At 39.7% G+C, this 72,089-nt stretch overlaps 1 protein-coding gene across 1 annotated transcript; it reads left to right on the plus strand.

Moving 5' to 3' along the window:
* Window positions 1-6,375: 6,375 nt before the first annotated feature.
* Window positions 6,376-49,219, plus strand: DRAXIN (dorsal inhibitory axon guidance protein). Its single transcript, XM_053690068.1, has 6 exons — window positions 6,376-6,836; window positions 15,322-15,509; window positions 32,947-33,058; window positions 33,852-33,926; window positions 34,218-34,307; window positions 47,522-49,219. The coding sequence occupies exons 1-6, from the start codon at window positions 6,389-6,391 to the stop codon at window positions 47,632-47,634; spliced, it is 1,026 nt and encodes a 341-aa protein (XP_053546043.1). The 5' UTR covers window positions 6,376-6,388; the 3' UTR covers window positions 47,635-49,219.
* Window positions 49,220-72,089: the final 22,870 nt, after the last annotated feature.

Below are 72,089 nucleotides of genomic sequence, written 5' to 3' on the forward strand. Positions count from 1 at the left end.
GAGCTGAAGGGGGCTCTTAACCTTTTTTTGCCTGTCGGTCAAATAGGTTGTCACTCTGCCCCAGCCCTATGTCTACTTTATTCACACACAAACATTGTATCTAGAGGCTGAAGACACAGCTGTGCAATTGAGCTGACTGGTATTGGTCAATAATAGATTCTTGAGCATGAAATAGGAGGCAGAATCTGTGTCTAGGGACCTCATATTATCTGACCCATAAGGCAGTTTATTGTTTAGGTGCGTAGACTGCAGATTAGTAAATCTGCATGGGTTACTAAATAATGTTTAATGGTTCACTGTATAAATCCATAGTAATAAATTTTGTCATCTCATGTTATAGAACAAAGTTACTGCCACAAAATGAATTTGACCGCACTGAATATTTTCTTTTCGAATATTCAAGTGACAACATTAACCCCTTGCCTACCTGACAGGAAGGAAATATTGTTAGAATGCAAATCTTTCTGCTTTGATATGTCAACTGAGCGCTAAATACGTGTAATATATAAGCTAGGTAGCGTGTATTCAGCCCTTGTAAATATCACAGCCAAGATGTACCCTGAACAGACATTGTAGCCTGCCATAGTTACTGCTGTTTGTAAATGAGGTGAGGGAAATCCCTGCAACAAACAGGAAGCAGCTAAGAAGTGTAGGTATAAAGTACTACATTTGTAATGGTTGATATTGAGGCATGGTAAGCAGGGATAGGCTAGGAAAAGTACATAAAAGCACACAACTATCATGCATACTCTTACAGAACCAGATGATTCAACTCTATTATGGCATAAACAAGAAAGCAATGTTAGAGAACACATATAGGAACACATATAAATATTAATATAAAGGGTCTATATGAGCAGCACTAAACATATCAGAGCCTTCATTAAGGTTAGTGCTGGGAATGGAAGTAAAGGGAATTAACATGAATACAAACAATATATTATACCCTCGGCTAATGCACCCAGGTCTACAAAACAGGTATGGAATTTCCAATGTAGTACTTAAGATAAACGCCCAAGCATACATTAGCAACTAAGTCCATCCTATGCTTGCCACAGAAGCGTTACCCCTAGGCATGACCTAATAGATCCGGACACACTGGTAAGTAAAGAGCAACAACTCTACCAAGCTGAAAGATAGGAAATCGCTCTAAGGTGAACAAGCTTGGTACAGGCATCTCTGCCCCTATCCGATGCCTACACGCTGATGCAGGAAGACTTTACAGCTATATCTGGGCAAGTCCCGTGGATCGTAGCTGACAGCTCTGTATGGGCTCTTGAAGTTTGCTGACCAGTGCACTCTCCTGCGAACCAGAGAATTCAGAAGGGCTGCCGTTTCAGCAGTTATCAACAGAGCCGCCAGGACTGTAATGTCATGCCCAAAAGCGGCGGAGCTGTACACGCGGGAGCTGGCCTCTCTCCTATGCACAATTACGCGGCAGCCATCAAGAGGGCAGTTGTTGAGCGTGAGCAAGCCAACTGAGCCACAGGCATCTCCCGGGTTTTCTTTTTGAGCTTTACTATCCTGTAGCCACTCTATCTCCCAGCAGGGAGGCTGTTCCATGCATATGTCAGTGTTGCAGTAGTTCCATTGCTAGCGGACAGTAAAACATCACTTCTTGTCGCAGTGCTGCAACAAAGATCTATAAGGCTGTCCAGACTGAGGCAGATTTTGCACTCAAAATCTTCCATGAGGGATTTGAAAATAGTACCCTTGAAAATAGTACCCAGCTCCTCCATAGTAACAAATGTTAGCAGGCAAGAAGATAGGTAAATAGCAGACCCGAAAATCAGAAGTTGTCCCCAGTCTGTATAGATAGGACAGTTAACAGATACCTTCCATCTGTTCAACCCGGCAAGCCGGGGGGGGGGGGGGGTGTTGGATCTGTAGTAGGCCGCCACCAGGATCTCAACGGTCCAGACCAGTCCACAAGAGATGGAATATCATAGAAAAAACATATAGTCCTGTTCGGCACACATGCATAGTTTTGGTCATGTCACTTCTATATGCGGTTAATGCAGGATTCCAATGGTAATTGGCGGATTACCAAGTTATCTCTTGCAGCTTCAGGTATTGCAGCCTGTTATGGCTGCCGCCCAGACACGCCCCCGTTGCGCTAACTTGTAACTTGTAATACAAGCGACAACCAAACAGCACTAATTTTGTACCTTGAATTTAGTTAGCGCTCATGAGCGATAAAAAATTAGTACGCCACTTGTAATCTGGCCCTTATTTCCTCACAAGTAAACACAACTGAAGGTTCAAATACACTGACTTATCTGTCAATAATGGCGCAATTCATTTTGCCGTATTCAGTTTCCCATTATATTAGCTGCTGTAAAACAAGAAGGTTTAATTATTTAGAATTAAATCCAAAGCTTCAGTTACAAACTGTACTGACATAAACATTTGCCACCAGATTTGCCATAGGTTGTACCAGACGGGTTATGTGTCGCAATGAGACATATCATTGCACGTGCGCTGGGAAGTTACACAGCTTGTATTACAGGAATCGTTACAAAGTGAATAGTTCTTGTTGCAATGAGGAGGGCACTGAAGGTGTCTTGTTTCTGTCTACAATTAATAGAATTTATATCTGACTTACGGAATCCTGTATGTCATTAACACTTTGACTGGTAGACTGCAAGCATAGAGAATACAGTATATTGTTCTGTTATTTAAATAGCATTTATTTTAGTTATGTCATTTTATTCAGTAGCTGTCGGTTGTATTAAATGACTGCAATAATTTATATTTTTATACTGCTTTTTTTGTGGGGGTACTGACTAGTACTGAGTACCAACACCTCTGACATCTCATAACAGGTAATATGTGTAATTATCATGTAAATACTGTAGCTCTCACAAGAGGGGGCTGAAATATATATCAAGCATTGTAAATAAATTTGTCTCTTTGCTTTTCTCAAAGTTACTGAGCGCAATATATCAATCAAAATTCAATGAGTAACAGCACTTTTTTTTTTTAACCAAGCACTATAGATATACTGTACCTGTATATTACTAATTAATTGAGAGGTTTCAGTGACTGATTAGAAGAATTAATAAAATAACACTCCACTGCTTGTCCTGAGGTAAACATGGATTGGTGAGCAAAAAGGGCAGCATATGTGCGTACCCCGCAATCACTTGCTCAGCTCTGGAGAGGAAGTGCATTCATTGCTGCTCTGACACTAAACACAAAGGGACATTCCTTCAAATTTTTAAATTATACATCGGAAGTGATTTGCTGCATTATAATCGAAAAATTGCATAACCTAATCTATTAGAGCATGTCATTTTAAAGGGACACTGAACCCAAATTTTTTCTTTCGTGATTCAGATAGAGCATGCAATTTTAAGCAACTTTCTAATTTACTCCTATTATAATTTTTTTCTTTTTTCTCTTGCTATCTTTATTTGAAAAAGAAGGATCTAAACTATTTGTTGATCAGAACCCTGGACAGCACTTTTTTATTTGTCGGTTAAATTAATCCACCAATCAGCAAGAACAACCCAGGTTGTTCACCAAAAATGGGCCGGCATCTAAACTTACGTTCTTCCTTTTCAAATAAAGATACCAAGAGAATGAAGAAAATTTGATAATAGGAGTAAATTAGATAGTTGCTTAAAATTGCATGTACTATCTGAATAACGAAAGAAAAAATTTGGGTTTAGTCAGTGGCGTCACTAGGGGGGTGCGAGCCGCACCTGGGTGACACCCTCTTCTATTCAAAGAAATACAAAGTTGAGATGCATAGATTTTTTTTTTATTAGAGGGGCTGGCATTTGTGAACATTGGTGGGACTGGGGAAGTTGTAGACACACAATTCTTTTGCCCCTTGAGCCAGTGCTGCAATTTCAACAAATAGTTTTCCCAGCTGCTTTTGCTTGTTTGTACTTTGCTTCTCCCCTGCCCAATTTCTCTATGAATGTTGTGGGCGTGCCGTGGGGCTTGCAATGTTGCGCTGCTAGCCTAAACCTGCCTGCCTATCTGTGCTCACTGCTCAGTGACATGTGGAGCAGTGGAGTCACTCACTGCTGTGCTGTCTCTCTAAACGGGAACTGGGAAATCGTGAGGGGGATGCCTGGCACCTGACCGCATGACTGTTTGACACTGTCTCTAAAGTGAAGGAGCCACGTTTGATTCCCACCAGACCTTTACGGTTACGGTACACTAAGTGCACACTGAACAGGTAGGAGGGCGGGTGGGGGTCTGGGGGTGAGCAGAGTGCAGAGGCGATTGGCCATAAGAAGCGGTAGGCACGCGGCCCTGTGCACTGACAGACTTGGAACAGAGTCAGAGAGCAGAATTTTCATAGTTTGCGCGCCTAAACCTTTTCTTTAGTGATTTATTATTAGAGTGCTCTGTTTTTCTTTCATTTGATGCTCTGCTGAGCCAGGGAGCAGCTCTAGGCATGAGCTTTATAATTAATGCAGTGCAGTTTACATATTTTGTATGTGTGTGTCTGAGTTTTTGTGTGTGTGTGTCAGTGTTTTTGTGTGTGTGTGTGTGTCTGAGTGTGTTTCTGAGTGTTTGTGTGTGCATTTGCGTATGTTTTTAAGTGTGTCTGAGTGTTTTTATGTGTGTGTGCCTGTGTTTTTGTGTGTTTCTGCTTTCTAGGGGGGGGGGTGACACCATAACTTACCGCACCGGGTGACACCAACCCTAGTGACGCCACTGGGTTTAGTGTCCCTTTAAGATGATTCACCCTGCAGCACTGTGCGTTTAACCCCACTGCAAGTACAAATACCTCTCAGGACCTGTGGTGCATGACTCAGATATGCAACTAGTGCTGCTGAATAGATCAGCGGTGTTTACTGCTCAGGACCAGGAGTGCACTGCAAGTTCTGAAATGCAAGGGTTAAACACATAGGGCCAGATTACAAGTGGAACACTAAATATCACTTGCATGCAACTTTGTAATACCAGCGCACGATAATGTGCGCTGGCATTAAAGTTAATCACAATGCTATGGGAGCCTAGTTCTAATGCTGTCACAGATAGCATCAGAACCTCGCGTATCAAAGGGGGTAAGTAGCGCAGCGATGTGCAGAATGTATAAATATATATGTACAGTATATGATTATATACATATATATTTATGTGTTAATGTGTGTATAGTATATACACATATTAACACACATACTGTATATATGTATATAATCATATACATATATATTTACATTGCAGTCTATAGGAACACACAGTTCCCATAGACCGCAATGTAAAGGCACTTTTCAGTGCTGTTTTTTTTTCTAACACCCCACTTTTATTAAAAAAAAAAAAAATTTTAAATAAAAAAACTACAATGCCCTCAGCGATCAAATCTATGGTTAATTTTCAAAGCGCTAATTACTACAGCGATCTCACGGTAGCAATAACCAGCAACTTGTAATGTCTGGTTAATTATCATGCTAACACAAATGGTTAATTTGCCTGTTTGCAGAAGCATGATCATTTAGTGGTTCACTTGTAATTTAGCACAATGTGTTTGTTGTCCCTTTAATAATGAAAACTCTGCAAATCTCTTAGGAATGTGACTCAAGAATTAGAATTTGAAAAGTCCTAAAGTCTTACAGAAAAACAGCTGGAAACTTGTTTACTGACGATGGTGATTTGTCCCCATGCAAGGTATAGGGGAATGCCTTTGAAAAGCTTGTGATAAGTGTACAATTTACATTTGTTCACTATAAAAGCCTTGTGAATGAATAAGTATAGTCAGACTGAACAGGATCTAAATAACTATTAAAAAGTCACAGACCGATACGCATTTCTGTTTTATTTGCATGTTTCATAAAGCCACCTTAAGGTTAAATTGATTGGCTCTTATTTACCCAGATCCCAAATTATTGTTTTAAAGACAATTTCATAATACAAATAATAATATATATATATATATTTATTGTATCCTAATCTGATTTGGTTTAACGGTAATGTTTCTTGTTGATTACATTTGTATAAATAAATTACTATTAAACTAGTATGAGTTTCCTGGGTCCTGCCGCTTAAAAGATAAAGATTACAACAAGGAATTATTTGTTCATTGGCAGCTTGTTGCAGGGTCAGTGTTCAGAATTCCACAGATTGCACTCCAGCCTCTCTGAGGGCAGTGCAAAAAACTACAATTTTTAGATTTAAGCTACAAGAAATCAGGCATAGCAAATATTGAAATGCATTGCAAGCCTTTTTATTTGTTTGTTTTTTATATTTTCTAATTAAACATTTTACATGGCATTAGATTCTGAGTTTATAATCCGTTGGAATCACTTCTTCCCTCTTTATGTTGGTGCAGTTTCTGGATATGATTTATTTATAGAGAACATAAATGTGTGTTAGTCTTCCTGTTAATCATTCCTAACTCTGTGTTTACAGGTTCAAGGTCAGACAAATGGCTTCACTTTTCTGCAGCCTTTCCTCCTTCTGCTTGATATTGGTTTTTATTATCGATTATTTCAGTTGCGTTAGCTCACTGGAGCCAAGAGTCAAACCCAAGAGAATTTCTGAGAGTAATAAATATGATCAGGATCTGTGGCTCCATCAGCCTCAAGAGAGACATCATCGGAAGTTAAGGATGAGTAAGAGAGCCAGGAACCGTGGCGGCATATCATCCTCAGCCTTCACGCCATCTGAGGAGGCCGCTGCTACTGCACTGAGGAGGGACTCTAGTCTTGTAGAGTCACCAAGTGCTCTGAAACAAGACAAAGTAGAAGTCCAGCACTTTGAGTTTCCATTTAATCAAAGGGAAAACCAACCACCGGGGTACACGTCTAAAGGAAAGAAGCATAACAGAGAGCACAGACGGTCCAGTCAGAAGGATCGTGGGAAGCATCATAGTGGTACGTGTGTGCAAAATAAACAGTGAGAACAAGAGGTCCTGTAAATTTCACTACCCCCCTAAAAAACACATTAATAGGAACCTGATGCTGCAATTAGCTTTCCCAGATGTACTCCATAAGAATACTGGAAAACTGTAGGTGACAGGATGGTGGGTGGTGTCACCTAATCTCCTCCTGCCAAAGCTCTACTTTAGAGCCCACTCTGGATCCTACCATGTATATTTTCACAATTAGGCAGTCATTTTACCCCTTGGCTGACAGTAACATAAAATAAATAATTTTACATCTTTGGTTGTCAGTGTCAAGTGAGCAGTACAGCTTTAACCCCATGACTGCCCCTCATTTATTCTGCTCCATATTTGTAATATATTGAGGCATAAGAGGTATTATACTAAAAACACTTGTGGACATTTAAAGTGAAGGTAAACTTTGATGAATGAAAGCACATTTTTTTAAAATACTATTAAAAACAGGGGCACTTCCATTTATCAAAGTTTAGAAAGCAGCCGTTTGGTTTAAAAACATACCTTTCTTCTTTTCACAGCCGGAGCAGCTTCCCCCACCCGGACATCCTCTCTTCACACGTCAGCAATGACTAATCCGGCTTCCTCCAATCTTGGCTTCCCCCCAGGGGAGTCATTGACTGAGGCCATGCCATGATTGGAGGAAGCCGGATTAGTCATTGCTGACGTGTGTAGAGAGGATCTCCAGGTGGGGGAAGCTGCTCCAGCTGTGAAAAGAAGAAAGGTACGTTTTTAAACAAAACGGCTGCTTTCTAAACTTTGATGAATGAAAGTGCCCCTGTTTTTAATAGTATTTTTAAAAACTAGGCTTTCATTCATCAAAATTTACCTTCACTTTAAGGGTCCAGTACTTTTATGAAGATCTTTTTTGACAGTCTGCTAAACTACTGGGCTGACCAGTTGAATACTGGAACCTTATGACTTTAGCTGCAGTATGGAAATGCTCAGTTGTATTAGAACATATAATTATTGCACTACTACTTACCTATACTTATGTGCTTCACAAGGGGTTAAACACACAGTTAAAGTCAGCTCTGGGCTGACAATACAATACTGGTCCAGAGATAACCAAGATATAAACAAGCAGTAGCGCCATAAGTTAATGTTCTAACACATTCAAGCATTTTCACATTGCAACTTTTTGTCCATTTAAAGTTAATACATTTGAACAGAACTAAACAAGTATATTAACTAAATGCCTCAGTGTATCAGTACAGATGCAGAACCTTTAATACACAAGTGAGTCGCCTCTCTGATACTATTAAGGCTTTGGGGGGGATGATTATATGTCCCAAATGGTGATAAATGCCCAATCATTATATTTTATCCAATCCCAGTTGCAATTCTTCCATTACATATAATTGTGCTCTACACTGGTGTCATTATAATGTCACTTCAGAGGCTGAAATGTGTTCATTGTGTTTCCTGTAAAAATGATAACAAACCCAGCAACAGTGATGTGATACTGGAGAAAATATGGTAAAACGCAAAGGAAACAGCTGCACATACGATTCATAGAATAAAAGCAATTCTTTATTTGATAATCCGGGCAAAATGTACACACATATACCTCAGGAGGGGGACTCCAACAAATATAAAAATATGGTAATATACTGGTAACGTGACATTAAAGGGGCTTTTGTGTATATATTGTTCCTGTTACACAAGCAAATATTTTAACCTAGGTTTACTTCACAATGATACAAATAGCTTAACAAGCTACATAGTAGGCAGAGATTGCTTAGAGCAGTGCACACACTCAGTTACAGCTAACTATAATTGGCTGCAAGTAAAGAAACATTATACACATCTTGTTTTGTATATAAATATAATAAATATATATACACATAACTAAGATACATACAGCATTCAGCTCAGGATTTATGTCCTTTTTGTACTGAAAACCATGAGTTAGCTAAATCTAAATGGCTAGTCATGCAATCACATTTCCTTACCATGATAATCTGCAGGAACAAAACCCTTAGGAACTTGCAGGCTTTTTCCAATAGGCTCCATTACCCACTTTAGTGACACAATAGATTTGTTGGGGCCTTTGTTTTCAAAACTACCCTCTGAATGGGCATCCCAGCACCTGCCAATATATCCTGACCAAGTCAGCGGCCTGGCAGCAATGACAACAGCAGCAACTTTACTGCCTCTTATGTGGCTGACCTCTCCACAAGATGGAATACTGCTGATCGAGCTGGGACCCAGTGCAGTATTTCTCTGCACATGCATCCTGCTGCCTCCACAACGTAATACCCATCAGCAGGTAATGTGTGAGAATGCAGCACTATACTGAGGTGAGTACCTGGACGGGAAAAGCTAGTGTGCTGCTTACCTACAGAGCTGGAGTACACAAAGGTGCCAGGGAAGGGCTGCATGCTGGTCTCCCATTTGCTTTTCCCCTGTCACCTTCTCACCCTAATTACACCCCAAACTCCTTTCCATTCATTACCCTCAAGCTACAGGTATTCCAGTTTCCACTCATTTGGGAGATGTTTGGCCACATGGTTCTACCTGTAGTTTTAAAATGGGGTATCAGGGTACCAAGAGGAGTTACGTCTGGGGGTAACTGTGAGTGATGAGGAGGAATACTGTGAAACTGTATGGGATAACACGAGATATGTAAAGTTACATAAGGGTCTTCTATTCAATATGGATTTAGGGAGCCCTTCAGTAAAACAAATCCATCTGTGTCACATTGTATGGAACTGATTTGTTAAGATCTGAGGTTTCTCTCCCATTGTAAATACACTTCTTAGGATATGATAGGAAATGTGAAAGTTGTCTCACAAGAAAATCATTTGAAATTTAAGTGAATCTATGCAACCTCCCTAATTCACATACATAACACTCCCGACACTCATGCCAGTGGCACACAATGCCCCTTGGCTAGCACATGAAAGCCTCTGTACTTGTTGCCTAGTGTCAAATTTCCTTCCTGTGGCTCTTTAACCTATCTATATGGTGCTAATGACAATAGTAAGCAGCAGCCAACGCGACAGCACGGAGCAAAATAAAAGTCTGACAAACCAATGTTGTCTGTGATGCCAAGTCATGTTCTGTGCATTATAACAAGTCATGCTATAAGTCATGTTCTATGCACGATAGCAAGTCATGTTCTGTGTGTGATAAGTCATGATATAAGTCATGTTATGTGTGTGAAGACAAGTCATGCTATTACTCATTCTCTGTATGTGATGACAAGTCATGTTATAAGTCATGTTCTGTGTGTGATGACAAGTCATGTTATAACTCATTCTCTGTGCATGATGACATCATTTTATAAGTCTTTTTCTGTGTGTGATGACAAGTGATTTTATAAATCATGTTCTATGCATAATGGCAAGTCATGTTAAAACTTGTTCTCTGCGCGTGATGACAGAAAAAGTGCATTAAAGATAAGGTAACCATGGGACCTGCTAAGAGCCCCATAAAATAGAGGGGCTACATGTAGTCGCTTTTTTGTTTAGCTAACTAGTCCTTGTCTCTGTTCTAAGCAAGAATCTAAATGACCAATTACTGTTCCAGGTTAGCGCTTAACCATCAGTCCTGCTATATATACAGTATCTGAGGGTGGGGGCATGGAAAGGAGTATAGAGGAGAGAAAAAAGGAATGAAGGAAAGAGATGGAGGAGGGTGAGAGCAAGAGAGGAAAGGGGGAAAATATACAGAGATCATTTTTAGCACGGCTGTCAACATGTTGAAGAATTTAAGTTTCACAAAACCCCTGACACGTCAAGCCAACCCCTCCCACACTACCATGGCTCCACCCCCTGGGTGAAAAGACCTACACTCTGCCGCGGCCTACTGGTCCCTAATACTAACAGGGACATTTTGGGTGGTATAAAATAGAAAATTAAACTGCAAGATTTGTGTCATGAAGGCCTCATTATTTTAGCATGTTAGCGGTTACATTTCCTTTGCTTTTCTTCTCTGCTATTTACAACTTTGTATCAAAAATGACTAAAAGAATTAGACATATGAGACCACTGGCTTTATTATTTTGCATCTGGTTCAAGAGGATACAGGGAGGGTAATTAACCTGTTGCACCACAGTGATTTTTATGATCCAAAGACAGTGACAAAAAATATTGTCTAGAGCAAGACACAGGCCAGGTCAATCAGAGGGGAAACTGCTTTTCTCAAATATATAACATTGGATGATAGAAATATGAAGAAACAAAAGTTATAAGTTTTTCTATAATCCCAGCCAAGGATTCAGAGTTTTATGACATGTCATAAAAGAGAGGGGTGGGTACTTCCCTGGTCCACTCTGGAAGGAGGTTTGGTCAAGAAATCTGATATCAGATTTAAGTGTATATAACTTTGATTTCAACAATATAATTTTGTCATTCTAAATTAGAGACTGCAGGAACAGTGTGTTTGACTATTCTCTATTCAATCTCCCTGGAAGCATAAGACTATATTATGGCAAAGTTATAAATTCTGTTATTTCTTCTTTTTGTTTTTTTAAAACTGTTTGCTGTGAGTAATTGTATTTGTTTACATATATTTCTTATATCAATGCACCATAACTCTTTATTTGCTCATAATAAATTATCCTTTATTAAGTTTTGCCTTTGTCTAATATTTGAACCACTTTACTGAAAGAGATTGGTGAATCTTTGTTTTTCTTTAGCTTTATTGCTAAATTGTATTCTGGGATTTTAATTTGTTAGTCTGGGTTTTCCTTAAGATTTCCCATATAATAAATCTTAGGTGGTGGCAGCCTAGAGATAGCTTAGCGTGAGTGGCATTAAAGCGGAAATTTGCACCCACTTGCCTGAAGGGGCTAGACTTTGACAAATTGGTTAAGGTGGTTTCTACAAATACTGGACACTTCGTTTTTATAGATTTTCCTAGCGCTTCCTTGATCAATTTGAAATATAATATACCCCCATTTATTTAAAGGATTGAGGCATCACTACACTGTGTGTCTCCCTTTCAGTTAAGGGGGAAACCAATTGCTTTGTGTCTGTTACTAGTGTCCAGGCAGAGAAATCACTGACTGGCCTATGGGGAAATCAGTCACCAATTGAGAGCCCACCCCTTGATGTGAAAAAGTGCTGCTATTGTGTGCATGTGCATTAACAGTGCTTACTGGCACCTTACATAAGCATAATTGCAATGAAAGTCCTGCACAATGTGAATCAGCTGAGGTGCAAATCTTTTTCAGGCTCTACACCATGTATTAAAGTTCCAATAGACAGCAGCACTTACCATCTTTTACAATTTTCATATCTTTATTGGAATATCCAAAGGTATAAAAATCAAGACAACGTTTCTGGCCTGTTGCCCTTAGTCATGTCAGATAAACAGATTACAGGAGCATGACTGGGGGCAGGGTGAAAGTTTTTTTTTGTTTTTTTTTTTCTGGGAGCCCCATGGGTTGTCATTCTGCCCCTGGTTGATACTGGCAGTCAGGGGGATAAAATATGTTGATTTGTGAAAAAGATTTACAGTATATTGGGACTTAAAGTAAAGTGAAAAGGAGGACCATTGTTAGACCCCACATAACCCCTACTTCAGAGAACATCTGGCAACCCTAGTGAGGAGAGAGATTATGGATAAGAAAGCAGCTTAAAGAGAGATAGAGTTAAAGGGGACACTGAACCCGCATTTTTTTTTCTTTCGTGATTCAGATAGAACATGCAATTTTAAGCAACTTTCTCATTTACTCCTATTATTAATTTTTCTTTGTCCTCTTGCTATCTTTATTTGAAAAAGAAGGTATCTACGTTTTTTGGTTCAGTCTATGGACAGCACTTTTCTATTCGTGGATGAATTTATCCACCAATCAGAAAGAAAAACCCAGGTTGTTCACCAAAAATGGGCCGGCATCTAAACTTACATTCTTGCATTTCAAATAAAGATACCATGAGAATGAAGAAAATTTGATAATAGGAGTAAATTAGAAAGTTGCTTAAAATTGCATGCTCTATCTGAATCACGAAAGAAAAAAAATTGGGTTCAGTGTACCTTTAATGAGAGTGAGAGGAGAGGACAAAAAACTTAATAAATAATACGACGGATATAAAGTAAAATAGGCATTATTTTTATTTTATTTTTATTTCTGCCTCCCCCACCAGAAAAATCTATATTAAGCTTAGAAACCTTTTCTTCTGTAATTGACTGGTCATAAATAAAATTGGTATCTTTATCTCAGCTTGACACATCTCTGGTGTGTGATTATCTTTTTTTATCCAGCTCTGTCTAGAAATCTTAAATGTCAGCAGATACTCAAGTGTGTAAACAAATATCTATCTTACAGTGTTATCTGTACAGATTCTGTGGCATAAACAGACTGTTTAACTTCCTGCTCGGTGGTGACATTTAAATACATTTAAATGACAGGACATTAAATAGAAGGATATCTAAATTGTAGCCATGTGGCACGTTGTATAAAAATACTGAAACAATAGGTTGTAAGTTATAATAATGACTTTTTTTTCTGCAATGTAGCATTATTGTACATCTGTTTATTTGTGCAGTGTGCATGATAATCGCTTTTAAAGTCTAGCACAGTAAAAGCCAACAATTGGATCCATCTAAAAATAAAAAAGTGACAGCGTTGGACACCAGGGACTAATAACAGCATGAGTTTATGTTGACTTGGAAACAATTTAAGCCTTTCTGTAAGTCCCTATAAATACAGCAGTTGCACCTGTTCTGTTCAGACCAATTTAGACATTCACTGTCCTTTGTGATTTTATTGTATGGCTTCGACAAAATTAGCAAGAAAATGCAGAAACACACAATATTTATATCACAGGCTCAATCAATTAGTGATGCGAATAGAGACTCAAAATTACAACATTTTAACTGTGACAAGAGATTTGAGAGAAAGCTTACGGTTTTAAATAAGCGTGTTAATGTCACACACAATCATTAAAGACAGCTTTATAAACCCCCTGAGAACAATGATCTGGTCTGATAAAATGCTGGGAGCAGGCAAGTTATCAATTTGTTTACTGTGCAGTGTCTACCGAAAACAACACAATTCAGATCATTACAGTTTCTTATTTCTGATCTCAGAAGATGTTATTAAAGTTATGTTTAACCTTTTGATTGCCAGATACCAACATTTAAAAAAATATTTAGGGACATTTTGCAGCTGAGCGATCAAGTAAGTAGGTTATGGTAATATAGACCACACCCAATAGCTGTCTACTTGTCTTCACATCAAGAGTAAATATTACATATTGTATTATTAGATCTAATCTGTTAACCTCAGTTCACTAAATTAGGTATATTATTTTATTATTATTTTGTTGTAATGTAAAATACAGAATGGTAACAAATATATGCATAAAACAAGTAAATACTACGGGGACGATTTATCAAGCTCCGTATCAAGCTCCATAACTTGTCCAGCTGCTCTGAGGCCGCGGACAGAAATCAACACGATCAAATACAATCGGGTTGATTGACACCACCTGCTAGCGGCTGATTGGCCGTGAATCTGCAGGGGCGGCATTGCACCAGCAGTTCACAAGAACTTCTGGTGCGATGATAAATGCTGATAGCGTATGCTGTCGGCATTTATCGATGTGCAGCGGACATGATACACTACATTGTATCATGTCTGCTCGCAGTATGATAAATATACCCCTACATGTCTGATTCCCACAGTTACAGAAATTAATGCAAAACCTATACCTCTGGGCACATATTTAGAAATTTGAGACTTCCAGGATAAGAGGCTGAAAATTTCCCAATTAATTATTGATATTTCCATGCAGCCACATCTTTTTAATACTAAACCATATTTTTTTAGCTATTATATGAAGATAACTAGATTGTTTGTACTTCCTTTTGCACCACCCACAGCTCTTTGTTAATGTGACACTAAAGTGAGATACCAGCAGACCCTGGAAACAGCAGATACCGAATGTGTGTAGCAGCAGAAGCAGTATTAGTGTAATTTAATTACATTTTATAAAGAGTTTGCCTTTTTTTTATTCACACAACTTAATTAATTCTCAGCTTTACATCTTCATTTCAAATTTATTTTTAAAGAGAGCTTTAGAGTCTTGTTAATCAAGTTTTTTACTTTAATTACCACTTGGGACCTCAGCTTAATATGGAAGCGAAATGACCCAGTTTGGTTATTACCAGACTGTAAGTTTCTAGGTATTAAAGCACAGAGCGTCGGCCCCTGACATATTCCCGCAAGGCTCGGCTTGCTCACAACAAAAGGCAATTCCTTGGGCACTAACAGTTGTGAATTCATGAACAAGACCAGTCAGGAGGTTTTTGCTTTTTTTAATTTAGATAAATGAACGTAATTACCCACCTACTAACCAGTATGTTGTTATTGTCCATCAGGAAAGGGGCCACAAGAGACAAATATTCAGCAGAAAAGTCCAGACTGTTGGGTTTCTGACTTGGTTCAGCTGATGTAAAACTAACAGGTTATTATGCACCCTGTTTAATCTCTCTCTGTGTTTCTGCAGCGAAAGGCTTTGAGGGGGAACCCAGTGGCCTTTTGAAAGAAGATCTAAGCTTTAAGGATCACACACTGTTCACCCATCTGGAGGTATCCTCAAGTGCACCGGTGACTTTTCTTCATCTGAGTACGGCCAACCCGTTGTATATTAATGAGCAGCCTACAGCAGTCCTGGAGACATCTCGTCGCATGAGGGTAAACATCAGAGAAGGGCAGGCAACTATCAGCCTAATGGCACTTATGTGATATCAACCCATGATCCTGTGCCTCAGACAAGCGTTTTATGTCATTTAAAAATAAATTAATTTATTTTATTTGTTATATAATGTAAAAGAGGGAATTTAAATGTATTACAATCATGTTCCTGTGCAAAAAAATAATATCATGGTGTGGGGGAGTGTCTCTGTCCCTCAAAAGAGCTGTGGAAGACCTCCTAGTCATAGGAACAAGCAGGCTTGGTGGAGTTTCTGCAGGGGTGGGGCGCAGTGTCGCAGGGTTAGTTTTAAGGTAGTTTGAGTTTGGCTAGTCAAGAGGTTTTCGATAATCCCCAGTTTAAACAGGACATCTAAAGGGGATGGAGAAAGGTGGGAGGAACAGAGGCACAGAGCAGCCAAATTGGTAACATCCCATAGAATCTAGAATAGTTGTGAGCTATACTGTGGGAGTTGTCTTTATCAACCAGTAAGCAGCCTGTCCTTAGGGATGTTATGTGCACACATGCATTTCTAACTAATTTTAATAACTTCCTCAGAGATCAGCACACTACAAAGTCATTATGTGCACTCCAAATAAAGCTTTACAAATAGTCTCCAAGCTACCTGGGTCTCTCCATATAGCCCAAGATAGACAAACAATAGTGGAACTACTCAACAGAGGGCCCTAATGCAAACTATTTTTTTGGGCTCACCAAAGGTAACTTAGTAGTAAGCAACATTAATAATATAGATGCTGTTCTCTATAATGATTAATTGATTCTGTACTAATAAATTGCTCCCTGCATTAGGACTATACACATTCTGCACACACCTATGTACACAGGGAGTAACACACCAGGAAACTACACACAAAGGAGTTACAAACAAGGGTGTTGCACACAAGCGAGCTGCACACAAGGAAGTTACACACAAGGGAGTAGCACACCAGGCAGTTACACACAAGGGAGTTGCAGACAAGGAAGTTTCACACAAGGAAGTTGCAGACAAGGGAGCTGCACACAACGGAGCTGCACTCAAGGGAGTTGCACACAAGGGAGCTGAACACAAGGGTGTTGCACTCAAGGGAGTTGCACACAAGGGAGCTGAACACAAGGGAGTTGCACACAAGGGAGCTACACACAAGGGAACTGCACACAAGGGAGCTGCACACAATGGAGTTACACACAAGGGAGTTACACACAAGGGAGCTGCACACAAGGGAACTGAACACAAGGGAGTTGCACACAAGGGAGTTACACACAAGGGAGCTGCACACAAGGGAACTGAACACAAGGGAGTTGCACACAAGGGAGTTGCACACAAGGGAGCTGCACACAAGGGAGCTGCACACAAGGGAGCTGCACACAAGGGAATTGAACACAAGGGAGTTACACACAAGGGAGCTGCACACAAGGGAGCTGCACACAAGGGAGCTGCACACAAGGGAACTGAACACAAGGGAGTTACACACAAGGGAGCTGCACACAAGGGAACTGAACACAAGGGAGTTGCACACAAGGGAGTTGCACACAAGGGAGTTACACACAAGGGAGCTGCACACAAGGGAACTGAACACAAGGGAGTTGCACACAAGGGAGTTGCACACAAGGGAGCTACACACAAGGGAACTGCACACAAGGGAGCTGCACACAATGGAGTTACACACAAGGGAGTTACAGACAAGGGAGCTGTACACAAGGGAGTTGCAGACAAAGGAGCTGCATACAAGGGAGCTGCACACAAGGGAGCTGCATACAAGAGAGCTGCATACAAGGGAGCTGCACACAAGGGAGCTCCATACAAGGGAGCTGCACACAAGGGAGCTGACACAAGGGAGTTACAGACAAGGGAGTTGTACACAAGGGAGCTGCACACAAGGAAGTTGTACACAAGGGAGTTGTACAAATGGGAGTTGTAAAAAAGGGAGCTACACACAAAGGGGCTGCACACAAAAGTGTTACACATGAGGTAGCTGCACACAAGGGAGCTGCACAGGGGGTAATACATATAATTAAATACACTAAACTATATTACAAAAACAAACAAACACTAAATTACAAAAAATAAAAAAAGATTACAAGAATTTTAAGCTAATTACACCTAATCTAAGCCCCCTAATAAAATAATAAAATTTCCCTACCCTAAACTAAATTACAAAAGTAATCAGCTCTATAACCAGCCCCTAAAAGGGCCTTTTGCGGGGCATTGCCCCAAAATAATCAGCTCTTTTACCTGTAAAAAAAAAAACAATCCCCCCCATTACAACGCACCACCCACACACCCCTACTCTAAAACCCACCCGATCCCCCCTTAAAAAAACCTAAGTCTAACCCCCAAGTGGTCCTTACCTGTCCTGAAGACCGGCGGAGAAGGTCCTGTTCCAGGCGGAGAAGTCTTCTTCCAAGCGGCGACCTCTTCTTCTTCCAGGAACCAGCCGGCGCGGAGCGGAGGAGTTGAAGACCGATGACCTCGGAGCTGAAGAACGTCCACTCTGGAACTGAAGACCGCGGAGCCATGGAGCGTGGAGAATCCTCTTCATACGATCTCCGCCGTACACTAAATAGGAATTCAAGGTACGCAATTAAAAATGGCGTCCCTTGAATTCCTATTGGCTGATTTGAGCCTTCAAATTCAAATCAGCCAATCGGATGAGAGCTACTGTAATTCTATTGGCTGATTTGAATAGCCAATAGAATAAGAGCTACTGTAATTCTTTTTTTTTTTTTTTTTTTTTTTTTTTATATAGTTGTTTTTTATTGGGTTTTCAACAACATAAGAGAAAAAAAACATACAATAGCATTAAACCAACAGTGAGCATGACGGGAATCATATACAATTACAAACAGATCTGGTGGATAAATTAAACTTCTCGAGTCCAGTAGTCGAGTATGCAGTCCATGTGAGATTTAGTCCCTTTATCTGTGCATGAAGGTAGGTGATACAAGACAATATAGTTTCAGGAATATTACTCATTTCTATAAGTGGACTGTCATTTGTAAATAATAGTGAAGACCGTATGGCTGACCAAGCCTTTGCTTAGCAACCTTGTCTGGCGTGGACAAAGAATTACATTGAAAAGCCACCAAAGATTAAAATACTTGAGTCCCAATAAATCAACTAAGGAAAAAGAAGAAAAAATAATAACAATAACAGAATAAATGACAATATCGATAAATAGACCTTGTGCACTCGGGTGAGGAGATGGGCATCACAATGGCTCTGAATAAGCTTGAACGAGAGATTAATGGGGAGGTATTTATATGGTTAACCTACCATGGGCTCAGCTGGGTGTTGATCAGATGGGCTAACTAAGGTTTATATCTATCTAGCTCCCAGAGGAGTAACATGTTCTCATAGAAATCTAATTTGCCGATTTGAAGGTAATGGAATCTTTCTAATATCAGGTCAGAGTTGACCAGTTTCTTCCATTCGCTAATAGTGGGGATTTTAGTGGATTTCCAACATCTGGGAATCATTTGTTTCGCAGTGTTTACCATAATGTGGAATAGTTGTCTACGGATTTTACATGTTATTTGGGGGGAGTCATGTAAAAGGGCCGTTTCTATGCTTGGGAGGAGTTGTGTGGCAAGAACAGCGTTAATTTCTCGGAAAACTGCTGTCCAGAAGTTTCTTATGGGCACACAGTCCCACCATATATGAGTCATACTTCCAGGTTGACTACAGCCTCTCCAGCATGCATCGGAGCTGCTTCTAAAGATACGCTTAATTTTGGTTGGGGTGAGATACCAGCGGGTGAAAATTTTTATGTTTGTTTCCTTTGCTCTTGAGGAATGTGCGGAGTGTGATAGATTTTCAAATCTATTATGCCAGTCTGCTTTGCTTGTGGTTGTGTCTAGCTCCCTGTCCCATCCTGCGGTGTATAAGGGTAAGCTTGGGAACCTATTTTCCAAAACTAGCTTATATAGAGTGGAAACAGATCTAAGAGCCTTTAGGTCACTCAAGCAATATTGCTCGAATTTTGTTAAGGGTCGCAAGAAGTCAGCTTTTTGTTTGTGTGTGAGTATGAAATGTCTCGCTTGATGATAATTGAACCAGGAGGTAAAGAAGGGGAGAGAAAGGGAATCGACTTGTTGTTTTGACATCAGCTTATTATTATCTAGCAAGGTGTGAATCCGTATTAAAGGGTCTTGGGGTGTGTGTAAACCTCTTTCCTGTATGAGTCCTGGTGGGAATTCCGGGTTAGACAACAGGCTTGTGAGTGGAGAGTATTTTGAGGAAATTTTTGGGAGCGCCTTGAGAATAAATCGCCAGTCCCTCCACGTCTCGTTAGAGATGGAGGACGTTGATATTTTATGGTTCCCCAATGCTTGAAAGTTCCAGCATTTGCTACCTAGGTGTTTTGTGTCTGCCATGTAAGTTTCTATCTGCACCCAACCCTTAGGATGGGTCCCATTAGAGCTACACCATTCCAACACCCGTTGGAGAGATATTGCTAATTTATATGAGTGGAGATGAGGTACCCCCAGTCCACCTAGGTCTGGGGCTTTATAAATCATGCTTTTATTAATGCGTGGTGGCCTGCGCCTCCATATGTAGTCATTCAGTATTTTTTGCAAGATGTCAATTTCTCTAGAGATGTGTTGGGTTGGTACTGTCTGAAGTATGTACAGAGCTTTGGGTAGTAGGACCATTTTTGCTGCTTGGATTCTCCCTAACCACGAAATATTCTTTAAAAGCCAAGAGGAAGTCAGGGATTGGAACTCATTGATGAGTTCATCATAGTTAAATTTACGCGTTAGTTGGCTGTCAGGCGTCAGGTAAATTCCCAGGTATTTAAGGCGGCTGGTTTGTACCTTCAGGGGGCAAAGGGCTCTAATGTCCTCTAGCATCCGTTGAGGGATCAGAACCGGTAAGAATTCTGATTTTGTCATGTTAATGGAAAAATTGGAAACCTCACCAAAAGAGGAAAGTTCCGACATCACATGTGTGATAGAGTTGAGAGGGTCCGTCAGTGTCAGTAAAAGGTCATCTGCATAAATGGTAGTTTTGTGTTGTTTAGATCCTACTGTTATTCCTTTAATAAGTAAGTTCTCCCTAATTCTAATTGCAAGGGGCTCAAGGGATATTATGAAAAGCAGCGGGGAAAGGGGGCAGCCTTGCCTTGACCCGTTCCTTATTTCAAAGGCTTCAGAGAAAGTCCCATTTATCCTGACCTGCGCTGTGGGATTAGTATAGAGGGCCATAATTTTTTGAATGAATCGATTTGGGAAATTAAAACGTCCTAAGGTCGTCTGTAAGTAAGTCCAGTCAAGTCTGTCAAATGCCTTCTCGGCGTCAGTGGACAAAAAAAGGGCTGGTGTTTCGGTCTTAGATACAAATTCTATAAGGTTAAGCACTTTCACGGTGTTGTCTTTAGCCTCTCTATTGGGTACAAAGCCTGATTGATCCTGATGGATTATTTGTGGAAGGATTTGGTTTATGCGCGTGGCCAAGATTTTAGCATACAGTTTTAAATCAGTGTTAAGGAGGGAGATAGGCCTGAAATTGGCAGGGTTATCAGGCACCTTGCCTGGTTTCTCTAGTACTGAGATATGTGCTTGTAGCATAGTGTCAGGGAATGTGGAGCCATCCGCTATCTGGTTGAATAAAGAGGTTAAATGTGGGACCAAGTATTTTGAAAAGGTTTTATAGTATAAACCTGAAAACCCGTCCGGGCCTGGAGCTTTATTAGGTTTAAGGGTATGAATTGCATCCAGCACCTCCTTAGAGGAAATTGGTTTGTCCAGGACTTCTCTTTGTTCTTCACTTAGCTGAGGTAGTTGTATGTTAGATAGATATTGGTGACATACTTGGTTATGAGATGTGGCTGTCCTGTCTGGGAATAGGTTGTATAACTTATGATAGAAAGATTGGAATGCTTCAGCAATTTTGTGGGTGTCCTCGATGTGTTTCCCCGATTTGTTTTTTATTGAGTGAATATATGTCTTTTGTTGTCTGTGTTTTAAGGCTCTTGCTAGCCATTTCCCTGCCTTATTACCCTCTCTGTAAAATGTTTGCTGGAAAGACAATAGTTGTCTCTGAGAATCTATGTGCAGGAGATTATTTAATTGGTCACGCTTACAGGTTAGGTCGGTCATGATTTCGGTATTTTCTGGGGATTGTTTGTGGAGGAAGTCTAAATCTGCAATTTCTTTAGCTAAAGAGGAAAGCTCTTCTCTCCTTTTTTTTTTCAGATAAGCTTTGACTTTGATGAGTTCTCCTCTTATTGTACTTTTATGTGCTTCCCATAGTATGGGATGGGATACATCCGGTGTGTTATTTATGGTGAAATAGGATTTAATGAGTTTAGCCAAGCGTTTTACTTGCTGTTTCCCCTTGAGAAGTGACTCATCTAGCCTCCATTGATAGGGCCTAAGTGGGGCTGAGGGCCAGGCTATGTCGCACGAGACTAGAGAGTGATCTGACCATGTAGTGTGCCTAATCTCAGCTGTTTTCAAGAAAGATAAAGAGAGATGATCAATGAAAATGTAATCCAGCCTAGAGTAGCATTTGTTTGGGGATGAGAAAAAGGTGAAATCTGACTTCAGGGGATTTATGTATCTCCAAGTGTCGTGGACCCCTAACAATTTGAGGTTTTTCCATATGTTTTGCATACGCGGGATTTTTTGCCTGGTACAGGGGTTGGAGCAATCTATGTGGGGGTCTAGGGGAACATTTAGGTCTCCTGCTATAAACAGAGAGCCTTTGGTTTGTGCTAGAATGGAGTTTGTGATGGTATGGATAAATTTGCTTTGAAATCTATTAGGTGCATATAAGTTTACCAAGGTGATAGGTTTGCCATAGAGAAGACCCGTCAAGCATAGGAACCTGCCCTCTTTATCATGCTCTACGTGAAGTTTGCTAAAAGCCACTGACTTATGGATTAAAATGCTTACCCCATTGATTTTCTTGGTTGGGTGGGTACTATGAAAATGTTGCGGGTAGTTGGATGAGAAATACTTGGGTATGTGTTTGGTTTTAAAATGTGTCTCCTGAAGCATCAGGATATGACCTCCCTTCCTAGATAAATCTAGCAATGCCATCCTACGTTTGTTTGGACAGTTCAGCCCTTTCGCATTTTGGGTTAAGATAGTGAGGGTCTGATCTAGAGTTTTATGTGGAGTAACCATTTTTAAATTTGAGGTAGCCATAACTAGATATTACCTCCATGCTCTGCCCACCTTCCCACTCCAAGTGCACTTGTATACGCTGATGGTCCATTGCATTCTCGATAACGAAGAAATAAGAAAACAAGAAATAAAAAAGAATTAAGAAACAAATACAATAACATTTTACCCCTTTCCTAAGTGAAAGGGTAGGGTACATAATTTTACCTAAAGGAGAATTTATCTCCTAACTGACTGAGAACATATATGTCACAACATTAGACTTACAACAATATGATAGTACAACCTTCAGAATTTAACTACTGGGCTGCATGCTAAAGGATGAACAGCAAGGTCTAAATGTTGAAATGGCCGATAGGCCCCTGAAAGAGAGAGGGTGAGAGCACATGTAAACATATGACAACTTTCATATAAGGCTAAATGGAGAACAAGAATCTCTAAACTCTAAACAACCTAAAGTAGGCATAACATTATTAACTTGGTTGTCCTGGATCGTCAGCTATCTCGTGACAGTCCTGTGACGATTATCCCTTAAGAAAGGGAGGGTTAGCTTTGACCTGTATTAAATACTGTAGTAAATAAAAAGCAGAAAAAAGGATACAGCCTAAATGGCTCATGGGCTTGCTCTTTCAAGTAAGGGGTTTTGGCTGCCCACGTTCATTTTGCGTGTTTTTCTTTGTTGCACCTGCTGCCATTCTTGCCTCTGTGGGAGAGAGTTATTTCTAGGCCTCAGGTTGTGTTGATCCAGTGTGTCTTGTAACTTCTCTATCTCTGGAGGAATAATGTCCAAGGCCTTGCAGATCTGGCTGACATCTCCTGGGTTGGTGCATATGAATCTCTTTCCTTGCCAGGGTATGATTAATTGAAAGGGGAACCCCCAACGATATGGGATGTTGGACTTCCTGAGGAGAGTGGTGAAGGGTTTGAGTTCCCTTCTTTTGAGGAGAGTTCTCTGTGATAAGTCTGTGAAAAATTGAAGATCAGCATTTTCATATTTGACAGGTTGCTGGTCTCGAGCTAGCTTCATTAGTTCTTCTTTAACTTGGAAATTTGTGACTCGCACAATTATATCCCTAGGAGGTTGCGAATCTGAAGGCTTTGGTCGTAGAGCCCTATGATCCCTGTCAATATCAATTTTTATGGGTGTTTCTGTTTGTTTCAGTGAGTTGAACAAGTCTTGCAAGTATTGCTCTAGGCCAGAGGGAGGGATGGATTCAGGGACACCTCTGATTCTGATATTATGTCTTCTGTTCCGATTTTCAGCGTCATCTATTTTGTCTTCAAGGCCTAGTATGGTGTCATTTTGTTTGTGGATAGTAGTATGAAGGTCCGAGATTGCTGAAGAGTGAGCGTCCAGTGTATTTTCAGCTGCTTCCACTCTGTGCCCTATATCTGAAATTTCTTTCTTTAGCTCGCTTATTTCCTCTTTGATACACTGCTTGACCTGTGACACCAGTGCAGAAAAGTCCTTTTTCGAGGGCAGCGAGTCAAACAGGGCTTTGGGTACTGTAATAGAGTCAGCTGTGGTTTCAGAATCTGAGTCTGAGGAATAGAAGGCTGCGGCAGAATCCTGATCCTCGGCGGGGTTGAGGTTTGTAGATTTGGCCTCCGCTGCTTTAAAAAAAGCGTTAACTGAGGGGGTCACATGGCTCCTCTGCTTTTGTGTCGCACCTTTTTTATTAGATTTTTTGGTAGACATGTTTACCTTGAATAGAAACAAAGACACTGTTTGTGCGTACCCTTTGTGATAGGTATTGCCTGATAAAAGTCAGATGTATGAATGCGTGCTTTGGGCAAAGCTTGTAGAATCAGCTACAGATGTGGCCTTAAAAAACTGCTATGAATGTATAGAGAAACCTCTCCATATGAAAGGCTATAAAGCGTGCTTCCTGTCTTGCAGCCAAGTATAACTTCAGTTATTTTGAGACAGTACATAGGATTAGAATGTGTTAGCACCATAAACATATAAGCACATGTATTTCAGGAGCGATTATGTTTGCATGACAATTTAGATCCCCAGTAGAAAATCAAGTAGAGCTGTACAGCGTGTTTGCATTTTATAGTGCTGCGTCATTTCAAGCTTCTTTGGCCCTGTTTAGCCGTATATGCTAGGGGAAGTCTTAGGAAACCTTGCCGTTGCATTGAAGTATTTTTCCAAAACACTCCTCTCTCTCTTTGAATGACTCTTGTACCAGGAGCTGTAATTTAGTCCCCCTTATATTTGGGCCTCTGCTCTGTGCGTATAAGTTGCGTTATGGACTATAGGGCGCCACTCAGATAGGTGACCATGTCGGGGCAGGTAGGTAAATGTCCGTTATAGGGTTAATCCAGATCTCTTACCCGCAGCCTGAATCCTTGTTGTATTCGGGTGTGGTTGTGTGCGGCGGCAAGAGCTGCAGCTGGACCCTGCGGTGCTTAGGCCTGTTCCGTTGCGCGGCGTATCACCTGCTGTGAAGTATAGCACCGGTAAAGTTTTGGCCTCACATTTGATTCTCCTATCTATTATGGTGCTGGACAGCACTTTTGGGCCAAACTTTTCCCCCGGTTATGGGAGAAAAACGTTGCTCAGTCAGAAAGGGCTCAGGAGCACACTCAAGCCGCGGCCATTTCCCTGGCTGACTCGCTCCGCCCCCCCTCAAGAGCTACTGTAATTCTATTGGCTATTGCCTAACTTTATTCAAAGTGACGTTTTGGGGCATTTACCCCGTTAGATCAAGAAGTGAAGCAAACAAACATTTCATATATACAGCATAGGTCCCACCCCCTGTGTGAAAAACAAAAAAGGGTAGTCATAGCAACCCCTATAGTGTTTAATAAACAAATATCACATCATAGTGTCAGAAAATCTCCATATCAAATTAACTTATAAGTGTACTACTTTCAAGTGTAATGTGAAAAATAATAATAATAATAAGGGACAGTATACACCATGAACATTATCAAGTAAATCACTGTATAAACATCCATCCCATAATAGCACATACTACATAGTTAGAAAGGTACCGCTATAAATAATCAGTGCTTTAAAGGGACAGTCAAGTCCAAAATAAACTTTCATGATTCAGATAGGGCATGCAATTTTAAACAACTTTCCAATTTACTTTTATTACCAATTTAGCTTTTTTTCTCTTGGTATACATAGTTGAAAGCTAAACCTAGGAAGGCTCATATGATAATTTCTAAACCCTTGAAGGCCGCCTCTTATCACATGCTTTTTTTATTTGATTTTCACAACAGGGGAGAGCTAGTTCATGTAAACCATATAGATAACATTGTGATCACGCCCGTGGATTGCGGCAGACACTGCACTAATTGGCTAAAATGAAAGTCAATAGATAATAAATAAAATGTCATGTGATCAAGGGGCTGTCAGAAGATGCTTAGATACAAGGTAATCACAGAGGTAAAAAGTGTATTAATATAACAGTGTTGGTTATGCAAAACTGGGAAATGGGTAATAAATGGATTATCTATCTTTTTAAACAACAAACATTCTGGTGTTGACTGTCCCTTTAAGTGTGCTGGTTTAATTGTACCATCTGGTTTATGTAATGTACCGAGTTCAATTATACACAATATGTTGTTATGAAGCATCTTTGAATCTGAAGAGAGCGATTCATAAAAAAGAAATTTAATTTACATAATGATAATATTTGAACATTCCTGAAAATAGATAGATCAAAAAAATATTAGGACGCAGAGTAAATGTATGTCTTTTGTATATACACTTATTGCACCAAACAACGGCAATACAATATTAACCCTGTATGGCAAAAAAGCATGTATAGCGTGTAGGATCATTGCAGATAGTAACTTACAATATGTTCCGTGACCCACTAATTGCCAACATCTGGTATATCCACTAAGCAAGGCACATACCCTTTTAGAATCAGGAATATAAGTAACCATGGGAATAAATCTGAAAGGAAAATACAATTAAGAATAAATAAATAAATAAATAAAGCAGCTTATACCTAGTACAAATGAACTACAAAAGATAACAATTAAACAAATAAGGTAAAAAATATCATAAAACTCATCCAATATGCATATTAGCAAATGGTCACAGGATCTAAATTATATAGAGGGACCCAGTGGCTTAGATATGTTCAATTACAGACAATGTTCAATAGGGAATGTGGTCGTGACTCTCATAAGTTATTCAGTAAAAGAATTATCGAAGATAGGAGTTTGCATTTTCAGAGAAAACAGTGCCAGTCAATTTGGGCATTGAGACTTCTAGGATGGACAGTCTCCAGTTTATGGATCCAGTGTGTCTCCAATTGGAGTAACTTCTTTTCACCGTCTCCTACTCACCTCAGTGGAGGGACGTGGTCAATGAGGATTAACCTCAGGTCCTTAACTGTATGGCCATATTCCATAAAATGTCTGGTGATCGCTTGTCGCTTTTCCCTTTTTCTATTGCCAATCTAATTGCACTCCTAAGGTTGGCCATACGTTTCTTGATATCGCCAGCAACTAGGGCATCTGTAGCAGTCCATTTTGAATGATTTCAGCCAGGTTTCTGAGGTATAACTCTTGGATGGATCTGTTTTTATGAGATAATCTCATAGACTTTTTTCTCTCTTAAATCCAACTCTCGGAGGAGCATATGCATTATACGGTAATGTTGGATCAGTTTTAATGCTATACCAATGTTGTCTCAGTATGCTTCCCATTGTGTTCAACTGTGGTCAATAGGTGGTGATGAAGTTCAGTCGGTTCTTAGAGACCACAGGTTTTTTATATTTCAAGAGGTCCTGTTGTGACATATCAGTCATGGCCGTTTTGGCTAAGGTAATGTCCTCATTGCTGTACTCTCTTTCTGCAAATCGCTGTATCATCTTATCTAGTTGTATCTTTCTTTGATCCTCCAAGAAGCTATTTTGAGCCACTTTCAGCATTTGTGCTTTAGGTATAGCCTTATTGAGTGCTCGTGGGTGGCAACTTTTAGCATGAAGTAATGAGTTGCGATCAGTAGGTTTTTTGAACAGCGCCGTTCCCAAGCAATACCATTCTTTAATATTCTGATGAATTTTTAATTTAATTGGGCAGTTGGATCTATTGAACATGTCTATCCAACTCGCCAAGTCTGCTTCATCACCACGCCATATGAGAAAAATGTCATCCATATACCTGCAGTTGAAAATATGTTGATTATCATATACATGTAATACCTCCTCTTCTACAAATTCCATGTAGAGATTGGCAAATGACTGTGCCATATTAGAGCTCATTGCTGTCCCTATTAGTTGCAGATAGAATGCTTATTCGAATTTGAAATAGTTAAATTTCAGGCAAATAGAAATCAATTCAGTAATAAATTCAGGGGGTGGACCCACATATGGATTTCTTCTCAAACATCTAGAAATCACTTGTATCCCTTCATCGTGTGGAATCACAGTATAGAGGCTATTGACATTCATGCTGACCAGTATATCCTCATTGTCAACTTCCACATTGTTTGTCAAAACCTCAATGAGGGCCCATGAGTCACGTAGGTAAGATTTCATATTTATCACAAACGGTTGCAATAAATAGTCCACAAATGTTGCAATCGGTTGCAGCAAAGAGTCCCTAGCTGAGACTATGGGACGTCCCAGTGGTGAAGTAACATTCTTATGGATCTTGGGAAGTGTGTACAATAGAGGTCTAACTGGAAGTTTTACTCCTAGCCATTCCTTAATGGTGTTGTCAATTCACCCCTTCTGCCAAGCATCATGCATTACACCATCAATGTGAGTCTTGTACTCAAGTGTGGGGTCACCTGATAGGCATTTATAGGTGTTCAGATTGGATAATTGCCTCTCAATTTCATTTCTATAGTCCTTATAGTTCTGGAGCACAATAGCACCACCATTATCCACAGGGTATATAACTATATTTGTGTTACTCGATAGGGATTCAATAGCTGCTCTCTCTTCAGGACTTAAATTGTTCAGATATCTAGAATCACCATGCACTTTCACTCCATCTTGTAGCATCCTCATGTAGTTGCGTATGCTTGGGTCGCAGTGTTCATATATATAGGTATAGATATATTTTACCAAAAAAAAACATCAGCTATATATATAAATATGTATTAGAGAATAAATAGAACATATTCTGCTCTGTGAAGAACATTGGGATGTGAAATATTAACATTTCATGCACTTGAGAAAACGCAGTTGGGTTTGTGCGACTTGTTGGGTGTTATTTTTTCTCCCTCTTTTCGTGCTCCATTGAAGTCTATGAGGCAATATTTTAATGTGGTTGCGATATTCTAAGTTTGGCATTTTGCATGTGTTGGGTTGAAAATGTTTTACTTTCAACTTGTAATACATGCGCAAAAATGTCCTTATAGTGGAGTTCACACGCCTGCAATAAATAGCGCTCCACTAGTAATCAAGCCCTTAGTGATATCTGTGGGTACCTCACACTGAAGCTGATGAATCAGTGCATTGAGTTTAGTATTTTCTGTTTTCCTCCTAGGAAGCAGCTGTAGCTGGTGATAGACAAACCTGAGCTGTATTCACTAATTTGTTTACAAAATGATGTTATGAAATGTTTGCGCTGTGCTTGTGGTTAATTATTGGTTAATATCCTGGCAGTGATCATAAGATATCACTAACAGAACATTTTTGTAAGAGATGACTCCATCAAGTGCATGATCGCTATGGAAATACATACATCTTAGTCTTCAGCTTCTTCTTAACCCATTGGTTACTAGGAAAAGGGGACATTTTCCATTTAAACAAAGTTAAATATTTTTTCCTTACCAGGATTTTATAAATACTCAGTTTATTTTATCATATTTTAAATAAATGAGCTATGCTAAGTGCAAACAATTTTCTGATGCAGTTTGAGAAACCAGACAAATTAGTTGTATTCTTTATTTATTTTTAATAATGAGAAGATGTGAGACAATCTCAGTCTGTAACTATTAAAGGGATATATACTGCAAAATTGGATTGTCCATAAAGTGTTTGAATATATATTTGCAAAAAATATATATATTTTTGCAATGAGATTGGATTATTTATTTCACCTGTTTTTCCTATAATTCAAATCTGAAATATGTATCTTTTCTTTGCTTCTTAACTTAGATTTCAGGCGAGCCGGAAACCTTGGGCGTAGAAAGCAGCGTCTGCTGCTTAATAAATCTACCCCTATGAGTTGAAATTAAAAAGTTTCACATTCCAGTGATCTTCATATAGCAAAATACTGTATGTTCTGTTTATTTATAAATACATATTTCTACATATATCTGATGGTATTTCGGTACAATATATATCTACGGCTATACCGCTAAAAAATTGGCCTTTGCGAGCGGAATAGTTAGCTCACCCATATTACAAGTCGCGGCAGTACGGCTATATTGCTAGCGTTCTCCATTCGGCACTCAAAAAATGGCTTTTGAGTGTGGAATTTTCAGGTCACGCGAATTGCAGGTTGTGAGCTCTGGCTATTCCCCTAGTGTTATAGCTTAAACCACCACAATCTATTTAGTAATCAAAGGCCAGTTAGTTACCATAAACTAATAAGACACCAACTTGTTGTAACCTGCATCTCCTCTTTTTAAGACAGAGGCTGAGGTTTTTCAAGGACATATTACTTGGTTTTTCAAACTTCTTGCAGCTCTTGGAAAGCCCACAGTTTTCAGAACTAAATTACAGGAAAAGAAAACAAAATAAATATTAAAGGATATTGCAAAGTTTTTTGTTTTTTTCTCACAATTAAACATTGGATATTACAGTATCATGGTGGTGCATGGCTTTTAAATAAGAGTCAGTCAGTTGGTATAAAACACCTACAGAGAATAAATTATTGCTGCACCAATACAAATTTACATGCATTTGTTGAAATAGATGAAGGTGCACAGTGTATGTCAGCACCACACTTCAGTGCAAGTGATTGCTGTACGTTCAGATGCTGACATGGATGTCACATAACATATTGTTTCCGAAGGCTCAGTATCCTAGATCCATATACAATGGAACATCCTCTCCAGCCTCACCCATTCCTGTATGCTCTGAAAGTTAGACTGAAAACATTAACATTTGGAATAGAAAGTTCTAAATGTTGTGGTGCCTTAATAGTGTTGCTGATTAGACATTATATATAACTTGCCTTGTTTTCGCGCGAGCCTTCCGCCGGTAACAGGAGTTAAGAAGAAGCGGTCTTGACACCCCCTTCTAGGCTAGTACTTTGTTAAATCGGCCCCAAAGTATAATGTCACTGCGTCATATCTCCGAACTTTATAATTTTTAGCTATGGGACTGGAGAAACTTAGAGGTGGATATTGGTTGGCCCAAGCGTGGGAGGGGCCATTTAGTTTTTTTAAGAAAAAAATGATATAAATGGGGAGGGGGGGGGGGGACATTTATTTTGTTCCAAGCACACATTGGTGTTTTTTTGGGCATAAATCATTATTGTAGCACCTAATTCTCAATGGTGACATTGATTTGCAAAACAGTCCTGTGTCCATTGCTATAGCAGGACAAGGAAAGACAGGGCCGGCCCTAGCCATTGCGGGGCCCTAGGCAGGATGACAAAATGGGGTCCCCTGTCTCCCCCCGACCCCAACCAAAATGGGGCCCCCTGTCTCCCCCCCGACCCTAACCTACAACTCTGCCCCAAAAGTTTTTAAAATGGAAAATTGGTAGAAAAACAATGTAAAGTGACAGTATACACCAATTTTCATATAACTGCATGTAATAGACACTACTATAAAGAAGAATATGCACAGATACTTGTATAAAAATCCAGTATAAAACCGTTTAAAAACTTACTTAGAAGCTCTACGTTTAGCACTGTTGATGAGGTTAGGCTGGGAAAGCAAGAACAGGCAGCCACCCCCCTCTTGCATATGAAAAGACCCATTACACAACCTGGAGTCTGTAGACATCAGTATACATCTAAAACATTGGGGCTTGGTTAGTAAACTGAAAATTAGCACAATGTTATTTAAAAATAAGCAAAACTATACATTTTTACAAAAACACTCCGAGATGGGCTATATAAATCGATCATCTACAATATATTTATGGAAAGAAAAAAATTGGAGAATTGTAGTATAATCCTCCAATCAATTACATAATTGCATGTGTGACAGCCTCTGCTCTCCTGAAGTTCCCGGACAAAAAAATGCTGCAAATGTTTAAAAAAAAAAAAAAAAGGCATTAAAGGGACAATCAAGTCCAAAAATATCTTTCATGATTCAGATAGGGCATGTAATTTTAAACAACTTTCCAATTTACTTTTAGAACCAATTTTGCTTTGTTCTCTTGGTATTCTTAGTTGAAAGCTAAACCTAGGAGGTTCATATGCTAATTTCTTAGAGCTTGAAGGCCGCCTCTGCATTTGACAGTTTTTCACCACTAGAGAAAGTTAGTTCATGTATTTTATATAGATAACATTGAGCTCATGCATGTGAATTTACCGAGGAGTGAGCACTGATTGGCTAAACTGCATGTCTGTCAAAAGAACTGAAATAAGGGGGCAGTCTGCAGAGGCTTAGATACAAGGTAATCACAGAGGTAAAACGTGTATTATTATAACTGTGTTGGTTATGCAAAACTGGGGAATGGGTAATTAAGGGATTATCTATCTTTTAAAACAACAAAAATTTGGGTGTCGACTGTCCCTTTAAACAAATACATTGGTACCAGTGCTCCGGGGACCAAGGCTGCCTCGCTCGTCATACCCTAAGGCCGTCCCTGGGGAGAGAGGGACAAATGTGATTTAATAAATGGAGAAAATGTGCTTGAAATTAAAGTTTAAATTAAGCACAAATATATGTGTATGTAGCCTTATGACAGCCTTTGTTACCAATCCCATATTTTAAGGTCTAGATCCGTTCCTGCAGACAGTGTCCAGTGCTAAATCCAGAAAAAGGTCAGTAGGGGGTGGGTCCTGGGAGCTTTAGGCCAGAACTGTGGTTATGTTATTTTGGGTGTCTTTAGGTGATTTTGGGTGTGGACAGCCAGTTGTGGGGCATGGCTAGGTGGCTTTGGGTGTGGCTAGCTGGTTTTGAGGCACAGCTAGGTGGTTTTGTGGGTGTGGTTAGATGATTTTAGGTATGGCTAGCTGGTTCTGGGGCATGGCTAGGTGGGTTTGGATGTGGCTAGGGGATTTTGGGTGGCAAGGCAGGAAAGGACAGTGGCAGGAAGGGGCAATTGTTTACCCTATCCCTCAGCCCAAATGGGTTGCAATTGAAATATTTGAGTGCTTTATCACCCATAATCCTGTAGAACTGACAGTGCCCGTATCATTAGATAATAAGGATAATGCTACATTTTGGTCAGCTCTTAGTTATTTCATCCCTTGCAGGCTCCTGGGAAGAAGGGAGGAGACGTCATGCCAACTCTAGATATGACTTTATTTGACTGGACAGATTATGAAGACCTGAAACCAGACTCATGGCCATCAGTGAAAAAGAAAGGTAATATTAAGGGCATTTTGTTGAAAGAGACTCATTTACAACACTCAGAATAATATATATTCACAAATTTCCAGTATAGCTGTATCCTTTCAGCCAGAAGTACCTGTGTATCTGGTACAGGGTGTGCGTCATGTGATGTCACTAGCGCTGATGGCTGCACAAGTTAGCTGCTGCATGACCTGCACACAATGTTACTAAATTCATTCAGTGCTCATTAATATTATTTTCTGTTTTGATTCTAAACATGTGCAACTTAAATCTGATTACCAATAGCCAATGGGATGATGCAAAAGCTGATTAAAGTGTTTCAAGGTACACAGAGTACAAACTGAATATTAAAGGGCAAGAAACCCATTATTGTTTCATTCATGATTCAGACAGAGCAAACAATTTTAAACAACTTTTCAATTAACTTCTATTATCAAATTTGGTTTATTCTCTTGGTATCCTTTGTTAAAGGATCGGCAATGCACAACTTGGAGCTAGCTGAACACATTGAGTGAGCCAATTACAACAGTCATATATGAAGCTTCAAGCCACCTATCATCAGCTAGTATTGCATTGCTGATCCTGAGCCTACCTAGGTATGCTTTACAAGAAAGGATACCAAGAAAACTAAGCAAATTAGATAATATAAGTAAATGGGAAAGTTGTTTAAAACCACATGCTCTACCTGAATCATGAAAGACACATTCTCGGTTTCATGTCCTATCAAGGACAGTTTATGAAGTACAGCAGGACACAGATTTGTAGGCTGTTGTATGACTTGTACCTTTTGTTTTATGTCGCACAGGGAAGCTGCAGGATAATTCACATAACACAACAAATGAAGAGGAGCCATGTGATCACCATCTCGACTGCCTTCCAGGTACTTATGCCGCAAAATCCCCAGAAAGGTTTCACAATGCCCTTTTGTAAAGTCCACTGGATGTAGCACTCAGTACATTGTATAGGAATGTTGCCAAGAAATTCTCCCCTTGCTTCAGTAGCCGGAAGGAAGTCAAGGGCATCCTAAACACCAACATATTAACTAATTTCTTATATTCAGGTATAACATGGTACATTCTAAAATCACATCAAAGTTGTAGTATTTATTACATTGCCTGTCCCTATATTTTACACCATTTACATTATATTTATTACTGTCCTTTGTTTGCAGGTTCTTGTTGTGATTTAAGAGAACATCTCTGCAAAGCTCACAATCGAGGGCTAAATAACAAGTGTTACGATGACTGCATGTGTGCCGAAGGTACGTTGGTCCCAATATTCCTGACATCCCAAGGTTAAACCACAAGATAATGACTAATTAATAAATATCAAATACAGCTGACACCTGTTCTGAAATAGGGAAGTTCTGGTATGCATAAACTACATTAAACAACTTTTGCTTTTGTCTAAACGTTGTGTTTTGCCCTACAGTTCCTGGGAGGCCAAAAAGCAAATTCTGTACCCAGAAAATCAAACAACTAATTTAGGCAATTTGCAGCATGTTTTTAAAAAACAGGTTACAAATGTTGCTTTTTGGTGTCTCTAGGTAGTTTGGGACAAAGCATGGCCGAACCGACAGGGGTCTGTAAAGTCTCAATTGAGATCTGACACACCCAATCTGGCTCTCAGTTTGGCTCTGTTGAAAAGGCAGTTGGAAAGCCCACTGCAAGTGGTAAATAAGACACTCCCCCCCCCCCTTCTTTTGCATATGAAAAGACCCTTTACACAAACAGGAGCAAGCTGGAGAATGTAGCTGACGGTATTCACATAAAACTTTGGGGCTTGGTTAGGAGTCTGAAAATCAGAGCAATGTTATTTAAAAATAAGCAAAACTATACATTTATTTTTTTTAAAAACTTTATGGGCTATATAAATAGATCATCTACAAGACATTTATGCAAAGACAAAATGAGTGTATAATGTCCCTTTAATAACTTACAGCCATCAAAGATTATGCAACCTAGAGGTCACACTATAGGGAATACTTATAAAATGGAGTTTGAAAAATAGAGTCAATAACTCTGCATTCTGCTTTCATCTACTCGTTCATTCTAGCATATTGTTTAAAACTTTAAAGATATTAGTAAAAAATGGTACTTGAAATAAATTATAAACAAAATTAACGGTGCACTAAGCAGTGGTTTGCTGCATTACTAGCATATGTATATATATATATATGTATATATTGTGCCTAGGCCCAATTCACCCTCTCTCTCCCACTGCCACTTACAGACTGAGCACTATGGTCACCCATATGCTCCAGTTGTTTTTTTCCTTCACACAGCCAATCACAAGTCATAGCTCTTGCCCCACTAGAAAAACATAAATTATGCTTACCTGATCATTTCATTTCCATCGTAGGGAGGAGAGTCCACTGCTTCATTCATCACTTGTGGGAAATAAGAACCTGGCCACCAGGAGGAGGCAAAGACACCCCAGCCAAAGGCTCAAATACCTCCCCCACTTCCCTCACCCCCTAGTCATTCTGCCAAGGGAACAAGGAACAGTAGGAGAAATATCAGGGTATAAATGGTGCCAGAAGAACAAAAATAAATTTAGTTCCGCCCACCGGAGAACGGGCGGGTGCAGTGGACTCTTCTCACCACGATGGAAATGAAATTATTAGGTAAGCATAATTTATGTTTTCCATCTAAAGGGAATGAAAGTCCACTGCTTCATTCATCACTTGTGGGAACAAATACCCAAGCTCTAGAGGACACTGAATGAAGAAAACTGGAGGTTAAAGGAGGCGGACCCTATACTGAGGGCACCACAGCCTGCAGAACCTTTCTCCCAAAAGCTGCTTCCGCTGAAGCAAAAACGTCAAATTTGAAAAATTTTGCAAAAGTATGTAAGGATGACCCGGTTGCCGGCTTACAAATCTGCTCCATAGAAGCCTCATTCTTAAAGGCCCAAGAAGAGGCCACAGCTCTAGTCGAGTGAGCCGTAATCCTCTGAGGAGGCTTGTGTTCCGCTGTCTCATAAGCCAGACGGATCATACTCCTCAACCAAAAAGATAGAGAAGTTGCAGAGGCCCTCTGCTCCCTGCGCCTTCCATAATACACAATGAATAAAGACGACATCTGTCTGAACTCCTTCGTGGCTTGAAGATAAAACTTCAAGGCCCGAACCCCATCCAGATTATGAAGTAACCTCTCCTTCGAAGAGGAAGGGTTAGGACACAAGGAAGGAACCACTATTTCCTGGTTAATGTTACGACTCGACACTACCTTGGAAAGAAATCCCAAACCGGTTCGCAGAACAGCTTTGTCAGCATGAAAAACCAAGTAAAGGGGCTGAAATTGTAAGGCCGCCAACTCAGAGACTCTGCGTGCCGATGCAATAGCCAATAACAACTGGACCTTCCATGAGAGAATATTAATGTCCAGGGCATGCATAGGCTCAAACGGAGCCCTCTGCAAAACCTTAAGCACCAAGTTTAAGCTCCAGGGAGGAGCCAGATTCCTGAAGACCGGTCTAATCCTAACCAGAGCGTGAACAAAGGACTGAATGTCAGGAAGCTCTGAAAGCTTCTTATGCAACAGTACCGATAAAGCCGAGATCTGTCCCATTAGGGAACTGGCGGCAAGACCCTTATCCAGACCATCCAGGAGAAAGGCCAAAATCCTAGATACCTTGACCTTGTGCCATGGGTATCCTCGTTCCTCACACCAGGACAAGTAGGTCCTCCACACCTTGTGGTAGATGCATCTAGTGACCGGCTTCCTGGCCTGGACGAGAGTGTCGATCACTCTCTCCGAAAAACCTCTTTTGGCTAAGACTAGATGTTCAATCTCCATGCAGTCAGTCTCAGAGAATCGAGATTTTGATGTAGACAAGGACCTTGAACTAGCAGATCCTTGTGACAAGGTAATTCCACGGCGGATATGACGACATCACCACTAGATCCGCAAACCACATCCTCCATAGTTATGACGTAGCAATCAGAATAGCCGAAGCTTGCTCATGCTTGATGCAGGCCACTACTCGAGGTAGCAGAGGCAATGGTGGAAATAAGTAGCTTAGGTTGAAGTCCCAGGGTACCACCAAGGCATCTATCAGTTCCGCCTGGGGATCCCTGAATCGCGACCCGTATCTGGGTAGCTTGCAATTGAGTCTGGATGCCATGAGATCTATTTCCAGTGTCCCCCATCTGCTGCAGATCTCAGCAAACATCTCAGGGTGGAGAAACCATTCCCCTGGATGAAACGTCTGTCTGCTCAAAAATCCGCTTCCCAGTTGTCCACACCCGGAATGTGGATTGCTGAGAGCGAACAATTGTGAGTCTCTGCCCATTCCAGAATCCGAGATACTTCCCTCATTGCTAGCGAGCTTCTCGTCCCACCCTGGTGGTTTATGCAAGTCACTGAGGTGATGTTGTCCGATTGGAATCTGATGAATTGGGACAACCCCAGAGGGGGCCAAGCCTTCAGAGCGTTGAATATCGCTCAAAGTTTCAGAATATTTATAGGTAGACTCAATACCTCTTGAGTCCATCTGCCTTGTGCTTTTCTGGCACCCCAAACGTCTCCCCATCCTGATAGACTCGCATCCGTGGTTACAATCTCCCAGGATGGTCTCAGGAAGGAAGTCCCCTGGGACAACTGGCCCGGTCGGGTCCACCAAGACAGGGTGTCCCTCACCGGTCTGTCCAGAGATATCTGTTGGGACAAATCTGAATGATCGCCTTTCCATTGTATCAACATGCACAGCTGCAGAGGTCTGAGATGAAACCTGGTGAATGGAATGACATCTATGCTGGATACCATGAGCCCGATTACCTCCATACACATGGCCACAGATGTCCTGGAGGATGTCTGCAGGGCTAGACAGTTGGACGCAAGCTTGCAATGTCTCTGGTCCATCAGAAACATCTTCATCACAGAAGAATCTAGTATCGTACTCAGGAACTCCACCCTGTTGCTGGGGACCAATGAACTCTTTGCTTCGCTTATCTTCCACCCATGGGATCGAAGTAGAAGGAGGAGAGCTCTCAAATGATCCTCCGCCAGACTGTAGGATGGAGCCTGGACCAGGATATCATCCAGATATGGAACCACTGCAATCCCTCTGGCTCTCGCTACTGCGAGAAGAGCTCCCAGAACCTTTGTAAAGACTCTTGGGGCCATCGCCAGACCAAACGGAAGGGCCACAAACTGGAAGTGCTGGTCCAGGAAGGCGAACCTTAGAAATTAGAAGTGATCCTTGTGGATTGGAACATGAAGGTAAGCATCCTTCAGGTCTATAGTCGTCATGAATTGCCCCTCTTGAACTAGGGGCAAAATTTACCTGACCATTTCCATCTTGAACAATGGGGCTGACAAAAACTTGTTTAGGGCCTTCAGGTCCAGAATTGGTTTGAATAATACCCACAACTTCTTTCTGCTGGAGGAACTGGGATGATTGCCCCGAGAGATAAGAGATACCTCACACACCCCAGGAAGGCGTCTCTCTTTTCTGGTCTAGAAGATGTTTGACAGGAGCAACCTGCCTCTGGGTGGATATGATTTGAAACCTATCCTGTACCCCTTGGCAACGACCTCCAGGAAGCGAGACTTAGACGTCATGTCAGCAGACCACGATTTTAGCCACAGAGGCCTGCGAGCTAAAACAGAAAACCCTGAAGTCTTAGCATTCAGGTGAATAATCTGCATGTTAGCATCACAAGTGAATGAATGCGCTACCCTTAAGGCTTTGATTCGATCCAAAATCTTCTCGAGGGAGGTCTCCACCTCGACCATTGCTGATAGTGCATCACACCAATAGGTAGCCGCACCAGCAACCGCAGCGACTGCCGCCGTCGGTTGGAAAACGAACCACGTCAGTTGGAACATCTACCGCAACATGGACTCCATCATTTTATCCATGGGTTCCTTAAAAGAAGAGCTATCCTCAAGCGGAATGGCCATTCTCTTAGCGAGCGTGGAGATATCACCATCCACCTTAGGGACGGTTCCCCACAGTTCAAGCTTCTTAAAAGAAGACGAGGGAAAAAAGGGCGAACCCAGTTTCTCCCATTCATTTTTAATAATGTTCGCCATTTTGATAGGAACCGGGAAGGCCTGGGGCACTACCCTGTCCTTGTAAACCCTACCCAGTTTAGGGATAGAAGGTTCCTCTGGTAGTTTCAGTTCTGGAACCTCCAGCATAGCAAGCACTTCCTTCAGCAGGAAACGCAAATGCTCCATCTTAAATTTGAAATCTGGTTCCTCTGCGGACGGAGGCCTAGAAGTAGCCGATTCCGACTCAGAAGCGACATCCTCTGATAAGTCTGAATTGTCCTCCTCCGCGGATAATCTGTCCGAGATATCCAGCATAGTTGAAGACTCCTGAGATGGATAGCAGTGCCGTACCTTCCGCTTGCGCTTAGTAGGATGAGGCATCACATTTATGGCTGCAGAAACCGCCGTCTGCAACTGATCGGCGAAGTCTGGAGGCCAAAGGGCCCCTCCCGCTGGAGGATTAGTAGTGCCCTGGGGAACTGCTTGTGTAATCAGAGATGCTTGTAGGGAACGCACCACGTGGGACGGAGAACCCTCAGAGGCGGACGGCTCAGTTGTACTAAATACTTTATTCTTTTTGGAAGTAGTAATATTGTCATAACATGTGGAACAGAGCTCTAACACGGTTCCATGGAACCTCCTCACAGTATACACAGTTAGTAGGTTTAGATAAGGAAGGAGTATCCTCCAACATATCAGAGTCCTCCATAGCTGGCACCTTTATTATGGACTTGATCATTGATTAAATGGCACCTTTATATCCCAATGGCCGGGGCACTCACCACCTCCTATGACCCGGACTACAAGAAACAGCTTTCGTCTCCTCCGAACACGGTTCGAGAAAGAGGAAGTTACTGAGGCCACACCCGGTCACATGGAGTGCCATGCAGGACCGCCCCTGCGCTGAGCAAGAGGCGCGCCAAAAAAGCCTGCCTCAATCTCTCTCTAACTGTTCCACACTGATAGAGCCTCATCTCACACAAGTGCAGCAAAAAACACAATAAACATTATTTTGTATATTAAATTCCCCCCCTGTTCCATAACCCCCTTCCGAGGGTATTACCCTAGATTCTATACAGATAAAAGGAGTCACACTGTGACCCTGTCTTCTTGCGTTATCACATATATATCTTACCAGAATCAACGCTGTGGAACAGGAACACGGCCCTTCAAGTGTGATAGGTTAGTAGCTTCGCTCCTGACATGGACTTGAGAGAATAAAAGCAGGCAGCAATACTCGTCAATGCTGATTGCTTAAGGAGCTGTTAATATGAGTCGGGATGGTTTCACAAAAGAACTCCCCCTGCATCTCCAGACTCTAACTTTCACCCATGCTCTCACTGAGAGGCTGATAGGACTACTTAAAACTCCAGTCCCATTGCGAAGAGTACTACCCTCCATAAGAGACTAATCCGAATCTTCCAACACTTCTCTGCCAACCTCCTGTGACAAAAGGCAAAGAATGACTGGGGGATGAGGGAAGTGGGGGAGGTATTTGAGCCTTTGGATGGGGTGTCTTTGCCTCCTCCTGGTGGCCAGGTTCTTATTTCCCACAAGTGATGAATGAAGCAGTGGACTCTCCTCCTCTTTAGATGGAAATAGTAATTGCATTCCTGTTCCCTGCATCTCTATTGCAAGAGAGCTCCTTAGACAGTAAAAAGCAATGGAACGCAGTCAATAGACAGAACAGAACATTGAAGCAGGGCACAGCAGTGCATTCTGTTATTAGCCAACTGGACAGACATTACAACTTCTGATTGTCTGTACCTCCTGGTTTGGCAACTAAGAAAGGAAGTCCTGAAATTGGTCATAGATATACTGGATTTATACACTGTAAATCAAGTCTATGGGCTCCATTTACCAAGCAGCGATTCGGTCCGTCAATTCAGGCTTGGCTGAAACGATAGTTAAGTAGCAGCAGTTTTAAGACCCCTGCTCCTTAACCGGTCTGCAACCTAAAAGGTGGCAGATTTAAATTATCCTGATCTAATCAGGATGACTAACAGTGCCTGCAGCTTAGCCGCCATGGCATTGCTTGTTAAATGTGGACAGTGTCCCACAATGTCCAGCAGACATTATTGACGGTAGCAAATCATGTTCGCCCAACGTTAAATAAATTGAGCCCTATATGCTGCAAATCTGCAAACGTGGCTGAAAATGTTCAAGTTTAGTGTCCTTTGAAATATATTTAACTCTCATAATAATTAAACAACAAATCCTTTTCTCTGAACTCCAGTTCTCAAGAATAAGCCAGGATTTCAGGATCATCCAGCATTACCCAAGAGAATGACCCATATTCTATTAGTCCCAGTCACTTCTGCTGGCACGTGGTTCCATGCCTGTACTACAGAGTAAACCTGTGTAGGCTCATAAAACCTCAGGAGCGTGCACGTGTCTTTAGCACTGTTTGGCAACAGTATTATACATTGTTGCAAACACTGCTGAAGACACATACACTACTTCCTAGCGTTACATTTCAACAACTGATACCAACAAGAGAAAAGCAATTTTGTAATAGAAGAAAATTGTTTTGTTTTTTTTACTTTTTAACTGCATGCCCGTTCTGAATTGTAAATGATTAATTCTGACAACATGTACAGTAAAATCATGCACAGTGACATCATAATTAATGTAAAAAATATTGTGAGTAGTAGATTTCTTTTTACAGATGAAGAAGTTTCAAGGGCTTTATAAAAAATAAAAGTAAATAAGTCTGTGGGTCCAGATCATATTCATCCAAGGGTTCCAAGAGAACTTCGATCCGTAATAGCTACTCCATTAGCGGATTTATTTGATAAGTCACTTCTAACAGGAGTTGTTCCAAAAGACTGGAAATTGCCAATGTAGTCCCTCTTCATAAAAAAGGATAGTAGGGAAGATTCTGCTAACTATAGGCTAGTCAGTTTGACCTCAATTGCAGGGAAATTAATGAAAACTTAGCAAAGCATTTGACACCATCCCACACAACAAACTTATTTACAAAATGTATGGTCTTGGAATAGATGCTAAGATTGTTAAGTGGGTAGAATGCTGGCTTAAAGATAGACGACAGAGGGTTTCTATTAATGGAGTACATTCAAATGAGCCATTAGTTACTAGTGGTGTTCCCCAAGGGTCAGTTCTTGGGCCTGTTTTGTTTAACATGTCCATAAGTGATATTGGAAGTGGCCTTAAAAGGGAAAGTTTGCTAGTTTGCTGATGAAATAAAAAATTGTAACAGGGTAGATGTTCCAGGAGGGGTTGATCAAATGAACTGTGATATTAAAAAAACTAGAGGACATGGTCAAATAAATAAGATCTGAAATTTAATATTACCAAAAGCAAACTTATGCATATAGGATCCAAAAACCCAAAGGCCAATTATAGTCTCAATGGTACATTACTGATTGTAACTAAAGAAGAAAGGGACTTGGGAATTATTATTTCATATGATTTAAAACTTGGTACACAATGTAGCAGTGCAGCCAGTAAGGCCAGTCGAATACTTGGTTGCATTGGAAGAGGTATTAGTAACAGAAATAGCAAGGTTCTTATGCCACTTTACAGATCATTAGTTTGACCAAATCTGGAATACTGTGTACAGTTCTGGAGACCATATCTTCAGAAAGATATAAATAAACTAGAAGCTCTCCAAAGGAGGGCTACTAAAATGGTACATGGTCTAAAATATAAAACGTACAAAGAAAGACTCTATGATCTAAATATGTATAGTTTAGAGGATAGAAGGGAAAGAGGTGACATGAACCTTCAAATATATGAAGGGACTTAATAAAATAGAAGCTGAAAGCATTTTTCAAAAAAAAAAAAAAAAAAGCCAAAACAAGGGGTCACAATCTAAAGTTAGAGGGTAGCAGATTTAGGAGAAATTTGAGGAAGCATTTTTTTTACAGAAAGGGTGGTGGATTCATGGAATAAACATCCATTTGAGGTGGTAAACACAAAGACTGTAAAGGAATTAAAAAATGCCTGGGACATGCATAAAGCTATCCTAAGGAAAAAGTAACATGTAATATGGGTAGACTTGATGGGCCTTTTTGGTTCTTATCTACCAGCAAATTCTATGTTTCTGTGTTTTCTATCATGCACAGTGACACCATGCAAAATGACATCATGCACAGTGACATCATGCACAATGACACCATGCACAGTGATACCATGCACAGTGACATCATGTACAATGACATCATGCAGGTGCCAGCACTTGTCTGTACAGTTACTTCATTTCCTTCTATAAACTACATTTATGAAACAGAAAGGGGAAGCAGTAAAGGGCAGATGGCGGATGAGGCTAGTTTGAGTCAGAAACATGGGAAGGTAGAAAAGAGGTGAAATGACTAAGAAATGGGGAAGAGTCAGGAACATATCAGCTGAAAAGTGAACAGAGAATGGGGGGGGGGGGGGTAACATACAGAAGGAGAAACCCAGACAGAGAAAGTTGTATTATTTGGTACACAGTGCTACTGGATTTGCAACATTGTTGTGTTTCACTGTTTAAATATTTTGCTTGTCTGTTTTTGAAAATCCATAAAAAATATATTTAACACTTTTACGACCACCAGCAGACCCTGTACGTCAGCGGTCATTAAGATGTGCATATTACATGCAGCGAAAATAGCGCCGGTCGGCAAAGCTGCGCTAGTAAAACCATTAATAAACGTGGACCTACAGGGTATGTTGGTTGTTACATGAATGTGCAAGATATTTCTAATGTGATGCAAATAACGAGAGAACAATTGTTGTCAGGGACACGAGCTTGTAAACCTGAAACTAAAGTAGTTATAGGAATTCAAGTAGGGATATATTTAGAGTTTTATGCAGCAGTGGAAAATGCTCCAGATCTGTAATCCAGATGTTGTGGAGTTTAAGGAACCGCCTATGCCAGCCTTTAGGAGAGCTAGAAATCTTAGGGATTCTCTGATTGATGCTGATATAGGTTCCAATAAGATTAGTAAACAACAATTTATAGGCGAAAATAATAATAGGTGTTTTCCTTGCTTGACAGTATGATTAAGGGGTCATCTTTCACCCACCCTAGCACTGGCAGGAAGTTCAAAATTAAAGGATACCACACATACTATAATACCTATGCAGTGTATCTGCTGAAATGCCCATGTGGGCGTGTCTATATCGGTGAGACCACTTGCTTGGTACGGGAACATATCACCAAACATAAATCGGATATTAGGAATAGGAAAATAAGATTTCAGATCATTGAACATATCCCAATTTCTAGGAAAGAGGACAATAGATAAGTGTGGTTAAAGCAAAGAGAACTATATTGGATATATAAATTAGAATCTTTAGACCCAAATGGAATGAATAATGCCATTTTTTTAATTCAGGGGGAGAAGGTTCTGGGTATTTAAGGAGTGTTTTAGTGATCAATGTATACAACATGATTAAGGGCTGAGACCCGAAACATTGTTAATTCTGTGGAAGTTTTTGTGCAATAATATGTGAAGATTTTGGAATACATCTGGAGTGCTGCTATTATCTTCATTGGACTTATGCAGTTTAGGTTTTGGTGTGGAACCCTGAATAGCTTGCACCTTATGCTGCTTTACACTAGTGCTAGATGCTTGTGTTTGTTGATTGGTTAAAAAAAATCGGAAAAGAGTCGGAAAGTAAAACAAGAATGCGAATTAGACAAAGAGGGAGAGAAGGAGTCAGATAATAAACAGAAAAAGTTAGAGAGGTAAAGAAGGATAAAGAGTCAGAAAGTAAAATGAGAAAGTGAATTAGAGAGGAAGAGAAGGATAGAGTCAGACTGAGTCAGAAAGTAAAATGAGAAAGTGAATTAGAGAGGAAGAGAAGGATAGAGTCAGACTGAGTCAGAAAGTAAAATGAGAAAGTGAATTAGAGAGGAAGAGAAGGATAGAGTCAGACTGCGTCAGAAAATAAACAGAGAAAGTTTTTTTACACAGAGAGGGAGAGAGGGATAAAGGGCTTGATTGATCAAGCTATGGCAGACAGGGGCATACATATCTGCCCCTCTCAGCCGCAGCTCGCCTCTGGTGGACAGAATTCCGCTGGCAGAATTTAACATTTCATTCGAGCGCTGATGACCGCTGCTTGATAAATTGCGACTGCAGGTTCTCTTGTGAGGCGAAGGGCTTGATACATTGAGCCCAAAGAGTCAGAATGCGTCAGAAAATAAAGAGAGAAAGTACATTACACAGAGAGGGAGAGAAGGATAAAGAGTCAGACTTACAGCCCGATGATCTAAAGCAAGATTATTAGACAATGCTCGCCAGTACTTCTATTTACCCTAAAAACAGGGTGTCTCGCTAAGGGGCGTATACTAAATTTTCATATGAAAAGTGCACAATAAAATTTGTATTTTAAACAACATAGAAAATTAATCATTGAAACATTCACACAAAAATAAGCAGGAAACATTGTATTGTTAAGGTGCATCAAAAATCGTAACTATATTCACCAAAAACTTTATTTTATCAAAAGCGTAAAATTTGTATGTAAATTACACAGGAATAAATTGTATTAACTATGCACAGCGCAAATCGTAATTTAAGTACACTGGATGTGCAAAAAAAGCACAATAGTACAAAATACAAATCGTAGTTGTTTGTTTTTTTTGTAAAATGGGCTGAACATGGGTGTTCCATGGGTGTATATGAAATTGTCTCTCAAATACCAGCATAATTCTGTAAAGATTTTCGCACTATAGATCTCACAGTTTTTTCTCGCAAACTAAAAGGTGGTGAACTTTTCTCAAAACACTCAAAATACTTATAACCCTAATAGACAAACAGATGCATATGAAAATAAAAGCAATTGTAAGATGCTATATGCAGAAAGCAGAGTAATGTGATTTATATTGGCTGCAGGATTTCATTTTTAAAGTGCGTCCCTTGCTAACTGCTAACTTCACTCTATGGAGCGAAGTTTCCCTTTCTAGCGAGCTTCATTATTTTATATAGGAGCCATCTTACCACTCGCAGGGACTGACCCTTTCTTTATAATAATTCCAACAGGACAGCCCTTGCGATGGTCAGCGTGAAAAACCACGTCTAAAAATGCGAGGTTTAGATCATTAAATGAGAAAGTAAACAATGAAAGTGAATTAGAGAGGGAGAGGATAAAGGGGTAGATTTACCAAGCAGCGGATGCTGCTATCTTCCCCCTGTACTTTCCGGCTCGCCGGAAATGTAATTTAAAAAGCAGCGGTCATAAGACCGCTGCTCCATAACTCGTCTGCCACCTCTGAGGTGGCAGACAGCAATCAGCCCGAACGGATACTTTCAGGTTGATTGACACCCCCGATTAGCCGTGAATGTGCAGGAGGCGGCATTGCACAAGCATTTATATATAAAAATTGTATATAGGAAAGTGGATGGACCAAAATAAGGAACATCCAAAAAAACAGGGGTATAGCACACCGACTATCTAAAATTATTCACAGAGACAGTTTGGATAAATACAAAAATATATACTTTATGTGATCATAAATATGTAAAAACAAACATGCATATATACAAAAACATGGAGACAGACAGACAAACAAAACACATGGGCCCCTCACAAAAGAGCAAAACTAGCCAGCTCTGTATATATGCATGTTTATTTTTACATATTTATGATCACATAAACCATAAAGTATATTTTTTTGCATTTATCCAAACTGTCCCTGTGAATCATTTTAGATAGTCGGTGTGCTAACCCCCTGGTCTTTTAGATGTTCCTTATTTTGGTCCATCCGCTTTCCTATATACAATTTTTATATATAAATCCTTTCCAGGCAGCACCTTACTAGCATAATATACTATATAATATTAAACGGTATTAGTAGATGAGCAGATAAAGTCTGGTGGAGACCCGAGGAAACGCGTTGAGGCATATAAGTTCTCCCCGCTTGCAGGCTTTGGAACAGCTGATCTGCTGTAGGACGAACTTGTAAAGCATTGAAGGTTCCTAGGAATCTGGCAGTGTTCGGTTGTTCGTTTGCTTGGGGGAGACTTCCATGGTGATATATTCACACTCTGCTCATTTTGTTTTTAATCTTGTACGTGTCATTTTTGTTATTGCGCTTTTATTACTCAGTAAAAACTTTTACTCTTAGAGAGTGTGTTGCGCTCTTGTCTTTTTGTTCCTTATTAGTAGATGAGCAAACTCCTTTTCTTTTTGATTGCACAAGCATTTCACTTGAAATGCTTGTGCAACGATAAATGCCTACAGCATATGCTGTCGGCATTTATTGATGGCCGGCCCGCACATTGATAAATCTACCCCAAAGAGTCAAACTAATGAGTCAGAAAGTAAACAGAGAAAGTGAATTAGATAGAGAGGGAGAGAACCATAAAGAGTCAGACTGATGAGTCAAAAAGTAAACAGAGAAAGTGAGTAATAATAGGGGTGCATAGCACTCCCCCCCTGTTTTAGCACCACTGCTGATTAGGTTTACTTCAGAATATAGAAATAACTTAATAACCGTTTGCCCTATTCTATCCTGCAGGCTTCCGCTGTTATGCTAAATTTCACCGCAATCAAAGAGTGACCAGGAGAAAAGGACGCTGCGTGGATCCAGAAACCATCAACAGAGACCAGGGATCTTTTATTTCTGTCTAAAAAATGTATGGGTCCTGATCTCGATCAGTATTTAAAACTGAAATCTACAAACCGCTAATCAACCAGTGTTAGCATTTGTCATTGTCACCCTGAGGAAGGACATATTTATATACAGACCGTGGTATAATACCATTTTTCCAGCAGGTTGTGCACAGATTTGTAGCCTGGGCAGAGACATGCAATTTAGCCTTGTACAATGAATATTTATTTAATTGTGGGGATGGGGATCTGTAGTATACATAGTAACAGACAATAACTGACAATAACAACTTCTGGCTTATTGTGTGCGTTGTATTCTAGTTTATCCATCTCTATAAAGGGGAGATGTTATGTAAAATGAATAATACAGGGCTGCACACTGGATACTGAGATCAATCAGTTCCTAAACAGCTCTGGAGTATGTATTTGTATAAGCAACGACCTTAAAGGAGACATAAAACTCAAGATGGAAATGAACAAAGATGCATTTTCCAACAGACATGGGCCCTCAGTCAAACACAGCTCAGAGAGTATATATTGCATCAGTTATGTATCATCACCAATTAATGACAAGCCACCATCGCTCACTGAACTGCCAAAGTGTTTAATTGAGGGTTGCGTGAGGCATATGTACATATGCCCCATGAAAAGTAAAAGTTATCATGGCAACATAAGTATTGGGAAAATGCAGTTGTCTCAAATATGGCAATGCTAGAATACAATCTACAGAAGATTAAACAGTACCTTATAAGCTAGCGTTTTCGGTAGAGTACAATGAAAAGGGCAAGAGTGTTACATTCAGAAGAAAAGGAAGGCAGCGCATGGAGTAGAGGGGGTTAAAAAGGGGACAGGGGTAATAGGGAATAGGGATAAACATGTAATATGTCTGTACACAGGTGACTATGGAAGGGACATGATGAACAGCTGGTTAATGTTGTTACTGCACTCTAAAACAGAAGACACTGTAGGGAACAAACATATAAAACAAAAATAATATGCTGTTTCCAATCACTGTCATAAGAGGGCAGCACTGTCTATAACATAAAATAAAAATAATATGCTGTTTCCAATCACTGTCATAAGAGGGCAGCACTGTCTATAACAGATACAATAAAAATAATATGCTGTTTCCAATCACTGACCTAAGGGGGCAGCACTGTCTATAACAGATACAATAAAAATAATATGCTGTTTCCAATCACTGACATAAGGGGCAGCACTGTCTATAACATAAAATAAAAATAATATGCTGTTTCCAATCACTGACATAAGGGGGCAGCACTGTCTATAAAAGATATTAAGTAGAAACATGACTTTTGGTATTAGCTGTTATGAGACAAATAATTACATTTCAGGTACTGGTAATAACGTTTAATAATATGGAGGTCACCTGATCACGAGTGATGACAACATCTGCGCCACAGAGGTCCAGGCCAGCTATGCTGCATTTTTATACATGTGTAGAGATCTTACAGGGGCATTAGGGTGGGATTCCCCCATCATATAGTATTATAGCACTGAGCTGACAGTATGTGTAGAGACAAATAATGTGATGTTACAGAGTCCTGGTATGTCATTTTGAATGTAAATAAAGTGTGGACAGTTATTTGCTTCTTGTTATGTTTTAAGTTAATGAATTGCAAGAAGGGGAAGTGTAGCCTGTTGCTCAGATCTAAAAATGATGGGTAAGTAATTTAGAATTTTGTAAAATCAGTGCAATTGTAATTATTTTCTGTAGCTGCTTTTCCCTTTTATCATGAGCAGTATGTGCGTGTGACCATCCAAAGGTCTCTTTTACAACATACATGGTCTTTATTACATACAGGCAGTCCCTGCGTTACAGACATCCGTACTTGCAAACTGAGAAAATAAAGCTTTTTTGCCAATTGTTCTTTCCAGGATAACCCAAAATATTTAAAATCTAATTGTCACAAGGACAGAAAGTGACGTGAAATTTTCTGAACAGGAGCACAGATAGCAAAACAAACTTTTCAATATGCTATCCAAAACTAAAAAAAATGTTTGTCTAGAGTTTCACCTAAAAAAAGTGCCTGTTCCAACTTACATACAAATTCAACTTAAAGGGACAGTCTACAAGAGAATTGTTATTGTTTTAAACGATAGATAATCCCTTTATTACCCATTCCCCAGTTTTGCACAACCAACACAGTTATATTAATATACTTTTTACCTCTGTGATTACCTTGTATCTAAGAACCTTCTTTCAGCCCCCTGATCACATGACTGTGACTGTTTATTATCTATTGTCTTGCATTTAGCATTGTGTTGTGCTAAATCTTAAATAACTGTCTTTGTCTGAACACAGTTTTATCTATATTGCCTGTGAACTACCAAGTCTTTTGTTGTGAAAAACAATTTAAAAAGCATGCGATTAGAGGCAGCCCTCAAGGACTTAGTAATTAGCATATGAGCCTACCTAGGTTTAGTTTAAACTAAGAATACCAAGAGAAAAAAAGCTAATTTGATGATAAAAGTAAATTGGAAAGTTGATTAAAATTGCATGTCCTATCTGAATAATGAAAGTTTAATTTTGACTAGACTGTCCCTTTAAGAACAAACCTACAGAACCTATCTTGTTCGTAACATGGGGACTGCCTGTAGATATAGAAAACTCTGGCACTATGGTAATGTTTTTGACAGAAAACACAAAACCACATTTTGTTATTGTTTTGCTGGTCCAGAGGAAGAAAAGATAATTGCTATTTTACATAAACCAACTAGCCACTTATGGGTAAATGTAGACTTAGGCCTGATGATTACAAAATTTCCAATTTGAAAAGAAATTATAATGCAGATTCCACAAGGCAGAGCTCACTGAATTCACTAAGAAAAATGATGGAACCTGGAAGTCACAGGGAGAAGAGAGAGGCCTTTCATAGAAAGTAATGAAGCTCTCGGGAATAGAGAATCTTACAGGGGAGATTTAGGTCAGAAGGGGAGCACAGGGAAATGACATAAAACCTCAGTTTGCAGCAAATACAAATTAAGCTGAAATATATTTTAATATTTAAATTAGTGTATTGTGAATGTTAAGCAAATGTCGCATGCATACAGCTGGCAATGTAAATCAGTGAGATCTGCAGGTGTAAGATGCTTAGAGAATATCAAGAGAATTGTATGAGAGATTCAGACACAAATTGTGAATTCCCCTATTTCAGAATAGGGAACTCCCCAGTCCCTCCTAGTGCTGTATACAGAATCTAAATGCTTTAAAATACAAACTTATGGACCCAATCTGAAGAATATAAAATACAAAGCACAAAGTGTAAATGCAGCAGAACTCTCATTTCACACAGTGCTATATAACACTAATGAATCACACTACTGAATCAGTGGTCACAATGCCTCTTGATTTCTACAACTTCACTGTATTTAATGTGAAGGTGAAATATAATTCCATATAACCAGTTTTTTAAGGGGTTAGCAGGGGGCGGCATTGCACCAGCAGTTCACAAGAACTGCTGGTGCAACGATAAATGCAGACAGCAAATGCTGTCTGCATTTATCGATGTGTGGCGGACATGATACGCTACATCGTATCATGTCTGTACGCACTTTAATAAATATACCCCTTAGTGTTGTGTGGATTCAGTATTCATCAGCTGTTTATAAAGCATTTTATATCTAGTGTATCAAGCTACCGCCCTCGTTTCAGTCACTTCATCTTTGCATTAGGGGACTCATGAGTGCATTCATTTAATATTCACTGAATAACAGACATTGTTTCAGTGAACTTTTCCTTTTATTTCACCAAGTGTACAAATGGTTAGAGGATTTATATTATTTTTGTAAATGTTTTTAAGGACCATTAAATACAGCAGAATGGCATAATCAGCAAATGCATACTAAAAAGACAACACAATGGGGCCAATTTATTAACCCCTTAAGGACAAGGGCATTTTTCAATTTCTTTCTCTCAAGGACCAGGGCTATTTTTACAATTTTGCAGTGTTTGTGTTTAGCTGTAATTTTCCTCTTACTTATTTACTGTACCCACACATATTATATACCGTTTTTCTCGCCATTTAATGGACTTTCTAGAGATACCATTATTTTCATCATATCTTATAATTTACCATAAAAATGTTTATAAAATATGATGAAAAAAAACAAACACTTTTTCTAACTTTGACCCCCAAAATCTGTTGCACATCTACAACCACCAAAAAACACCCATGCTAAATAGTTTCTAAATTTTGTTCTGAGTTTAGAAATACCCAATGTTTACACGTGCTTTGCTTTTTTTGCAAGTTATAGGGCCATAAATACAAGTTTTTCTTTTAGTAGATAACCCAAAGTATTGATCTAGGCCCATTTTGGTATATTTCATGCCACCATTTCCCCGCCAAATGCGATCAAATAAAAAAAAACTGTTCACTTTTTCACAAACGTTTTCACAAACTTTAGGTTTCTCACTGAAATTATTTACAAACAGCTTGTGCAATTATGGCACAAATGGTTGTAAATGCTTCTCTGGGATCCCCTTTGTTCAGAAATAGCAGACATATATGGCTTTGGCATTGCTTTTTGGTAATTAGAAGGCCCCTAAATGCCGGTGCGTACCACATTTGTATTAGGCCCAGCAGTGAAGGGGTTAATTAGGTAGCTTGTAGGGTTAATTTTAGCTTTAGGGTAGTGTAGTAGACAACCCAAGGTATTGATCTAGGCCCATTTTGAGATATTTCATACCACCATTTCACCGCCAAATGCGATCAAAATAAAAAAATCGTTAACTTTTTCACTACCTTTGAGTTTCTCACTAAAATTATATACAAGCAGCTTGTGCAATTATTGCACAAACGGTTGTAAATGCTTCTCTGGGATCCCCTTTGTTCATAAATAGCAGACATATATGGCTTTGGCATTACTTTTTGGTAATTAGAAGGCCGCTAAATGCCTCTGCGCATTTACTAGTACTAAGCCCAGTACTAAAATAAAAGTTTTTTTATTTTTTTATTATTATTATTTTTTTAAAAAAATCATATTCTGCTGTGTAGGATCCCCCCTTAGCCCCCAACCTCCCTGATCCCCCTCAAAGAGCTCTCTAACCCTCCCCCCACTAACTATTCCCCAGCATTTTGCAATAAAATGTGATTTTTTTTTAAAAAAATTTTTAAACTCACTTTTTCTGTAGTGTAGCTCCCCCTTCCATACCCTCCCCCTCCCTCTCCCCAATCACCTTTTAAAAGTATCCCCCCCTCCTCTGCCACCCACACCCTCTCCCAGCACTCTCCAGCAAGCACTTAGATTTTTTTTATGTTGTGCTAGATCGCTGATGCGCGCGCACGCAGCCGCCCCTCACCTCCCGCGCGCAGTCCCGTGCGCACCTGACATCAAGATCTGCTGGCCGGAAGGAAGTTCCCTAGCGATGGGCCGCCCACCCGCCTCCCTGAAATGGCTCCCACCACCGATCGGCACCATCGCTGGCCGATGCAGAGAGGGCCACAAAGTGTCCCTCTCTACATCGGTGTGCCAAAAAAGGTATTGCAGTGATGCCTCAATATCAAGGCATCACGACAATACCTTGAAAGCGTCTGGAAGCGATCAGGACGACGTACCATGTATGTCGTTAAGGGTTTCAAGCGGCTGGAAATGATCGTATAGGGTTGGGTGGATTGATGTCCACGGCCTCAGAGCAGACCTTTAGACCGCTGCTTCATAACTTCTGTTTCCAGCGGAAACAGGGACATCAAGCTCCATTCAGAGCTTGATAATTCGGCTCCAATAACTCTTACTTTGAATTTGAAATTACTTTTTTTCTGACAATTTTCAGTTTCCTTTCAATCCCCTCTCTCCTATATCACATGACAGCTATCAGCCAATTACATGCTCTAATACACATATGAAATGTGATCTCTTTACTCCTCTTTCTGTATCAATAAAGTTTCATTTTGACTTTTATGACCCCTTGAATTAAAGGTTTCAGGGGTGTATAAGCTAATTTTTCAGCTAAGACAGAGGTATAGCTTCTACCAGGTTAGAATACTGTCACTGCTAACCTAGCATGGGAGCTGACTTATGGGGGTAGATTTATTAATAGTTGAGTGGACATGATTCGCTGTAGTGTGTCATGTCTCCTTGACGTCGCTAAATGTCAACAGCATACAATATCAGCATTTAACAATGCACAATCATTTTTGGTGAAATGCTTGTGCAATGCCACCCTCGCTCACTGGCGGCTGCTAGCAGGGGCCGTCAATCATCCTGATTGGATCGGGATGATTTCAGTCCGCCACCTAAAATGTGGTGGAGAAGTTAAGGAGAATCGGTCATACGACCACTGCTTCTTAACTTCCTTTTCAGGTGGACCTGAAACGATGGGGCTCCGAATCAGCATCCACTGTTTAATAAATGGACCCCATGGACTCTTAATGCCCAATCCCTACTATCAGACACTAGACCAGTTCCCAAGTTACGTCACCTCTTACAGACACCTGTGATGTCTCCTTTAGCTCACAGCAAGGAGATGCATCCTGTATTATACCAACTTGACTGCTAGCTGCATATGTGCTCTAAATTTAGAGCCAGGCACCAAAATACATTTGTCTACACCTACCTGACCCACTTCACAGTTTTAAAAAAAGTAAATTTATGCTTACCTGATACATTGATTTCTTCTATGGTAAGACAAGTCCACGGATTCATCCTTTACTTGTGGGATATTATCCTCCTGCTAACAGGAAGTGGCAAAGAGCACCACAGCAGAGCTGTCTATATAGCTCCTTCCTTAGCTCCACCCCCCCAGTCATTCGACCGAAGGTACAGGAAGAAAAAGGAGAAACTACAAGGTGCAGAGGTGACTGAAGTTTAAATCAAAAAAATATAATCTGTCTTAAAATGACAGGGCGGGCCGTGGACTTATCTTACCATAGAAGAAATCAATTTATCAGGTAAGCATAAATTTACTTTTCTTCTATAAAGCTAAGACGAGTCCATGGATTCATCCTTTACTTGTGGGATACAATACCAAAGCTACAGGACACAAATGAACGGGAGGGACAAGACAGATGGTTAAACAGAAGGCACCACTGCTTGAAGAACTTTTTTCCCAAAAATAGCCTCCGAAGAAGCAAAGGTATCAAATTTGTAAAATTTGGAAAAGGTATGAAGCGAAGACCAAGTCGCAGCCTTACAAATCTGTTCAACAGAAACATCATTTTTAAAAGCCAAAGTGGAAGCCACCGCTCTAGTAGAGTGAGCTGTAATTCTTTCAGGAGGCTGCTGTCCAGCAGTCTCGTATGTCAAACGGATGATGCTTTTCAGCCAAAAGGCAAGAGAGGTAGCCGTAGCTTTTTGACCTATACGTTTTCCAGAATAGACAACAAACAAAGAAGATGTTTGACGGAAATCTTTGGTTGCTTGCAAGTAAAACTTTAAAGCACAAACCACATCCAAGTTGTGCAATAGGCGCTCCTTCTTAGAGGAAGGATTAGGACACAGAGAAGGAACAACAATTTCCTGATTAATATTCTTATTAGTAACAACCTTAGGAAGGAATCCAGGTTTGGTACGCAAAACCACCTTATCAGCATGGAAAACAAGATAAGGCGAGTCACATTGCAATGCAGATAGTTTAGAAACTCTTCGAGCCGAAGAGATAGCAACTAAAAACAGAACTTTCCAAGATAGAAGCTTAATATCTATGGAATGCATAGGTTCAAACGGAACCCCTTGAAGAACTTTAAGAACTAAATTCAAACTCCATGGCGGAGCAACAGGTTTAAACACAGGCTTGATTCTAACTAAAGCCTGACAGAACGACTGAACGTCCGGCACATCTGCCAGACGTTTGTGCAGTAGAATTGATAAAGCAGATATCTGTCCTTTTAAGGAACTAGCTGATAGCCCCTTCTCCAATCCTTCTTGGAGAAAGGACAAAATCCTAGGAATCCTGATCTTACTCCATGAGTAGCCTTTGGATTCGCACCAATAAAGATATTTACGCCATATCTTATGATAAATTTTCCTGGTGAAAGGCTTTCGAGCCTGAATCAAGGTATATATGACCGACTCCGAGAAACCCTGCTTGGATAAGATCAAGCGTCCAATCTTGGAGTAGAACCCTTGCCCCTGTTCTCTTTTCGGAACTGGGCAGATTACTCCCATGGTATATAGGTCTTCTACACAGCGTAAGAACGCCTCTCTTTTTGTCTCTTGGGGGAGAATCTTTGAAATCTAGAAGATGCCCCTGGGTCATGATTTCTAAAGGCCAGGAGTCCTGAACGTCTCTTGCCCAAGCCTGAGCGAAGAGAGAAAGTCTGCCCCCTACTAGATCCGGTTCTGGATCGGGGGCTACCCCTTCATGCTGTCTTGGTGGCAGCAGCGGGGCTTCTTGGCCTGTTTACCAATGTTCCAAGTCTGGTTAGGTCTCCAGACTGACTTGGATTGAGCAAAATTCCCCTCTTGCTTTGCGGCAGGGGAAGAGGTAGAGGGATCACCTTTGAAGTTTCGAAAGGAACGACAATTATTTTGTTTGGTCCTCATCATATTCGTCTTATCCTGAGGAAGGGCATGGCCTTTCCCTCCAGTGATGTCTGAAATGATCTCTCTCAGTTCAGGCCCGAATAGTGTCTTACCCTTGAAAGGGATGGATAAAAGCTTAGCCTTTGATGACACATCAGCGCTACACGCTAAAATGGCAAAACCTGAATTCTTCGCTGCTAATTTAGCCAGTTGAAAAGCAGCATCTGTAATAAAAGAATTAGCTAGCTTGAGAGCTCTAATTCTATCCAGAATATCATCTAATGGAGTCTCAACCTGAAGAGCCTCTTCCAGTGCCTCAAACCAAAAGGACGCTGCAGTAGTTACAGGAACAATGCACGCTATTGGTTGGAGAAGAAAACCTTGATGAACAAATATTTTTTTCAGGAGACCCTCTAATTTTTTATCCATAGGATCTTTGAAAGCACAACTGTCCTCAATTGGTATAGTTGTACGCTTAGCCAGGGTAGAAATAGCTCCCTCCACCTTAGGGACCATCTGCCACGAGTCCCGCACCGCGTCTGATATGGGAAACATTTTCTTAAAAGTAGGAGGGGGAGCGAACGGAATACCTGATCTATCCCACTCCTTAGTAACAATTTCCGAAATCCTCTTAGGGACCGGAAAAAACATCAGTGTAGGCAGGAACCTCTAGGAATCTGTCCATTTTACACAATTTCTCTGGAACTAAAATAGGGTCACAATCATCCAGAGTCGCTAAAACCTCCCTGAGCAATAAGCGGAGGTGTTCTAGTTTAAATTTAAAAGCCGTCATATCTGAGTCTGTCTGAGGGAACATATTTCCTGAATCAGAAATCTCTCCCTCAGCCAGCAAATCCCTCACTTCAGAACATTGTGAGGGTACATCGGATATGGCTAATAAAGCGTCAGAGGGCTCAGTGTTTGTTCTCACACCAGACCTACTGCGCTTCCCCTGCAACCCAGGCAGCTTAGATAAAACCTCTGTAAGGGTAGTATTCATAACTGCGGCCATATCTTGCAGGGTGAAAGAATTAGACGCACTAGAAGTACTTGGCGTCGCTTGTGTGGGCGTTAACGGTTGTGACACTTGGGGAGAATTAGATGGCATAACCTGATTCCCTTCTGACTGAGAATCATCCTGCGACATACTTTTAGTAGCTAAAATATGTTCGTTACAATTTATTGACCTTTCAGTGCATGAGGGACACATTCTAAGTGGAGGTTCCACAATGGCTTCTAAACATATTGAACATTGACTTTCCTCAATGTCAGACATGTTGAACAGGCTAGTAATGACTACAAACAAACATGAAAACACTTTATTTAGTGAAAAAAAATAACAATCTTAAAAAACGGTACTGCGCCTTTAAGAGAAAAAAAGCATACACGTTCTGCAAAACAGCCTAAACATGCACCAAATTTTTCAAAATTTTGTAAGCAGACACAATATATGTAGTTAAGATTGCCCCACAAGGAATTTTAACAATTAACCCTTTAATGTGCAAACCGGATTGAAAATAGGCCCCGATCCGGAAAAAACACCCTCAGCACCTTGCCACAGCCTTGCTGTGGCCCTACCTGCCCTCAGGGATAGTAAATGTGGGGTTAAAGCTTCGATTTGGCCCAAAACATCCACCAGGGCCCTCAGGAGTTAGAGCTTGCTGCTTGTTGAGAGAAACTAACTGCGCATCTGAGGCGCGAAAATAGGCCCCGCCCATCTCACTCGATGTCTCCAGCCTCAAAGAACCGCACCAAAGCGGTTATAACTAGCCATGTGGGTTCTGAGACCCATAATTTAAGCCATGTGTGCCCTCAATAAAGTTGCCCAAAACGTTATTGCCCACAAAACGTTAAAGCACTCCCAGATCATAAAAACGTTTGCCCACAAACATTTACAAATCAGTGTCAACCATATTTGTAATTGGCCCCTTATGCAAGCTTAGTAATGCCCTTCTTATTAGCTCTAGGATTACTGCTTACCCTTACCCTCCTGGGTATAATGTCAGCCTTTCTGAAATACACAGTCTCTCCAGAAAAAACATGACTGAACATACCTCATTGCTGCATAGCATGAAACCGTTCCTCACACTGAAGTTTCCTGTACTCCTCAGCCTCTGTGGGAACAGCAATGGACCTTAGTTACAAATGCTAAGATCATCATCCTCCAGGCAGCAGTCTTCATCCATCTGCTGCCTGAGAGTAAATAGTACACACCGGCACCATTTAAAATAGCAAACTCTTGCTTGAAGAAATTAAAAACTAATATTTTAACACCTCTTTCACTTTACCCTTTCTAGTACTTAGAGTAGGCAAAGAGAATGACTGGGGGGTGGAGCTAAGAGAGGAGCTATATAGACAGCTCTGCTGTGGTGCTCTTTGCCACTTCCTGTTAGCAGGAGGATAATATCCCACAAGTAAAGGATGAATCCGTGGACTCGTCTTACCTTTATAGAAGAAACACTTTACACATTATGGAATAATAATTCCATTCAGTGTCCAGTTGATACCTTGGGGCAAAACTGGTATTTTGTTTTTTAGGAATGTGGTTTATTTAAATAAAATATATATTTCTGTGTGTTCACAGGACTAGCACATAAATTACTTGTATAAATAAGCGCAACATGACTATGTTATAATGTAATGCCTAATTAGTTTATCATAATTTATAGAATTCAGAGACCAAAGTTTGCTAAGCATTGACACATTTCATAATAGATAACAAAACTATTCCAAAGTGCAGAAATAGATGGTATTTTGAACAATAGGACATTTTTGCAGAACTGATCCAAACAATCAAATCTTTCTTAGAATCAGTCATGAGTTCTAAATGAGGAATTTAAGATCATCAGCTTTTCCTCAATGTGAGTTTGCAAAACACTGCGTACTAAAGGTCATGAGGCCCATTTATCAAGCTCCGTATGGAGCTTGTGGGCCTGTGTTTCTGGCGAGTCTTCAGACTCGCCAGAAACTCAAGTTATGGAGCAGCGGTCTTTAGACCGCGCTGCTCCATAACTTGCGTTTCTGGCGAGTCTGAAGAACCCTGCCCGCCTGCTCTGATAAGGCGGACAGACATATCCACAATTCAACCCGATTGAGTACGATCGGGTTGATTGACACCCCCTGGTAGCGGCCCATTGGCCGCGAGTCTACAGGAGGCGGCGTTGCACCGAGCTGCTGGTGCAATGCCGAATACGGAGAGCGTATTGCTCCCCGCATTCAGCGATGTCTGTCGGACCTGATCAGCACTGTCGGATCAGGTCCGACAGACATTTGGTAAATAGGCCTCCATGTGTGTTACATATACAGATAGCTAAGCCTATTTTCATACATGTATTAACCAAATTACCAATGCATACACACCTGTGTATGACAAAATAAAGTCAATTTATGTCAGATGTCTCATTTATACACACAGGAGATTATGGTTGATCTCTCCATAGTGTTAGTAGAGAAGGTGTGAGCTTGTCATAGATATGGTTGGTTTTGGGTAATTAGACATGAGGTGTCTGTGAGCTTTACGTATATATTTGTTGCCATATTGTGGCATGTAAGTCTTCTGCAGTTTACATTAGAAGAATTATAAAATCATTCATTTGTGAACTGACAGTTGTTAATTTCCTATTGGTGGTTTGGGGAGGTGCAGAGGAGGTGGAGCTTCTGGAACTGAAACACATATTTTAGCCCAATTAATTTCTACAATTTAGAGTTATAAGTATTAAAAAAAACTATCCGCTAGATTACAAGTTTTGCGTTACGGTTTTAACGCTGAAAAAGTGTCCATTTCAGCGTAAAAACAGTAATGCAGCCATTATGAGTCTTGTCTATATAGTTATACTGCAAGCATTTTAGCCTGTATTGCAACGTCAATCCCGCATTCAAAAAATTACGTTTTTGCGTAATGATTGCATTACAGCCTATACTGACACGATCCATTCCGCTATCTGTTAGCAGTAGTTATGAGTTTTGCGCCACAAAAATGTTTCACAAAACTCATAAATAAAATGTTACAAAGTACACTAACACCCATAGACTACCAAATAACCCCTAAACCGCCACCCTCCCGCATCAAAAACCCTATTTAAAAACGTATTAACCCCTAATCTTCCGCCCGCCCACATCTCCACCACTATAATAAAGTTATTAACCCCTATTCCGCCGTTCTCCGCCACCACTAACTAAACCTATTAACCCCTAAACCGCCAGACCCCCACATCGCCACTACTAAATAAACCAATTAACCCTTAAACCGCTAGCCCCCCACATCGCCACTAATTAATTAAACTATTAACCCCTAAACCTATCACCCCCTAACTTTAAATTAAAATTACAATATCCCTATTTTAAAATAAATAAAAACTTACCTGTGAAATTAAAAAAACATAATTTATGTAAGAATTTACCTGATAAATTTATTTCTTTCATATTGGCAAGAGTCCATGAGCTAGTGACGTATGGGATATACAATCCTACCAGGAGGGGCAAAGTTTCCCAAACCTCAAAATGCCTATAAATACACCCCTCACCACACCCACAATTCAGTTTAACGAATAGCCAAGTAGTGGGGTGATAAAGAAAGGAGTAAAAAGCATCAACAAAGGAATTTGGAAATAATTGTGCTTTATACAAAAAAATCATAAAAACCATAAAAAGGGTGGGCCTCATGGACTCTTGCCAATATGAAAGAAATGAATTTATCAGGTAAATTCTTACATAAATTATGTTTTCTTTCATGTAATTGGCAAGAGTCCATGAGCTAGTGACGTATGGGATAGCAATACCCAAGATGTGGAACTCCACTCAAGAGTCACTAGAGAGGGAGGGATAAAAATAAACAACAGCCAGTTTTCCGCTGAAAAAATAATCCACCACCCAAATTATAAGTTTATTCTATAATGACAAGAAAAACTTAAAACATCAGCAGAGGAATCAAACTGAAACAGCTGCCTGAAGAACTTTTCTACCAAAGACTGCTTCTGAAGAAACAAATACATCAAAACGGTAGAATTTAGTAAATGTATGCAAAGAGGACCAAGTTGCCGCTTTGCAAATCTGATCAACTGAAGCTTCATTCTTAAAAGCCCACGAAGTGGAGACTGATCTAGTAGAATGAGATGTAGTTCTCTGAGGCGGGGCCTGACCCGACTCCAAATAAGCTTGAAGAATCAAAAGCTTTAACCAAGAAGCCAAGGAAATAGCAGAGGCCTTCTGACCTTTCCTAAGACCAGAAAATATAACAAATAGACTAGAAGTCTTCCTGAAATCGTTAGTAGCTTCAACATAATATTTCAAAGCTCTTACCACATCCAAATAATCTAAGGATCTCTCCAAAGAATTCTTAGGATTAGGGCACAAGGCAGGGACAACAATTTCTCTACTAATGTTGTTAGAATTCACAACCTTAGGTAAAAATTTAAATGAAGTCCGCAAAACCGCCTTATCCTGATAAAAAATCAGAAAAGGAGATTCACAAGAAAGAGCAGATAGCTCAGAAACTCTTCTAGCAGAAGAGATGGCCAAAAGGAACAACACTTTCTAAGACAGTAGTTTAATATCCAAAGAATGCATAGGCTCAAAAGGAGGAGCCTGTAACGCCTTCAAAACCAAATTAAGACTCCAAGGAGGAGAAATTGATTTAATGACAGGCTTGATACGAACTAAAGCCTGTACAAAACAGTAAATATCAGAAAGTTTAGCAATCTTTCTGTGAAATAAAACAGAAAGAGCAGAGAGTTGTCCCTTCAAGGAACTTGCAGACAAACCTTTATCCAAACCATCCTGAAGAAACTGTAAAATTCTAGGAATTCTAAAAGAATGCCAAGAGGATTTATGAAATGTAAGTCTTCCAAACTCGATAATAAATCTTTCTAGAGACAGATTTACGAGCTTGTAACATAGTATTAATCACTGAGTCAGAGAAACCTCTATGACTTAGCACTAAGCGTTCAATTTCCATACCTTCAAATTTAATGATTTGAGATCCTGATGGAAAAATGGACCTTGAGACAGTAGGTCCGGCCTTAACGGAAGTGGCCAAGGTTGGCAACTGGACATCCGAACAAGATCCACAAACCAAAACCTGTGTGGCCATGCTGGAGCCACCAGCAACACAAACAATTGTTCCATGATGATTTTGGAGATCACTCTTGGAAGAACTAGAGGCGAAAAGATGTAAGCAGGTTGATAACACCATGGAAGTGTTAACGCATCCACTGCTTCCGCCTGAACATCCCTGGACCTGGACAGGTATCTGGGAAGTTTCTTGTTTAGATGAGAGGCCATAAGATCTATCTCTGGAAGACCCCACATCTGAACAATCTGAGAAAACACATCTGGATGGAGAGACCACTCCTCCGGATGTAAAGTCTGACGGCTGAGATAATCCGCCTCCCAATTGTCTACACCTGGGATATGCACCGCAGAGATTAGACAGGAGCTGGATTCCGCCCCAAGCAAGTATCAGAGATACTTCTTTCATGGCTTGGGGACTGTGAGTCCCACCCTGATGATTGACATATGCCACAGTTGTGATATTGTCTGTCTGAAAGCAAATGAACGGATCTCTCTTTAACAGAGGCCAAAACTGAAGAGCTCTGAGAATTGCATGGAGTTCTAAAATATTGATTGGTAATCTCGCCTCTTGAGATTTCCAAACCCCTTGTGCTGTCAGAGATCCCCAGTCAGTTCCCCAACCTGAAAGACTTGCATCTGTAGTTATCACAGTCCAGGTTGGACGAACAAAAGAAGCCCCTTGAACTAAACGCTGGTGACTTAACCACCATGTCAGAGAGTGTCGAACATTGGGATTTAAGGATATTAATTGTGATATCTTTGTATAATCCCTGCACCATTAATTCAGCATACAAAGCTGGAGAGGTCTCATGTGAAAATGAGCAAAAGGAATCGCGTCCGATGCTGCAGTCATGAGGCCTAAAACTTCCATACACATAGCCACTGAAGGGAATGACTGAGACTGAAGGTGCCGACAAGCTGCAACCAATTTCAAACGTCTCTTGTCTGTTAGAGACAGAGTCATGGACACTGAATCTATCTGAAAACCTAAAAAGGTGACCCTTGTCTGAGGAATTAAGAAACATTTTGGTAAATTGATCCTTCAACCATGTTTACAAAGAAACAACACTAGTTGATTTGTGTGAGATTCTGCAGAACGTAAAGACTGAGCTAGTACCAAGATATCGTCCAAATAAGGAAACACTGCAATACCCTGTTCTCTGATTACAGAGAGTAGGGCACCTAGAACCTTTGAAAAGATTCTTGCAACTGTTGCTAGGCCAAATGGCAGAGCAACAAATTGGTAATGCTTGTCTAGAAAAGAGAATCTCAGGAACTGATAATGTTCTGGATGAATCGGAATATGAAGGTAAGCATCCTGCAAGTCTATTGTGGACATATAATGTCCTCGCTGAACAAAAGGCAGAATAGTCCTTATAGTCACCATCTTGAAAGTTGGTACTCTTACATAATGATTCAAAAAACTGGTCTGAATGAATTTTCCTTCTTTGGGACAATTAATAGATTTGAATAAAACCCCAGACCTAATTCCTGAAAAGGAACCGGCTTGATTACCCCTGAAAACTCCAGGTCTGAAACACACTTCAGGAAGCCTGAGTTTTTACTGGATTTGCTGGGATGCGTGAGAGAAAAAATCTTCTCACAGGAGGTCTTACTCTGAATCCTATTCGATACCCTTGAGAGACAATGCTCTGAATCCATTGATTTTGGACAGAATCTATCCAAATATCCTTGAAAAACCTTAATCTGCCCCCTACCAGCTGAGCTGGAATGAGGGCCGCACCTTCATGTGGACTTAGGGGCTGACTTTGTTTTCTTGAATGGCTTGAATTTATTCCAATTTGAGGAAGGCTTCCAATTGGAAACAGATTCCTTGGGGGAAGGATTAGACTTTTGTTCCTTATTTTGACGAAAGGAACGAAAACGGTTAGAAGTCTTAGAATTACCCTTAGGTTTTTTATCCTGAGGCAGAAAAACTCCCTTTCCCCCAGTAACAATTGAAATAATAGAATCCAACTGAGAACCAAATAAATTATTACCTTGGAAAAAGAGAGATAGCAATCTAGACTTAGATGTCATATCAGCATTCCAATATTTAAGCCACAAAGCTCTTCTAGCTAAAATAGCTAAAGACATGGATCTAACATCAATTTTGATAATATCAAAAATGGCATCACAAATAAAATGATTAGTATGTTGCAGTAAGCGAATATTGCCAGATATGTCAGAATCCAATTCTTGTTGCGCTAAATTTTCCAACCAAAAAGTTGATGCAGCCGCAACATCAGCCAAAGAAATTGCAGGTCTGAGAAGATGACCTGAATATAAATAGGCTCTCCTTAGATAAGATTCAAGCTTCCTATCTAAAGGATCCTTAAAGGAAGTACTATCTTCCATAGGAATAGTGGTACGTTTAGCAAGAGTAGACATAGCTCCATCAACTTTGGGGACTTTTCCCCAAAACTCTAAAGAAATTGCTGGTAAAGGATACAATTTTTTAAACCTTGAAGAAGGAATAAAAGAAGTACCAGGCTTATTCCATTCCTTAGAAATCATATCAGAAATAGCATCAGGAATAGGAAAAACATCTGGAGTAACCACAGGAGGTTTAAAAACAGCATTTAAGCATTTACTAGACAACGTCAAGAGGACTGGCTTCCTCAATATCCAAAGTAATTAACACTTCTTTTAATAAAGAACGAATATACTCTATTTTAAATAAATAAGTAGATTTGTCAGTGTCAATATCTGAGGAAGGATCTTCTGTATCAGATAGATCCTCATCAGAGGAGGATAAGTCATTATGTTGTCGGTCAATTGAAATTTCATCAACTGAGTGAGAAGTTTTAAAAGACCTTTTACGTTTATTAGAAGGCAGAAATGCAGACAAAGCCTTCTGAATAGAATCAGTAACAAATTCTTTAAAATTCATAGGTATATCATGTACATTAGAAGTTGAAGGAACTACAACTGGCAATGTACTATTACTGATGGACACATTATCTGCATGTAAAAGTTTATCATGACAACTATTTCAAATGACACTCAGAGAAATAACTTCCACAATCTTACAACAAATGCACTTAGCTTTGGTAGAACCAATGTCAGGCAGCAAAGTTCCAACAGATACTTCTGAGGCATGATCAGATTGAGACATCTTGCAAAATATAAAAGAAAAAACAACATATAAAGCAAAATTATCAATTTCCTTATATGACAGTTTCAGGAATGGGAAAAAATACAAACAGCATAGCCCTCTGACATAGAAAAAGGCAAGAGGCAAACAGCAATGGGGTATAAAATTATTGAAAAATTACGCACAACGTAAGTAAAAAATTTTTGGCGCTAACAATATCCGGAAATGACACACTTGCGTCACTAATGACGCAACCGTGTGTAAGGCTTCCGCGTCAACTACGACACCGGAAATGACGAACTTGCGCCAACGGACATACTTTTTGCGCAAAAAAAATTCTCGCAACAAGAATGACGCAATAAAGTCTAGCATTTGGCGCAACCGCGGGCCTAATACTGCCCGCAATTTGTAAGAAAAAAGTAGTCAATTTGAAAAAAAGACTAAACCCCAGGTAAGAAAAAAATATTTCCTAATATGTTTATTTCCCAAATATGAAACTGACAGTCTGCACAAGGAAATACATTAACCTGACTCATGGCAAATATAAGTACAATACATATATTTAGAACTTTATATAAATGCATAAAGTGCCAGACCATAGCTTGGGTGTCTTCAGTAATAAAAAACATACTTACCAAAAAAGACACCCATCCACATATAGCAGATAGCCAAACCAGTACTGAAACAGTTATCAGTAGAGGTAATGGTATATGAGAGTATATAGTCGATCTGAAAAGGGAGGTAGGAGATGAATCTCTACGACCGATAACAGAGAACCTATGAAATAGACCCCCGTTAGGAAAATCATTGCATTCAATAGGTGATACTCTCTTCACGTCCCTCTGACATTCACTGTAATCTGAGAGGAATCAGGCTTCAAAAAAGCTGAGAAGCGCATGTCAACGTAGAAATCTTAGCACAAACTTACTTCACCACCTCCATAGGAGGCAAAGTTTGTAAAACTGAATTGTGGGTGTGGTGAGGGGTGTATTTATAGGCATTTTGAGGTTTGGGAAACTTTGCCCCTCCTGGTAGGATTGTATATCCCATACGTCACTAGCTCATGGACTCTTGCCAATTACATGAAAGAAACCTAAGTTTAAACTAACAATTAACCTAACATAACTATTATACTAAAATTAAAATAACTACCAATTAAAAAAACTAAACACTACTGAAAAAATGTAAGTCTAAAATTACAAAAAATAAAAAATACTAAAATACAAAAAATAACAAACACTAAATTACGAAAAATAACAAACGAAATTATCCAAAATAAAAACAATTACACCTAATCTAACAGCCCTATAAAAAGTGAAAAAGCCCCCCAAAATAAAAAAAAACATAGCCTACAATAAACTACCAATAGCACTAAAAAGGGCATTGCCCTAAAGAAATCATCTCTTAGTAAAACCTTTAGGTAAAAGAGCTGAATGCCCTTTTCAGGGCAATGTAAAAGAACTGAATGTCCTTTTAAGGGCAATGCCCATACAAATGCCCTAGGTTTTTGTTAGAGTTAAGTTTTTTATTTTGGGGGGGTTGATTGGGTGGTGGGTTTTACTAAGAGCTGATTTCTTTAGGGCAATGCCCTTTTAAGGGCTATTGGTAGTTTATTGTAGGCTAGGGTTTTTTTTATTTTGAGGGGGCTTTTTTATTTTTATAGGGCTCTTAGATTAGGTGTAATAGTTTTTATTTTGGATAATTTTGTTTGTTATTTTTCTTAATTTAGTATTTTTTATTTTTTGTAATTTTAGACTTAAATTTATTTAGTAGTGTTAGTTTTTTTATGTGTAATTTAATTTTTTTAATTGGTAGTTCTTTTAATTTTAGTATAATAGTTATGTTAGGTTAATTGTTAGTTTAAACTTAGGTTTTTTTAATTTCACAGGTAAGTTTTTATTTATTTTAATATAGGGATATTGTAATTTTAATATAAAGTTAGAGGGTTGTTAGGTTTAGGGGTTAATAGTTTAATTTTGTTTTATGTGATGTGGGGGGCTGGTGGTTTAGGGGTTAATAGGTTTATTTAGTGGCTCAGATGTGGGAGGCCGGAGGATTATGGGTTAATTACTATATTTTGTGGTGGTGATGTCGGGGAGCGACAGAATAGGGGTTAATAACTTTATTAAAGTGGCGGCGATGTCGGGGAGCAACAGAATAGGGGTTTATAACTGTATTAAAGTGGCGGCGATGTCAGTGAGCGGCAGAATAGGGGTTAATAACTTTATTATAGTGGCGGCGATGTCGGGGAGCGGCGGAATAGGGGTTAATAACTTTTATTAGTGTCTGCGATGTCAGGAACGGCAGATTAGGGATTAATAACTTTATTTAGGTGTCGGCGATGTTGGGGGCAGCAGATTAGGGGTGTTTAGACTTGGGGTTTTTGTTAGGGTGTTAGGTTTAAATGTAACTTTTTTCCCCATAGACATCAATGGGGTTGCGTTACGGCGATCGCCATTCCGCACTTCAGGTGTTAGTTTTTGTTCTAACTCTCTCTCCCCATTGATTTCTATGGGGGAAAGCGTGTACGAGCACGTTAAAGCAGCCCTTGGATTTTCTGCGGTATGGAGCTTAACGACACCATATTGCACGCACAAGGAGGGTTTTCAGTAACTCTTAATGGCAGCGCTATGGAGGGTGAAATAACGCAATTGCGTTTGTTTCACACCCTCTATAGCGCAAAACTCGTAATCTAGGCGTATGTTTATAATAGATTTAAGTGCACTAGCCGAAACTCCATTCCAGTAGAATTACTTTGTAAAGTGTCTTGCATGGGTTTGTGCAGGAGATACCTTGTTATTATGTCATTTGTATGGCATTAAGTTCATGAATACTTTGCAATGAGAAAATATAACAGCACATTTAATCTATAAGACAACACACTTTGAACTGTTTTTTTTATGTCATTTTTGGACTTTTCTAATTCATCAGTCTTGATTTGGAAGTTTTGACTGGTCTTGAGCGCTATCTGTTGGCTGTTTACAAGTGTTTTCTTTTTAATTATTAACATTCTGCACATGCTTAGTTCATCTGTTAATAAACAAAATAGTTTCCAGGTTTGATAATACGTTGAAAATATAACTCATTTATCCCTATCAATCCATGAAACTTGGACACAACTAAAACAGGGACAGCAGAAAGTTCACTTATGGGGCCGATTTATCAAGGGCCAAAATTATAAAAAATACTAAATTACAAAAAATAAAAAAATAAAAATTACAAAAAATAACAAACACTAAATTACGAAAAATAACAAACGAAATTATCCAAAATAAAAACAATTACACCTAATCTAATAGCCCTATAAAAATTAAAAAAGCCCCCCAAATAAAAAAAACCTAGCCTACAATAAACTACCAATAGCCCTTAAAAGGGCATTGCGCTAAAGAAATCAGCTCTTTCCAATACTTTGAGAGAGGACTCATAAAATAAAGATTTTAGTACCTCTATGTCCAAACTCCTGCTGGGATTAAACCCGTCTGTGTAGGTGGGGATACAACAGGCAAAACCAACTATTTAAAATGACAAAATCAAGTTAAATGACCTGTAACCAATTCAATACATTCCAGCAGGTAAAATGCATCATTGAAAACACAATAAAGGAGGGAAAAAATCACAGTACACTATCCCTTTAAGTAAACCTGCCTTTTACCTATAAGAGTCATTTTAAGATCACCTTTTTGGCTGGGAGCTCACCCTTAAAAGAAAAGCAAACCACTGAACCTTTCCAAAAATATCATTAACATCCAGTGCTGACAAGTGGCGCTGATTTCCCAGTACACTCTCCTCGCTGTACTTGCATTTGCTAACAGCAGCACTGTAGAGTCAGGCAGGATAATGGGGCATCACCGGAGGGCAAAAATGTAATAATTCCAGGACCTGCAGGTTGTCAGATTAATGATCTGTCTAGTTGCACTGATTTCCAACACGTCCTGCTCATTTTAAGCCTGGCTGCGCTTCTGGACCTCAGAGACCCGCTTGTTTTCAGCCTAGAACAAATCTATTAAAAAGTGATTTTTGGTGGAAAATGTCAAACACAAATCTCACATCTTTGGTTCCTTTAATGTAGATATCTCACTATTGACTATTTTAGCCATCTGTCATGGCAATCCCAGGGCAGTTAAAAGCCAGAGAAGTGAATGTGCTTTGTCAAATGTGATAAAGAAATCTCAGCCGTGTCCAAGGACTAGAATCATATGTAAACAAATGGAACTGCTCTGATTTCCATATAAAGTTGTTTAAGTGCTATTTGAAAGTCTATTCTTTCTCCATTACATATAACAACTTTGTGCAATAGTAAAAGGATAGTGTAGTGAACAATAATATGCAGTGACTATATTGCCTTTAAGTGAATGTAAATTTTTATGCTAAAGTACCCGGTTTTTAAAAATTCGATTAAAAACAGGGGCACTTTAATTCATCAAAATTTACATTTCACTCCTGTTGTGAAAAAAAACGTCTTTTAATCTTCACAGCAGCTCCAGCTTCCTTCACCCATTGCAAAGCCTCTTCCTGGGTCTAAAATGAGGAATCTGGCTTCCTCCAATCACGGCGTTGAATCAGACCCTGATTCCCCCGGGGGAAGACGTGATTGGAGGATGACCCATCCATCATTTCTGAAATCAAATCAGAAATGGCTTGCGACGACCGGAGGAAGCTGGAGCTGCTGTGAAGTTTAAAAGGTAAGTAATTTTTCGCAACAGGAGTGAAATGTACATTTTGATGAATTAAAGTGCCCCTGTTTTTAATCGAATTTTTAAAAACCGGGCACTTTAGCATCAAAATTTACATTCACTTTAAGAAGGTTGCAATGCATGTAAAGGGATATAAAACAGTTTGTTCCATTGTTATACTTAATAGAAATCATTGAGATATGTATTGTTTATCATTTTAAAAGGAAATATCATAGAAGAGAAAACAAATAGCGCATCCGGATTCAAGTGAGTTTATTCAACAACGATATTACTGACACACAAATAGGATGACACTTACAAGATTCCAAATAAAATAGGCAGATAGACAGATGTACAATTCGATGCTGACCGGACCAATCGCCACAAGCCCTCCAAGTGGTGGCTGGACCCCCACAGCAAACGACTTATTACAGGTATATTCACAATTTCACCTATAAGGTGTATATTTCAACCTCAACGCGTTTCCTCCGTTTAACGAACAGGCTTTTTCAAGAGGACAGGTGAATCCAACCTGTAATGTTATTCTATATATAGTTTAAATTAGCCAATCAGATTTTTCTTCATATTAAAGGTTAGCACACCCCTTCCTGTGTGCTATCCAAGTTTAACCATTTGGCTTCTAATACATACATTAAGAGATACATAAAATTGCAAGATAAAAATTCCTTAAAAACATACACATAGAATAATTACCATTTCATCATATTAAAAAATTGATATATATAAAAAACTTAAAATCATGTGAAAGATATTAAAAAAGATTGACTAGAACCAAGTATAGATTGACCTATACATAAAATAAAATAATGAACCATATTTGTAAAAAGCATAAGATTATTTACTAAAAACTGCTCATTAAATAAAACTAAATGCAGATTTCTAATTTAAATATGCTAACATCCTAATTAATACAACTACACAGGGATATTATATGTCAACCAAGCAATGTGCTTACATATGTGCTGCCACATTTTTTCATTTTAAAAGGACTTTACCTTTTCTTTCTTTCTTTTTTTATTTTTTTTTAAACTTCATTTGTGCAGGGTCCATTAATTCCTGTACAAACCCACAAGGGGGCTGGGGTCAATACAGGACGGCATTAATATCTTAAATTCATAACTCTAGAGTAACATGAGCTGGCTTACTGAATGCTAAAGAAACAGGAAGACAGTTTCTTGCCCATGCTCAGAAGAGGTCTCAGCATGTCAGCTTCCTTATGTCATTATAGGCAGAGGCTACACTGAGAATTTCTAAGTGCTCATTTTGCAAGAAATAAGTTGTTCTCTTTTTAACACAATCTGTTTCTTTTTATGTTTGCTTTGATTTAGCATGTATTTATTACTAATGGAGCACTGTTTCATATCCATTTAATGTAAAAAATACACCAATTTTATCATATGTACTAATAAATGTTAGATTAGCAATTTCTGCAGCATGAACAGCTTTATAGTTTTTTATTAACCAGTTATGGAGGCCCTATATCCAATGTCTTGCAAAAGTATTCAGACTCTTGACCAATTCTTGCATTTTACTGAAAATATATATATCAAAGTTTTTGTCTGTGCATATCTGAAAACAATATCAAAAAGATGATTTTAAGGTGACATTCATTAGTTTTATGCTAAACAATATTTCAAAGAAAAATAGAAAAGAACTAAAGTTTTCCATTTGCAATACACAGTTGAAAAAATACTGCAATAGCAATACCGTTATCTGACACTTGACCTCTACCTGTGAGACACTGAAATAACAAGTAACTCAGGATAAAAGTCCCAGTCTGGATCGTAGGTCAGCTACAGATTTAAAGGAAAGCTGTGATAATGAATAATAAAAAGCATTCTGCAGCAGTAAGAGATAAACTACTCAAACAGCATCAGTTAGGAAAAAGCTACAAAGCAATATCAGGGTGTTCAGACATCCCAATTATCGCTGTTTTAGTTCCATCACATTGCCCAGGTCCCGCTGAGAAATGATCCTTAAAAACTCAGCAACCAACTTGTGAGGGAAGCCAAGAAGTTTCCATGGGGTCAATTGATCAAGTTCCATACGTAGCTTGTTGCCCCGTGTTTCCGGCGAGCCTGAAGATGTTATGAAGCAGCGGTCTAAAGACTGCTGCTCCATAACCTGTCCGC

The sequence above is a fragment of the Bombina bombina genome, chromosome 8 (genome assembly GCF_027579735.1).
Source record: "Bombina bombina isolate aBomBom1 chromosome 8, aBomBom1.pri, whole genome shotgun sequence".
Lineage (NCBI taxonomy): Eukaryota > Metazoa > Chordata > Amphibia > Anura > Bombinatoridae > Bombina > Bombina bombina.

What these genes read in the sequence shown, in the direction of transcription:
- DRAXIN (XM_053690068.1), top strand. Translation starts at nt 6,389, where the DNA reads ATGGCTTCACTTTTCTGCAGCCTTTCCTCCTTCTGCTTGATATTGGTT. An exon ending in TCGTGGGAAGCATCATAGTG is followed by an intron (nt 6,837 to 15,321) that starts GTACGTGTGTGC and finishes GTGTTTCTGCAG; the next exon opens with CGAAAGGCTTTGAGGGGGAA. An exon ending in AGACATCTCGTCGCATGAGG is followed by an intron (nt 15,510 to 32,946) that starts GTAAACATCAGA and finishes CATCCCTTGCAG; the next exon opens with GCTCCTGGGAAGAAGGGAGG.